Source organism: Talpa occidentalis, unplaced genomic scaffold (assembly GCF_014898055.3).
Source record: "Talpa occidentalis isolate TD23 unplaced genomic scaffold, MPIMG_talOcc4v2.1 talOcc4.2, whole genome shotgun sequence".
Classification (NCBI taxonomy): Eukaryota; Metazoa; Chordata; class Mammalia; order Eulipotyphla; family Talpidae; genus Talpa; species Talpa occidentalis.
The window spans coordinates 24245699-24317106 of record NW_023602073.1 but is presented as its reverse complement, the minus strand read 5'-3'; the positions used below and the strand labels follow the sequence as shown (position 1 = coordinate 24317106).

Here is a 71408-nt window from a genome sequence, read left to right as displayed (position 1 = left end):
ATCCCTGGGCAGAGGGGGTTGGGAGTGGGGAGCAAAGATCTGAGAAACCCTGGAAATTCTTTTCAGCATCTGGTGTATCTGTATGTGTTTTTCTGGGAAATTCTCAAAGATACGTGGGATCCCCTTCGACCAAATGTTAAGAACCAGTGCATTTAGGACACCACTAAAGGACACATGTGGGCCGGGGAGGTTTGACTCTCCAGCTGGGCTTTCAACCTAACTGAGCATCAGCAACCTAACAAAAGCATCAGCAAAAGACCCCAGACATTTTCTTCAAATACCAACACCTCATTATGAAGGGTGCACGCCACAAGCATTTTTACTATTCATTTACCTACATGGACTTGAGCTCGATTCTCAGACACAAACATGTAAATACCCACATATTTACTACTTACATACATTCTATACATATCGTAATGCATATGTTATATCAACAGTATGCGTGTATATATTCCTCCGCCCTACCCCATCCACCCTATCCCCACTCCCATCCTCACCCCGACTTACCTCACGCTATCCAAGTAAGAGATACTCGAAGGGCAAAACTGGCCTCCCTTGGTCTGAAGTGAATCCTAGATGAAAAAAAAAACCTCAAAAACAAAACACACTCGTTTGTCTGACCATCAAGCGATGCCCCTGACCTAGAAGTGAGCGTGGCGGGCGCACTGTCAGCGGGCGCCTCCCTTTGCGCCCCTTCGTCCCATGTGGCCTGCCAGAGTCTGGCGAGAACTTGGCCACGTCGAGCCCCGAGTCCAGCGCAGCGCCGGGCAGGGCACCCTCGGTGCTTGGCCCGGCCCTGGGGAGGAAGAGGCGGGCCAGGCCTTGGCGGCCGGGGGCCCACCCGGCGCCACGCGGGGCCCCGCTGGGTCGCTCGGGGTCAAGGTCAGGCCCCGGAAGGCGCCGACGCCCAGCGCCGGCCCCCCACCCCCCGCCCGCCATGGCCGAGTGGCGCCGGCCGTCCGGGGGCGAAGGCCTGCGGACCCCCTCCGGGCCCAGCGGCTGGGCCGCCGCGCCTGCGGGCGCCGGTACCCGGTGGCCCCAGTGGAACGCGGGGCCGCGGCGGGTGGCTCCGCTCGAGGACCGCGGCCGCGGGGCCCGGCCGCCGGCGAGGCCGCCCTGGGCACCCCCGCGCCGGCCCGCGGGCCCCGCCGGCCGCCCGCCCGCGGCCCGCTGCCCGCGCTGCCCTCCCTGTCCCCCGCGGCAGGAAGGCCGAGCCGGACGCGGCGCCCGCCAAGCCGCACGCGGAGGCGCCGGGGCCTCGGGGCGCCCTCGGGGACGACGCCGGGGACGACACGTGGGCCACGGGGTAAGAGTGGCCGCCCCGTCCCGGGCCCTCCCTTCCGGGCCGCCGCCCCACGCCGGGCCCGACCCCTCTCTCGGGCCCCTCCCAGCCGCGGCCCCCGCCCCCCCCAGCCGCCCGCGCCCCCCCCAGCCGAGCCGAAGCGGGAGCGCCACCCCCACCCCCCACCCGCCGCCGCCCAACTTAGCCCTCGCCCCACTTCTCAGCACCACCCGCCCCTACAGACAATAAATTGTAAACGTTGAGAAAATAGCTGATGACTGCGGTGGCTTTCATGTGCGAGTCTTTCTGAGAGCCAGAGATTCAATGGTTTTTACCTCAGGCCGGGGTGGGCGGAGGCGGCGCATGATAGTTTGGTCTGGAAAGCGGTGTTGGCTCCTGAGGGCCTGTTAGTGTCTCTGAACTGTCTGGGGCGCGGGCCCGCCTGGGGCTTTCATCCCGCAATCCAGAAGCTTTGAATGCCTGGGACAGAACTAGCCCTCTGTGGTAAGTTCCAGAGAATTCCTTGTCTTTTGTCTAATTTGTATTTTATCCTCCTGCCTGATGTCTCCTTTCTCACCCTGGCATTTCCTAATCTTGTCAGGAGATCTTCCCACTGGCTGGGCCCTCTCTGCCCCCATTTTCTGACTGAGTAGCTGGTTGACTACCTGATGCTGTCCCCAGCCTGCCTTCCTAGGCCCCTCCCCTGCTTCCTAAGCATTTTCTTCACCTCCTTTAGTTGGGGAGCCAAAGCTCATGTTTTCTCTTAAATAAATGTTGTGCCTCACCCATCCATGTGCCTGTCCCACAACCTGTATAGGATTTTAAGGGAACACAGGACCAGCTACAGCAAAATGGGGAGAAGAAACGGGGAGACCGGTGGCACCAACCTGCGGGCCTCAGACATCTCTCATGAGGTATGGCAGATGCTGTTGAACTTGAGTGTTTGGGTAGCGGCTCCCCTATTGCCCCTTCTGCAGAGGCCCCTTGCTGCTTTCTCTCTGCCAGAGGTCTGTACCGAGTCCTCTCTTGGAACATATGAAACAGAGAAAGTTTCTTTCTTTTCACAAAGCAAAAGTTAGCCAGCCTCTCTAATTCGCCAACATTTCCTATAGCAATTGGGTTTTGTTAAAGATGCTACTTGATCAATCAGGCAGTATTTACCTTTTTAAAGCTTCTCACACATGTTTTGTGGGAAAATGTTGGTAAGGCAGATGGGCTCTTGAAAAGGGGAACCCACCCCAACCATTCGGGAGTTTGCAGTCTAGCTGACACCACATGTGATGTTGAGTCTCGCTTGCCACTTTCCACATTTGATGATTTTAGTTTTATTGTTAATATAAGACTAGTTCTCTCACATGTTATGTTGTACTTGAGCATGCTAGGATTACATGACTGAAAGAAACTTGAGAATCTATCAGGGAGGTTTTAAAAATACAGATAAGTGGAACTTAACGTTAATCCTGATGAATCAGAATCTGTGGTATTTTTTTTCAACTGTTATTTTTTAAAGGCTCCCCCAGTGAGTATCATGTAGAGACTAGACCTGTACCGAGGGAGCAGAGAACTTTACTTATTTTTCAAAAATCTCCAGAGAAAATCACCTGTGGCCTATCTTCCAGTGTTCAACTACCCTTTCTTGTCTCCAAGGAGACAACTTCCTTGCGGGTCAACTAAATCTCCACACGGACTTTAAGCTCATTTCTGCCTGTTCCACCTCAGTGTGGAGAGCTGATACTGAACTCCTAGCACTTCATTTGGATATTGGTTAGAGTTTAATATATAAAGGGGTTTTCTTGTTTGAGATAGAAAACAACAGAGTTCACTTCTTAAAAATTACTTAAACTGCCTCATCATTTCCCCTTCTCTAGGATAAGTTATTACAAGCCTCTTCTATACACACTCCATATTTCCCTCCCAGAGTGCTCGGCACAGTTTCCAGAATTCCCCCAGTCTTTCTTAGCACCGTTCTCATTCCTTTGGGGGTTTTCTTTGGGATATTTCCTGAGAGTTACTCAATATCTGGAGTCTAGGATGTGCCGGGGACTGATCAGCGTCAAGGATGATGTGACGATGAGAGGGTTTTCTTTGGTTGATGGAAAAATTTTATAGGCTTTCAGGTCTGGTATTCAGATACAGAAAATTTAGTGAATGTACCCTATGGACCAGGAATACCCTGAACTGGACATTTTATTCTCTCCTAAACATCTAATTTGGAAATCTGTGTGCCATGACTTTTAAGAAAATGAGAATGAAACTGTAATTATTGTAAGAGCCTTTCCATGTCTGCACTATGTTGTCAAAAGCTGATAGGTCAGATAAGAGGCCATGGCCCACTCCTTGGAAATGCTGGCCTGTCCTTACGGGAGGGAGGGGCCTTGTACCTTTTGTCATCCTTTGCCCAAAGGGCATGTAACATCATGCATAGTTTGAACTTTCCTTAACATTATCTTAAAATGAATATTGTTTTAGAATTTACCTCACTGGAGCCTGGATTCAGAAGGACCTGTGTCTGAAAATAAAAACCACCTCCCTGGAAGGGAGAGTGCAGCAGGTGGTAAGAAACTCTAGATATCTTTACACCGATAATTGTAAACACATGGAGATTTATATTTACAACATGAATAGCTGCTCATATTAAAGGGGGTTTGCTTTTTGATATAACCAGTGTTGTTTAATTATTAATTGTCATTTTTTCATATACATTCTTTCAGGCAAAATTAACAAGGTAAGGATAAATGTTTGGTTTTAAATAATACAGAAAACAGTATTAAACATTATATGTATATATGTTCTTGAAAAAAAGTTTCTTTCCTCAAAGTTAAACTTTACATTTCCCTTCTATAGAGTTCTTTAAGCAAGTCAAAGCCTTTACTGTTTTCCAGGGGTGCAAATTGGTTATTCAATTAATATTATATTAAGTTAATATAACAATATTGTAAGTGAAAATTAACATTGTAGATAGTGAAAATATTGTTTTCTAGAGATTGCAAAAAGGGAAGTAGTCTCGGCCCTTAAGATATCATAAAGCTATTGAAATGTTTAACATATTATTATTAGTGTGAAAATTTATCTTTCATTTACCTTTTTTGGATCAAAAGATAAAATACCTCCTATTAGAAGAAAGACAGTCTTTCATGATATTCAAGACTCATTAGGTTACACTTAGTATTAATGATTAAAGTCATTGCTGCTGAAGCCAGCAAAAACAAATGACGTCTGTGTGGATTAAAGAGGAGTATCCAAGGATTTGACTGCATATTTCTTGGTTAGAACAAGAACTGTACATTCTTAGAAGAATAGGGGAGCAGAGATATGTTGTGTTCAAAAGTTTCCTCTGCTTTATAGAACCATCTGGAAATTCCAATAGAGCAAATGATGCTAGACCTTAATTTGTCAGAGCCTGCTCACAAAATAACACAGGTGGGGATTTATTCATCATACTCTTAGTAAAGTGTTGTTTAGAAATCCATGCAGTCACTAAATTGTCCATGGTTTTTCTCTTATCAGAATAGTAAACAAGGGTCATTTCAGTTATGGGGTTATCCTCTTAACGAAGGAAGTGCCACAGAGAACAGGTGAGCGCGTACTTACTTATTTTTGTGAACCCCTAAATGACTAAAACAAAGTCAACTACAGATGCGATAACTACTCGTCTGAAATTCTAGAACCGAATACAACTAGAAGAAAAAAGCATTGTGTACAAATAGTGGGAGATTACAGAGACTTGCCCTTAACCAGGGCATGTGACTGGCAGACCCCACAGAGATAACCGGGACATGGGTGATTAAGCCTTTACTTCCCTTACAAGAAGTGTTAAGATGGATAGAGTTTGGACCTGTTTTTTGAAGGGAAGAGGAATTGTAATAGAAAAGTAATTTCCCACGTGCGTGGAAGAATTTAAATTCATTGAACCCTCACTGAACTCAGTGAATGATCACAGCAATGCTATAAGGTAGGTTCTGTCACCATCACCCTGTTTTACAGATGATAACACTGAGGCTGACAGGCAGTTCACCTAGGCCACACCATCAATGACTGGTAGAACCAGGTTGTAAAAGTAGCTTGGTTCTCGCTCATCACCACTATGGTATATTACTTCTCAGATCTTACCTGGGTTTGAATGCTTTTATATAGAGAGATAGATAGATATAGTGTGTGTGTGTGTGTATATATATATATATATATATATATAAAGGTGTGTTTGTGTGTACATATATATATTTTTTGTTCTTAAATTTTCTTTTTTTTAAGATTATTTATGCATACAAGAGCTGGGGTACAGGCCAGAGGTGTGGGAGTGAGAGGATTCAGCAGAGACAGAGTGGGGAACAGAACAGGCAGATTGACCAAAGTATACTGCTGATGGGAGCAACGGGCGAGTTAGGAGAGGTCTGCTGCGCCATGTGGGTTGCTCCCTGGCCGGCGGGGAATCGAACCGTCGAACTCATGCTGCAGAAGCTGTGGACAGCTTCATAGGTTGCGTCTTAACCCCTTGTGCCACCAGGGAGGCCCCTCTTAAATTTTCATGTGTATTAGAACCAGCTAGAATGTTTCTTAAAAACACAAATTACTGTTATTCGAAATTAACACTTCATCGAGCCTTGTCATGTCACCTTTACACACAGTGTATTTCTTAATGGCGATCCTGAGGTCTTTTCCTCTCTTTTGACCCAGTTTCACAACAGGGTGGTTCCCTTGATAACAATTATTTCCTAATCTGATGATTTTACCTCTGATAGGCTCAGTGAAGCTCACCTCAGGCTGGAATTTCAGGGGTGAACCTGGGAAGCCCAGTGACTAATGTTCCGTGGAAAACTGGTGCCTGCAGGGTAGGAGAGACTGGAAAGAACTCAGCTGGGAACAGGAATTTCAATGAGAGGTCAAATTAAGTCAATTTTATCACATGGACAGAGGAGCAAACACAAACTGAGGCAGTCAAGGGCAGCAGCCAAGGCCACGGACCTGGGGTCCCAGCACATGGCTTTGATTCCCAGCTCTTCCACTTACTAGATGCGCAAACCTCACCTGTCTGTGCCTCAGTTTCCCTACCCATAAAAGGTAGAAAATCAAAGTGCCTGTCTCACGAGGTTGTTGCGGGACTACCCAGAATAATGTGTTTATAGCTTTTCATTATTGATACTGGAAGGGCCTGATAAAGGGCAGAGTTAGAAGTTGGGCATCCATGAAAGACTAGTCTTCTAATCTAGTCTTCTAACCTCCAAATTTCATGCTCTTTTTTTTTTTAAGATTTATTTATTTATGAATATACAAGACGTGGGGTACAGTCCAGAGATGCGGGGGGTGAGAGGATTCGCCAGAGACACAGTGGGGAACAGAACAGGCAGATTGACTGAAATACACTGCTGAGGGGAGCAGCAGGCGAGACAGGAGAGGTCTGCCTCGCCACGTCTCTCCTACCTACTCCTAAAACAAAAGTGCACCATCAGGTGAACATTACTGTGGGCTATGTCTGGAATAATTTTTAATAGCCATTGTCTTGTTTCTTTGTATATTAGAATAATTTTTAAAAAGCATAATGGATAGGGCCTCCCTGGTGGTCTTGGGGGTAAGTCTCAGCATTACCACTGTGATCCCCTCCGAAGCAGCATGAGTTCAGTCCTCACTGGGGACTGAAGTGGGTGCAGCAGACTTCTCCTTTCTCGCCCACTGCTCCCCGCAGCAGTATATTTCAGTAGATCTGCCTGTTCCACACCCCACTCTGTCTCTGGTGAATCCTCTCACCTGCCCCCCACCTCTGGCCGACACCCCAATTCTACGCAAAAATAAATAAATAAAATCTTAAAAGCATAATGACTAAAGTAAAACCCTTTATTAAGTAACCTTCATTAGGTAACATTCTAAGTGTCTTTTTTTTTTTTTAAAAGATTTATTTATTTATGTATACAAGAGCTCGGGTATAGGCCAGAGGTGTGGGGGGTGAGAGGATCGACCAGAGATAGAGTGGGGAACAGAATGGGCAGACTGACCGAAGTACACTGCCGAGGGGAGCAGCAGGTGAGACAGGAGAGATCTGCTGCCCCATGTGGGTTGCTTCCTGGCTGGCCGGGATCGAACTCATGCTGCAGTAGCTGCGATTTGCTTCATGGTGTGGTGCTTAAACCCTTGCGCCACCAGGGAGGCCCCTAAGTGTCTCTTTTTATCTAACTCTAGGCCAATAGACATTTCACTGTAATTTCAGTTTGCACTGGATAGCCTCTTTTTCAGACTTCTTAACTGTATGTACAATATGTTCAAAGATAAATATATAAAATTAGTCTAGTGTCCCTCAGGCACTAGATTGCTCTCCACCTGAGAATGGACAATGGAATGCCCAGTTAATATCTCAATCTATACTTTTCAAAATTGCATACATTTCACTGTGATTAAGGCATATTAGGAAATTAACATTTCTGTTACAGCTAGGTAGATCAATGTGTCACTGGGAACTAAACATTAAACAGTCTTTGATAAAGGTTATTTGTTATCATTTTGACAGCATTTTCATTCCAGGCAACAAGTCATTCATTCATGAAATCATTTTTTTCAGGGATTTCAAGAAATCTTCAATGGAGACTGGCTTTAATGTAACCAATAATTCCATAAGGCTGTTTACGATGAACGACCCTCTTAGTGCCTCAGTTGATAAGCAAATTGGTTCCTACCCTAGTCTGCAGATGCCTTTAGGTCTCTGCTGGCCCTACGCTGACGGAGACTTTTTTAAGGACAGAATGGAACCTCGCCTTACTTTGTATTCAACTGAAGACATCAACAGTGACATTTTCTCTCCGCTGAACTGGAATTTGAAATATGGAAACAGCAGCGTGGAAGAAAATTTAACAGATGAAAGCGATTTATCAGAAAATGAAAAAGCAAATGACACTTTACTGAGCTATTTTAAAAAGATGGACCTGAACTTAAAACCAGAGACAATAGACACCGTTGAAGAGCCTTTCACAGAGGAATCGAGTGAGGTATTCCCGTATCCTGATTTTCTCCCTCCTCCTTTCAACACCCTGGACTTGCACAAATTGGCCCTTTCAAAATCTGAGAGTTGGAAAGGGACCATGGAACCTGCAGAAAGCTCTGTTGATCGCTTGATAACCCGTTTACTGGAAATGGAAAGATTACAACACTTGACTGTACAAAAAGAGCGGCCAAGGCTGCCCTCCACCTTCTGCACCCTGGCAGTTAATGAACGACCGTCTTCCTCCAAAGCTCTATCCAAAGGGAGACAGCCAAAGCTTTCTGACTCTTTAAGTCTTCAGACAATGGGTATAGATAAAAATCGAGAAAAAAGGAAAAGCAGTTCTGGTCCTTTCAGCCTGGAACAAAATGCTGCAAAATGGAACTGGAGCAATGCTGGGAAATACAAGTGGAGTTCTAGGCCATCTCTAAAAAGCTCCACCTCTGCGAAACAATTGATTGCAACTTACAAAGACTTCAAGAGTCCCAAAAGTTCCATTTTAATTCCATGCCAAGAACTCTCTGCTAAGCAAGTGACTGCCCAGACAACTCCATCACTGGTTAAAATGGTCTCGGCTAGATGTCTGCCACCGAGGTCTCCGGTCCATGTTTCACCCCTCCCTCTGTCTTTTCCCGAAAACCAGAGGGAAGAAATTAAGGCATCAAGGACCAAAAAGAAACTTTACCGAAAAAATATAGCATTGGACAGACCGTTCTATATTCAGAAGCTAAACTGTCTGTCACCATCATTTATAGTGAAGGATAAGTGCTCACCCATTAACCAAAAGTAACACTGTTCTTCCATGTGAGCACATCTGTTCCAAGAAGTCCGGCTAAAATATGGTTCATCATGCAGAAGATACAGGTAATAAAATCACACACAAAACAATTGCTCCATATGATACAGAGTGGGGCTTGTGAGAATCTCTGCTGAGATGTCTGTGTAGACCCTGGCGCTCCTAGACGGGGAGAGGGGACATCTTTTGCACGTTATGTTGCAGAGAAGTGTTCACTTAGTAAACTAAGGCATTTGAGTCAAAAGATTATTTGTTTCCAGTTGTAACTCTGTCATCAATAAATGGTATAAATAAAGTATTCCCACTGTCGTCTTTTATTGTGTTCTTAGGCGGTCCTACGTGAGGCCATTATTTGATCAGTGATGTCTTTGGTTCTCTGGTACTTTTTTTGCTTTCCCTCCTCATCTCCACAAACCTCCTTTGTCTACTCTTTTGACCTCTGGGTATTTGTTTGGCTCTTCAAAGCTCAAGTTGGTCTTCTGTTAAATTAACATACAAGATCCAGAAAGCCCTATGAGTCATAGGCTTTCCATTTCCCAGGCACTCTCATCATATTCAGGAGAGCAAGACCAGTTCTCTTTGGGGCCCAACCTCAGGTTTAGGCATGAAACAGTCCTCTTCTACTCAGCTCAAATAGTCGAAAGACATTCTAAGGGAGCCTGGGGGGTGGGGTGTGTGTGTGTGGGGTCACTCTGGAGCAGCCAAAACCTCACAGTAATGGAATTTCTTCTCATGGTTTTTCATTGTTAAATGTTGTAGGGTAAAGAAAATGTCAGGCTTTTCTGCCCTCCTGCCATCAGGATAGATGATGGATCCTTGTCCTGAATGCATGCCTGATGGGGGGCACCTGGAATAGGGTGTGGGCATAGGTAGATGGGATTCAGCTGAGCTAAGACTGTGCTTTTAAGGGCGGCGTCACGGGGACGCCAGCAGAAGGCAAAGCAGAAGCCAAGAGAAGAAGCCCGAAGCAGAAGCAGAGAACGCCAGAGAGCCCAGATAGAGTGAAGATTTGCTGGGGGCTGGGAGGACTGCCAGCCTCCCAGCCCCCCAGCACCCCTGCCTGCCATGTACCCGCTGAACCCCAATAAAGACCTGCAAAACCCCTGAGGACTCTGTCTCCTCCTTTACCCGGTCTGCTGGATCCTAGAAAACCTGCCCTGTGGTCTTCCTGACCTTACACACCCCTCCCCCAAATAAGATGGAATACTTGAATTAGGTATGTGAGATGAATTAAAGGACAATTTACATAAATGTGAAAACAACTGTACCTAAAGTTTCCTCTTTTCCACCTTTAGTAGAAGAAAAAGACTCAAATATTTTTCTAAGTCAGGGGTCAAAACATATGCTTAGTTTTTAGGTTAATTTCAAAATTTTTTGTAATCAGTTTACAGCAGTAGAAAATACTGTTCAGGATCTCATATAATAATGGAATTTTAGTTGTATCCCAGTTTCATTATCCAACATTCCTTGCATAGATTTACAGTATGAAAATACTTTTCACATAATGCCAATTTGCAATATTCTTGTTTCCTCATCAACTATTGTTCCTCTTATTCTTACCTGACTAGCGAGTCTTGAACCTTATTTGCAGCCCTTTGTCTTTTACCTGTTTGGGTTTTATTCCCTCGCCTTTAAGGGGTGCAGTGTTTTGGGTTTTTTTACTTGCAAAACCTTCAATGTGCCTGCTTTGTACCCTGAACAATTACTGCCTGGCAAGTATGCTTTTTGAAGTTTCTGAAAGAAAGGTATGGGCTTGATTCACAACTGAGGATTGTTACGAGTGACACGGCACTCACCAGACTGTTTGAACCCAGCTTCTGCCACTTACTCTGCACCTCAGGATGGTGCCTTAACTGATCTGCACTTCTGATCACTTAAAAGGTAGAAGGTAGAAGGCCTTTTACCTCATGTAATCATGTGAGGACTGAATAAAGTGCCTGGGAAAAAGTATCAGGGAAAACTAGGACACAAAAGAGGGCACCGGAATGTCACTGGAGAACAGCTCATCGCAGGTATTAAAGTCTTTCTTTCCAGGTGAGGACCAGGGGCCTACTTTGGAGTCATAAATACGGGTTTTCAGCCAAGACCAGGAATGGAGTGGTGGTGGAAGATGGGAAACTAGAGGTGGGGGGCAGCCCGTGAGGGAGAGGTGGAAAATGGGTCAGCGGCTCCAGGAAATAAATCTCTGCACTGAAGCCTGCCTTGGTCCCTTTGAATGTGGGGGAGTGAACTGCTTCTGGGTGCTAATGTTTTAAGAGATAGTTAAGGGCAAAGATTTTACTGGAAACATAACCAGACTAGGAGATTGGATCTGATTACACTCCTTTCAAGTTTTCAATTGTCTAAAATTGCTTCGTTTAATTGTGTGAAAAATATGTTAGCAGTGTTGCTGGCTTTGGTTAAGTCCAAGAGACTAGTAATTTCCATGTCATGATCACTTAGTGAAAACGCGGTTGCTGGGAGTTATTTTTCTGCTTAAACTACCTACGTACTCTGAGCCCAGATGCAGAGCATGTAGGAAGTACGCACCATCTACAGCTGACCTAGAACGAGGGGGTGAAAGACTCAATTTAAATAGGTAATACATGCCAATTTGGCGAAGACAGAAACTCACAAAAGGGGGATGGGGAGTGGGGGTGGTGGTGGTAGTAGTTATAAACAAATATTGTTATTTGGCTACTTTTCAGGGCAGTTGGACGTCAACGCCTATTACCACCTTTGAAGAAACATTGGTAAAACTTATTAGAGAGCTATGAATTAGTGATTCTGCTTAGGCAGAACGGTTTCATCCCTTACTCATTAATTCCCAAGTTAATTCAAGCATCCTGTTTTGTTTTGTTTTCTTTTTTAAAGATTTATTTATACAAGAACCTGGATACAGGCCAGATGTGCAGGTGAGAGGATTCACCAGAGACAGAGTGGGTAACAGAACAGGCACAATGACCGAAATACACTGCTGAGGGGAGCAGCGGGCGAGACAGGAGAGGTCTGCCGAGCCATGTGGGATGCTCCTCGGCCGGCGGGGATCTAACAGGCACTGCAGAGGCTGCGGACAGCTTCACAGCGTTTTGCTCAACCGCCTGCGCCACCAGGGAGGCTCAAGCATCCTCTTGGCCAAGCGGGGTTCTGACTTTTCATGAATAAGAGAAAGCAAAAGCACAGGCCTCCTCCTGGGTTTGAAGGCCCCCCACCGGCCCCGCATACTACTCTCCCCAATCAAAACAGACTGACACCCTTGTCAGGACACACTTCAGTTGAATACATGCCAGGCAGAGAAGTACAAGCAGGTCTCCACTAGGTGGCTCTCCAGGGCCAATGTCATTCTGCCATTCCTCTGAAGACCTATACTGACACCCTCCAATCCTGCTTTGCATGTGCTAAGAGTCACACAACCTCCCTAGTCCCTGTCAGGTATTTTATTCTGTGCTTTGAAAATTTGAAGAAACTTCCATAAGTCTACAGACTCAGGATAAGAGGCCAGTATGTGTCATGCGTCCATCCCCACCTGCAACAAACTCGCTTAATCCAATCACTGAAGATAAAGGGTTTTTTTATTACGTGGCATGTTTGTATTACCAGAAGAACCAAATCAGATTTATAAGTTGCCACACAGCATTGTGGGTGTGGTGCATTAGGCACTCCAAAAATTCTGGATGTTTCTAAGGATGCTTGTACTTAGCTGGCAGTTACCCATCTCTGGCAAGGGCAGATTCTGCCCAGCTGTTTGGTCAACATCCCTCCACACCTTTTGCTGACTCATAAAAAAGCACATCAGGTGTCGAGAATTTGTGACATGAATGTATCTACCTGGCGGTTCACAATTGTATCTGAGCGGACTTCCAAAGCACATCTATGAACATCAGGGAAAAGAGAATTTTTAAGAAATATCAGGCAGGACAGGGGTTTTTAATTTAAAACTAAAGTAAAATACCAAGCAAGCAAAGGAAAAATCAGGAGACAACATTCCAACAAGGAAGACTTTATTCCGTTTTCCCAGTAAGTCAATGGGGAACATTGCTGCTCAAAAGGTTACAGTTCAAATGATACCAGAGACAATTAGGATACACATTTTCAGAGATCAGCTTCCATATCTTGATCACTAAATGGAAAGATTCTTCAGAAGAACAGTCCCTTACCCTATATATAGAAGGAGAAGAAAAATTAAAGATGCCATGATGCTATCTACCAAAATAACTGGAAAACATTTAAAGAATAAATTTAGTGTACATTATTGACATGTAAGAAACACAAATGAATTTGTAGTGAGCTCTTATAAGGATACCCCATCTAGGAAAGTAAAGTTCCTGTGCCATATTTGCATGAACTAGGACACTGTGGAGAGAGCACCTTATGAAGCCCAATTTCCAGTGAATGGAAGGAAATTACGGATCTGAGTATCGAGCTTCCTCCCTATCACCAGCATTGACAAGGGCATTCCCAAATGCCTGGCCTAAGTTTTAAGTTCTATGAATTCCTTTATCTCGCTTCAGAGATTTTATATTTATCTAGCCCTTAGCCAACTGGAATTCTACTTACAGGAGTACAGGTAAAGCATAGAAGGAATGCAAATATGGGACAAATCTGAAAATAATACATGTCATTACTTCTATTCACATATTTTATAAAACAGTATATAAAAATTTTTCATACGGTTAAATGCCCTGTGTATTTTGTTTTTGTTAGGGGGATAAATGGTAACCATAATGGGAAAAGGTAAAAATTATATTGTTTTAAAACAAAATTATTTTGCGATAGTAGAATGGAACGAGAAAGAGAAGCATTAGGGGAAAGAAGTAGGATGCTACTCATGAGGGTTTGAAGGTGAATACAAATACTAGGAGGGTCTTAAGATCTCTATCATGACGTTTCTTCCTGTCCAAACCTCAGAATTCTAACCTAATTTCTAACAACCTTCAGAAGCTCTACCTAAGGTGTATATGCTCTTAGATCTCAACTATTCCTCCAACTAAAAAAAGAACAACGACCTCTCTGAGGGCTATGTCTTAAGAAGTCTGAAGCCTGACAGCCACTCAATAACATTTTAGCCATCGGGTAAAATAAAGCAAAGACTTTATAATTGAGTTCAAATATTAGTTACCCTGAAACATGAATGCAGGTTTGAAACCTGAATGATTCATTACTAAACGACCTTATTTTAACAGAGGTCACAGAATTCCAAATTTGTCTTAGCAAAATCACAAACTTAATGTATATAAAGATTATGTCACATGAGTGATAACCTACAAGAGATCATCTCATTTCCCTTGAGAAGCAAAACTGACACTGGCTCAGAATAGTCTTTTAAAATCATGACGAGAGCATTGATTAGAAGTTACTGAAAGGTAAACTGGAAAACAGGGTATTAAAGAAACTGAATCATGAATGAACTTAAAATTCTTATAGGGTTCCTCTGCATATGTCAGCGATATGATGCCTAAAGCTGAGCTCACCTTTCGGGGGTCACTGCTCTTCTAGTAAATCTTAGCCACCCACTGTGACGAACCTGTGGGCAGGAGCTCCCAGCCAGCACCTTGGCACCACAGGCCCTGACCACTATACTACCTCAGGGAAGAGAGGAGGGCGGGCAGGAAACATGATAAACAAGCACTTTACAGATGACACCACAAGAGCACAGCTATTCTAAATCAAACATTAATGAAACCCAAATCATAATGCTGAAAACCAAAAAATTAGACAAAAATGGAAGATTCTTTTTTTTTTTTAATCTTTTATAGGACAGAAACCTTAGCTCATGTCTTCTGGTTGTCATCATCTTCCACTGAGCTGCACCTAAAACACAAAGAACAAGTAACAAGCAACTTTGTTTTTTAAAAGAATATATAAAAGCTCTGAAGGCATAAGATGAACTGTTTTCTAGTGGAAGTTATCTTAATTAAATCATTCTATTCAATGAAACTATGAAAATCACCAGAGGCATCAAAACATTAACTAGTTTGAGTGAAAAGCACTACAAAAGACATGAATATGCAGCATACTATCACCCAAATAAAGTACATAATGGTGGGAAAGTCACTACCCATTTCATTAAGGCAGAGAAGGTGCATGCGTGAGGCCTTGTTTTAAAAGGCTTCACTTCACTCTACCTGAAGATGAAAACCACCTTGGCTTATTTTAGTAAGTCTAAATCATGAAGAGACGGGGTGGAGACTCAAAGTTGGCTTATTATATCATCTATCACCTTCCTGGCTGTAGTTCATGTCTTTAAATGGAGCAAACCCCACCAGAAGAATGCTGCTATTCTGATTTTCCATTCTTGAGTGCACCAAAATGTGCACGTTTGTTGTAATTAGGTGCCTGGGTAAATAAAAAAATCCCATTTACCATTTAAAAAATATTATTTAACCCCCTAAAATCTGAGTATTTTCCACATTGCTCAGGGAGACAAGCATTAATCGTAGCGCCCAAACAGAAAAGATCACATACATTTCCGAAAAATCGCTTCTACCATGTTAAAAATACGAATTCCTTTGTGTGGTAAAACCGAGCGGATTTACATGACTTTGCTTTAAATCGTTGCTAAACGTTTATCTACACATGCTGTCAGAAATAACCTTGTTAAGAAGGTGAAGCTGGTGTCTCAGCAAATCAGACCCTGGGAGAAGGCGTCGCATGGCCTGTGCCCGCTTTCCTTTTCTCTTTCCGCACCATCAAAAGGAAAAGTGAGAAAATAGCAAAAACATTAGTTAAATCCTGAATCACACCCCGTAACCTACAGGAATTACCTCACTACACTGAACGCTGACAATACTTGCAGGGTTTTTGGACGAAGCAATTAGGATCCTAATCATTATTAACATGATAAAACTTTGGGCTAGGTTTACATCTTCTAACAAAAATTTAAAGACTTAAAGGGAGAAATGAAAAGTTGCTTTTAACTATTTATGGTTTACCTGACTTACCAGCACTGAAGACAAAAACTTTTAAAAATGGCTACAAATGCCTGGTTCACAAAAGACTTTATTATCTAGCGATGCATACTTAGAACATACAGGATCTGCATGGCCCACTTCACATGCAGTAGAACAATCTTCACTTTACAATAAGTGAGTGTCAACTGTTTTATGCAATAGACAACACTTTAAAGTCACATTCTTAAAGAAAAGCTTCATTTACAAAAGAAATAAAAGGTAAAGAAGCAATTACCGCTTTTAAAAAGCAGCTGCTTTGTTCAAGAGTAGAAGGGTTACGCCTGTATTGAAAGACAACATGATCACAAATAATGAAAACAATGAACAAATGAAAACACTTTTACCATAAAGCATTACACTTTCAAAATGACATACAAATAGTTAAAAATTTCATTATGTTGTCTATCTAACTTTTAAATATGAGGACTTTCAGAATTAGGCCTCAACATTTGTCATCAGTAAATGAAAACTACGCAGTTTCTATTACTAAGGAACTGTATTTAACAAAATGTATATAAAGTCTATAGCAAGTTGATTTAAAAAAAATTAAGTTAGTAAGAAACAGTACACTGAAGGCGCTCTATCCATCAAGCGCATACTCGTCCAATTTTAAATGTGATGAACAGAACAGAAATTGTAACTATGCCACAGTCGCAATGCCAAAAATAAAACAAGATCAATTATCACACATGCAGGGAATTCTGCCACAAAGCTAATATCCCTCATTTGTCAATTGTTCCAATAAAATAACATCTTAAAACACCGTGATGTTGATGGGTTAGCTTACCTTCAGTGTACTGAATGTTGTACACAACCTGCTTTAAAAGAGGAGACCATCCCTGCAGGCAGGCTCAAGAAGGAACAGACCCCTTTCGGCACTGACTACACCAAGGGCATGCTGCTGTGGCCTGCACACACACACCTAGGAAAACGTGAATATAAACAGCATTTATGCTGGCCATTTTCTGTGAAGACCAAAATGAAGCCAAGTCTGCTAAGAATAAATCAACCGCCCAGTATTACTACTCGTTTCAGAACAGGTGCTTTTGTCTTTTATGTGAACTGCAACCATATACATTAGCACTGTAATTTTGTGCAGTCTTGGCAATTAAAACAATTCTACAGTAAAACTTCACATAAGACACAAAACAGATTAACTAACATTTCTAAAAGAAATATGACCCTTGATGTTAATTCAAATATATCATGCTTTCTCAAATTTGCTGGAGAAATATTTATAAGTTTATATACATTAATAAACTGCTGTGAAATTTCTTCAGTCTTTGTATCTAATTACTCAAACCCTTGGAGCTTCTTCATCTCGTTTAAATTTTTTCCTGGATGAAGGCATGCTGAAGGGCCTGGTTGATGCTAATCCGTTTAGCTGGGTCCAACATCAGGATCTGGTCCAACAAGTCCTTTAGCTGGTGTACTTTTTTGCGCTGGTCTTCAGGAAGTCGCTGGCACCCAATCAAGTCAGCCAGCAGGTCCTTAGTTGGATTAATGGTGCTCATGACAGTAACCTTCTCCTAAAAATGATTTTAAAATTGCATATCTCTAAATAAGTTACTAGACATATGTAACCAAAATCAGACTGTGTTCTGTCTATCAAAAAATTTTAATATTAGTATATCATCTTAAGCAGCAGTCAAAAATTGAAAAAGGTCAACCCCAAGTTAGCTAAGATAGCATTCCTAAAAATCACTGCAATTTAATTTTGTTACAACTTCAAAATGACAACAGAAAGGAGTTGACAATTCAAAAACACTGTTAAGCAATTAAAAAATTAACAGTGCACCTGCTTTTTGCAGTGTCACCCCCTATCCTGCAGAGGTGACAAAGACATGGATGAGCCGATGCCATGAAGTGTCACCTGGGGCTCTGCCAGGCACACACAATATAATGGAGGTTGTAGAAAGGCACTTCCAGAACACCGATTTCAGCAGAGGTTTGAAGGTGAGTACATTTTTTAGGGGATAAGTACAGAAGCAAATAAGCTCAGGTTGGGCACTGAGCAAAGGCACAGGGTTAGTCTAACAAAGCCCTAAGCTGGCTGCCAAGTATGGGAAGGCAGGGCTCGCGGGGCCAGGTGCAGCAGGGAAGCATGGACAATGACAGAGTTCTTAGCATAGACTTACATAAGTTTTCTCAGGTAATAGGGAGACAAGGAGTTTTTAACCAGGGACAGTAACATGATCAATTTAATTTTAAAAATATCACTCTGGCCAGGACCCAGACTGGCCTGGACCCAGACTAAGAAAGTGAGCTTAAGGAGAGACGAAGAGGGCCTAAATATGACCTACATTAAAAAACAATTTATGGCACTGGACAAACTTCTAATAATCTCACTGACTTTTTCATGTTTTATTGAGGAAGTGGCCAACAGCAAAAACAAATTATAGAGTTTCAAAACCCTCAGAGCTTCCAGTACCACCTAGAACTCAATCAGCCACAGTAACACAGTAACATAGCGTGCTTAAAGGAGACTTACCCTCTCTGTTACTTTATCAACTTCTATGTACATGAAATTGAGATTTTGATCAAAATGCTGGTCTTTGAATACACCTTTCCGAATCATCTGGTACCCAAAACAAACACAAACAGTTTAGCTTACTAACAATTTAATACATAACAAACCACTCAAGTATCAGTTTCTCGGGCTTTTTCATTTGAAATGTTCTGATTCCTTGCTTTTCAGAGACTTCTTTGGACAAGCTAATACAAATGCTATAAACTAAAACTGCATTTTTCCAGGCAATGACATAAACCACTTGTAAGTTAATGCCAAAGCCACTTATCAAGTTGTGCTGTCACTACTCAAATTGGGGAATTAAGCAGACTTAAACACCACTTGTTCTTAAGAATAAGTACTGCAAAAATGGGGTCTTTTTTCTCTTGGCAGTTAAGAAAACAAACGAATGACATTTTACAAATTATGTTTCAATATCCCTAATTACAGTCCAACATCCCTAATGATACAGGTCGGACTTCACAAAAAAACAAAACAAAACAAAAAAACCCCAACTTCTTGAATGTTGTCAACAGGTTCTTCGAAATTAACAAAAGCAGACCCTTGAATAACGTCATTTGGTGCAATGTTGGTCAGTGTTTATTTTTTTCCCCCTCAATGTGATATCTAAGTGTTTTTCTTCGATGCTTTGTCAACACAGCTAATTTTGGTGCAAATTATTCAAAACAAGTCCAACGTACCAGGGTTTGCAGTACCAAAAAATCATAACAGTTTCTGACCCACAGGTAGAACAACTGATAAACCTCTTAGAAATTCAGGAAATAAGCTGGAATTGTAAAAAGCTTAAGATAAGGTAGGTCAGGCATATCTTATAAATGCCTAACAAGTCTTGCTTCACGTTCATCAGAAAGAATTACAATGGCTGAAGCATAATAGGTGAGTTTTATGTTACAAAGATAATATTTTTGGTGAATTTTCTTGGTACTGCCCTTTCCCAAGTAACTTCCAATCTTAAATAAACTGATTGTTGCCATCTTCCCTCTTCTTCTAGGATTCACTCATTTGTTCTGGCCACTGACCCCTTTCTCACACCTAACCAACGTGACTCATATCCTTTCATTCCAGCTCTCAAGCAGGCTTGATGCCGTGACCAACAAGAGCGTGCCTCTAGGCACACTGCTGCTGTTCTGCCCATCCCTGAAGGACAACACCGGAACAAGGCGAGCAGAGAGAAGAGAGCCATATGTATGTGTGCTTAACAAAAGCACACTCACAAAGTCTCAAAATCCTCCCCCATTCCAATTTTGCCATAAACCATAGGTCCCCACCCTCCTTCTACTAAATTTAAGGGTCTGAAAAAGCAAACTTTAGAGGGGAAATGGACAAGGATCTCTTATTCTCGTTTGACCGTCCTTGACTGAGTAAAATCACTCACTTATCCACCAGAACAGCACAGCAGCCATGGACCTGTCTGTCTCTAACGGTGCAATAGCAACCAGGGACAAGGTCAGCAATCCAGTGATTTATAGGAAATCATCACCAAGACCTTGAAAATGCTAGTTCAAAGTGATGTCTTACCTTATTTGGCATCTTTCCTTTGAGATCCATGGCGAGCTTCAACATATGGTTATTGGTTTTGCCAGGAAATAAAATTTTTCCAGTATAGAGTTCATATAAGGTACAACCTACAGACCACATATCTATACCATAATCATAGCTTTTACCTATAACTGAAGACAAAATGGAAGCTTTAATATGTGATGATGATAAAGACTACTATTTATTTCCATTAATGGGAGATTAATTTAGCACATACATAAAACCACAATCCCAATACCTCACTTTGCATTAGCTTCATGTTCTTTCCCACCAATGCTTAGAGACTCTTAAACTTAAAAGCCTTTAAAAAATGACGGACTTGGGGACAAGTTAAGAAGGGCAATGTGTATTTCTTCTCTTTTCATTTCACATCTGGTGGAGGGTCTGGCTGAGGCTAATCGGCCTCAACCAAGGCAACAGGATGAGAAGAGACAAAGGTTCCACACTATTCATAATTTGATTATCAGACCTTTGGTAATCAAGAGCAGTCTTCTAAAGTCGAGGATTTTCCACAATTGCTTTGCTACTCTTGCCAGACACGAACAAGACTCCTGCCACAACTACCGTCATTCCACCTGAGGAGGATGAACTTGCTATGGTTCCTTCCTCATGAATGACCTCACGCAGCTGCTGAGGTGCGACGGAAACAGTACTGACATCCATGTGCTGTTCCCATCGCACGTGATGGCCCAGGTCAAAGAACATCTGAAGAAACTTACTGATCTCAGGAGCACGGTAAAATCTACTGACAAGATAAGGTGTTATGTCATTATCCGCCACATGTGAAGCCGACCCAAAATCGCAGAGCTTTAAAATAGTTTTTGATTCATTAACCTGCAAAACATTTATCACAGAAGTTTAATTCATGCCAACCAAATGAAGACAAACAAAAACTGACTGAGAAGTTATTTTCAATCTTTGAGAACAAAGTTGTTCATTTAAAAAATCCCTTTTCTCTTTATAATTCAATTTCTTATGGAAAATTAAAAACTACCAAATATTTGTTTGTAATTAGTAAGACAACACTAATCAGTGAGGAAATATGGGATAATACCAAGTAAAGTCAATTTTAGCCAACAGCAATTAAAAAGGGGTGGGACAAAAAAATCTCATTGAAGCAAAGTATCTCCTAGAAGTCCCCCAGAACGTGAAGTTATACTTTAGAGGAACATGAACATTCATTAATAAGGGATCAGACTTAGATTAACTTTTGACTGACTTAAGCTAACTTTCAGTTGCCAGAAAACTACGACGGCAGTGAAAGTAGGACCATTCAATTTTTATAAAAAGAGAAAAAAAATTCTTCATCCGAAGCTGCTAGACTATCCCAGCTTTAGCAATCACTTCAATTCTAAGAACATTAAATTCCTTAAATACAAAGAAGGTATTAGTCAAGAAAATGTTAAATACATTTGGCAAAACTGATAAACATGAACTCCGTATTAGTCATTGGTTTCTTTTTTCCTTTGTAAATACTTCAACATACACAGTAACAGTGACATCTGCTGAGAAAGGCTGGAGGTGCTCCCAAGACTGCTGGCACTCATGAGTCAGAAGCATGTGCAGGATTAACAAGTGAAGATAATTCACAATCCAGAGTCCCTTCCCCCCTTTAAAAGAGACACACACAAATTCCGAGTTGGGACTTGAACTTGGCCTACCGTTCCCACCCCAAAGAAACATAACACTTTAAATAAATAGTCCTAGGTGCTCTCTACTGGGACTTCATAAAGTTTCATCAGTATTAAAAACTGGGCCGTACAGCTGGTGTCACAGAATTAAAACCAATTATAGAAATGATAATTTTTAACTGCCACATCCATAACCATTCTCTTCATCTGGGGGAATGAGGAAAACAGGCATCTTCAAATAGCAAAGGATTTTAAAAGTGTTTTAAAGAATGAACTGCATTCAGCTACTTAAGAATGCAGTTTTGCTACCCAGAGAAAACCCCAGGACCATTTAAAATCAGGCTCTACCAGTGGAAATCTTGGGCTGGCTGAAAAGCCTTACATAACACAGGGTACCCACACTCACGTGCACGTCAGTTTGGCTACACAACTTCTACTCCCCCAGGGGGAATGTGGCACTTCTACCACACTGCTGCTGAAATCACGGGCTAAAAGCTTTGCATTAGAAGCTCCGTGTGGTGGTCTCTGAAATCCACGTGAAAGTCTGTACTAGCTGGGCACTAACTCAAAGAAAAATGAAGTTTTAAAAACAAGAGCTTCTAAGGTATTGGCAATGTATTACTCTTTAATCTTCATGGTGGTCACACAGATGTTTGCCGTATAAGCACCTCTGAATTGTACATATTCTATACATTCTTTGATAGGGACAGTATATTCAGTTTACAACAGAGCAAGGAAAAAACTGAGGAAAAATCAACTATAAAGTTGACCAGGTAAGTCTGTGACTCATTCATAATGTACCTACCATTTCACTGTAATAACTCAGCTCCTCCAACCCCAAGTTATATTAGATATTCAATATATATAAGTCAGAGCAAACATCAAAAAGGAATGCCTCATTATTGTGGCAGTCGGAAGGAAATATTTTCAGATATTACAAAAGAAAAAGGGGGAAATCTAAATGAAGAACTAGGTTAAGGGGCACTTAGCAAACCTGAGTCAATCACAAACTTTACATAAAGTGTGGAAGCGTCATTGGCAGATGAGGCAGGAATTCCCTGACATATTCCCCAGCTATCAACGCCACAGAACAGAGAGGAGACATGGTCAGGGCAGAAGTGTATGCGCACTAATTGCTCCACTTTGATGACACCGTTTCCAAAATTCAAAAACATTTGACCACAGTGAATCTGCTCATCATCACACAAGAAGCTGTTAGTTAGGAGAGGTCAAGACTGAAAGGACACCTTTCCCTACAGCACCCTAACCACAAGAGAGCTTACTGTTTGGGTCCCCAGGTGCCACTGCTTTGAAAGCGATAAGGAAATATGAATGACTCTTGGGCACCTTTGAGCTCAAAGCCATACATCTGCTTACAAGAGTGTAATAATTCCCTTAAATGTCCCTACCTCCATTAGTCTACATACACTCACGGAAGTGTGAACACTCCTTTCATATTTCCAAGCAGCAACACATGCAGCATTTGTTAGACACCAGAGGAAGCACATTATTACGTTAAAGCACTCTTAGGATTTGTGTGTACTCTAAATTTATAAAGAGGAAAAATTGGGAGAGCAGCCTGTTTCTTTTCTTTTTTAAAAAAGATCTATTTATTTATGCATACAAGAACTGGGGTACTGGCCAGAGATGTGAGGATTCACCAGAAACAGAATGGGGGACAGAACAGACAGAATGACTGAAATACACTATTGAGGGGAGCAGCGGGCGAGCCAGGAGAGATCTGCTGCGCCATGTGGGTAGCTCCCTGGCCAGGGATCGAACTCATACTTCAGTGGCTGCGGATAGCTTCATAGGTTGCGTCTCAACCCCGTGCGCCACCAGGGAAGCCCCTGTTTTTTCTTTCTTTATACTTTTCTATAAATTTTCATGACCCAATTTCCAAAAAAAGTAAATCTTAAAATTATTGGTAATGGGAAATTAGTACAGTGAATTATTCTTCTAAGGTGTCATTTGTGAACTCCAAGGTAATCATATTACTAGTGAGAATATACATGGAGTATAAGGCAGCCTGACTGTTTGACTTACCAGGATATTGTCTGGCTTGATGTCCGCATGTAGGATGTTACATCTTTTAAGGAGTTTCAATGCCAAGAACAACTGCTGACTATAGGATCTTACAGCTTTAATATGAAGACCAACATCTTTACCATATTTTTTTAACACCTCTCGTAAATTCATACTTTTAAGAGAAAAAAAAAAAAACAACCAAAAACAAAATTAGGGGTTAAAATGCAAAGTGAAATAAAAAAGGTAAAAAAATTTTTTAAGCATAAAGTAAAATCAAGATCCAAATACAAATTAAAATGAAAATATTCTGTTCAAGAACTGCCCCTCCAAACATCTGAGAAGTAATTCTACATTGAAATGAGAGCCTATGAAACTTTGTACACACAACCTAATTTTCCACCTACATCAATTTTCAAAATACAGATAGGCACTGGTTTTAGAATGGGTTTACATTTGTTGGCCTGACAATCAAGCCATACTTTTGATGATCAAAATCATAATTTCTACTCCACTAACCCATTTCTTTTCATTTTGGCTTAATATATAATTTTCAGAAACCTCCACTGAGGTGAAAGTTACATGAGATTCATGTCCAGGAGTACAGAATTTATGTTTGTACACTAGTGACAGTTAAATTCCAGTTAAAAACACTTGTCTCTAACCAAAACAAAGACTGAGGCTGAACTGGGGAAAAAATACCCCAGAAAACCTGTCATGGCTTTTTCTAAAATTAGGCTAAGAAAGAGAATTTTTCAGTTTAATTCACAGGTTTTGACACTGTACCTGAGAGGCTCAAATACGAGACAGAGGTGCTGCTTGTGATAAAAGTGTCTGAAGAGTCGTAAACAATGAAATTTGTCATCAGGATCAGCATCATTAAGTTTTTTCAAGAATTCTAGTTCCTTTAAACCAGTTTTTTGCCTAAAGTGAAAAAGAAAAGCAGGTCAACTTTGAATACATGCAGTATTTAGGAAAATTATTTGCTAGTCCCAGTCTGATGCAGAGCATGTATTTTGTTACGTACTCATAAATCTGTTGAGGAATGACAAGACCCTGTCATTTACATCATTTCATACTTAGCCAAAATAATCAAATGAACAAAACAGAAATAATGAGGGAAAGACCCACCTTGTCTGAAGTGAAATTTATCTTGCATTTATTACAAAATGTCTTGCTATAAAGAAATATTACTTTTAACAACAATGGAATTATACTGTGTACAAATCTTGGTTACTGTAAAAGTCAAACAATGAATGTCTTACCAAATAGTAATATTTAGTTGTCCTTTGAAATTGGAGCTGTGACTTGTCAGTAAGCTACATTTTAAAGTCAATGTCTCTAATAGAGAAATTAGGAATTGCCACCAATAAAAACAAGCATTCTAAGCCTCTGGCAGTCTAAGTGCTTAGTATCAATCCACACACCACTTTTCAGTGTTTTAAAAACCAATGATAAGATGAGGAGTCTAACACTGGCTCAGTGTGATAATCATTATGTATTAAAATATATGTATAACAATTACTTCTAACAAAGGCAACACAGAAGATGTAAATAATTCCCAGAATTACGTAAGAGGTAAGTTTTCACTTTCTGTGGCCACCAGGTGCTTGGTAACAGAGTCAATATGAGCCTTTCATCTCTCACCTCTAGTCTTGAGTTTAAGGGTCACAGCAAAAGGTGGCCATGAGACCAGCAGCAGGAGGACTTTAGGCTGATTAGTGCACACAGTAGGTACTGAAAGGAGTTAAATACAATCAGCCTAATACTTCATATAAATACATCTCTATAAATTAAAAATCCTGTCAAAAAAGAACTGCTTCTCTTGTTTCGTATCCACGATACTTGCTTCACATATATTGTTAAGACTTTTTTAAATGCCATTTGAACATGTTCACTTGGGCTTCATGTTATCCAAGGTCTCGCCGCACATGCTCTGAACTTACATGAGTTCGTTGTTTCTGATGATCTTTACGGCCACTTCCTGGTTGGCTCGTGCATTATCTCGGGCTCGCACCACATTACTGAACACACCCTGGCCGGTGTAGCCATACACATTGTAACGCTTGTCCAGGACTTCCCCTATGTTCACACCTAAAAAAAAAAAAAAAAAAAACCCAAAACATAATAAATACAATCAATTACTGAACAAAACTATAATCACACATACTCTTATTGAAAAGTAGGATTAAGCCTCCCCGGTGGCGCAGTGGTTGAGCACTGGGTTGCAAAGCTGCCCACGGCCTCTGCAGCCCCGGTTCGATCCCCGGCTGCAGAGGAGGAGGGTCCCACATGGCGCGCAGACCTCTCCTGCCGCCCGCTGCTCCCCTCAGCAGTGTACTTTGGTCCTTCTGCCTGCTCTGCTCCCTGCTCTGGTGAATTCTCTCACCCTCCCGCGCTTCTGACTGTACCCAGTGCTTGTATAAATAAATGAATAAATCTTAAAAAAAAAAAAAAAAAGGAAAAGAAAAGTAGCATTAAAAATTTTACAAATCTCTCCTGTATGCCAGGTGCTCTAGCCATCACAAGCAAGCAAGGGACCCTTTTCTTCTGAAGGATTATCTTATGACAGAAAATAGCCCAGAGCAGATTTACGTTGCACATTAAGTCACTTCAGTCAGAGATGCTTTGCTGCTCATGAGGCTACAAGCCAGTGTGGCAGCTGCTAGATGCTGCACCTCGATGCAACATGCTTTCAGAAATGTTACAATGAACTCTAAAATCAGCAAAACATGTGAACTTACGATAATAGCCTTCTGCATCAGTCCAGTTATCCCTGAGGTTGGGGTTCTCTTTGAAATCTTTCCCAATGCCAGCAGCCCGAAGACGAGCACTCTGAAATTAAGGAGGCAACATGAGCTAGGTCATCCTCTTGCCGGGGAGACATTTAAGAATTTCATTTTAGACAAAACGAGCAAACCAACTATCATTTAATAAAGACATTTTATGTCAAATTACACGAACTTACTATCACTTACGTAATGCAACAATGCACAGCTGAAACAGCTTGTCAAGTCTCTTGTATCACAACAATGCTCAAGGAAAAAATGAAAGTACATTCAAAAACTTTTAGGAACATGTCTAGAATACTGTAAATGACAATAACATCACCACCACATCCAATTCCCACAGCTATTTATAGGGAACAAAACTTACAGATAGGTTCTCAGTTAAGTCATTGTCCCACTCTCTCATACCAACTTTAATGTTCTCATTTCCCCCCCACCCCCAAGAAAAGGCACTGATAAAACTAAGAAAAGGTTAAAGAATCAAAATTTCCAACCCCACTTCTGGGAATTATTGGTGACACCTTGTCTCTGATGACATAACTACATTTACATGTTTGTAAATGTAAGAAAAAAGATGTTTCAAGAGTGACTACATGTTCAAGTCATTTGGTATTTAACTTTTGTTTCTATTTTAATTTTTGACTTAATTCAGACAAATAAGGAAGACTTAAAGAGAAAAATTGCAAAATGTGTAGTTTCCTGATACCCCTTACCTAGATGGTCCAAATCTCAACATTACACTTGCTTTATGTCTTTTCTCTATATGTATATACACATGAATATTTACTTGTTATACATTCTTTTTAATAGTTGTGTTTTGAATGACTTGAAATTACTTACATCAAAATATGCAGCAAACATATCATCAGACTCTGTAAACATATCAGGTGCCAACAGCTTCTTCTGAGATGAACCTTAATGGAAATTAACATTAATATTTAAAAAATGAAGAGCTAGCAAGTCAAACAAGTAATAAGTTAATGGAAAACCACTAACAGCAACGCAAAACTTTTTGCATCAGTTTTTCATTAATACTCAACTCACAAAAGGCTTATATCTCGCTGCAGATAAGCAAAGATCTATCTCTACATATACTTCTCCAAAGTCTAATAATAACCCCAAGGAAACTGAGCAAAAATTTGGGGAAGAGGCATTTCAGGGGCAAAATGCAATGGTTTTAGCATATGCACTTGCGCAATCTCACATACACTAAAGGGAAGCACAAGTTAAAGTGACAATGAGATACCATTTCTCGCCCATGATACTGGTTTAAAAATTCAGAAGTATAACAACATTCTGTTAACAAGGCCCTGGATAAGCAAGAACTCAAGACAATGCTTGCAGGATGGAAATTTGTATGATCCTTATAAAGAGAAATTTTACAATAAATATCAAATTGCATACTCATTCACGTTCTGACTCAGCAGTCTCACTGCTGGGAAACTGTCCCAAAGACGGTGGCAAGCATAAAACAATGAATTAATGCACAACATACTATAATCAGTGCTCCAATGAACAGCCCTCAAGTGGACACAATCTAAATAACCACCGTTAAATGACGGTGACTGAGTAACCAGGACACATCTGTCACATTGTGATGTTGCAGTTGTAAAAGGGAATGAAATTTTTTCATACAGATGTGTGTATGTAGGTTAAGATACAAAGACAGAGATTTTTTAATAAAAAACACCCAAACTCAACTAACAGTCAAAACCAAACGGAAATAAACCTATCAAACTGGTGCTCTAACCACAAAGACAATTAATTTTTTCAAATTACTTTAAACTCGGACTTGGGGCTATACATTTCAGAATTTATCCCAGGGAGAAAGGAACACTGCACTTTCAAATTGCATTCAATACACTAAATCTCGATAATTATGTTGGTAACTATGTGGCTAACATTTCAAAATAACCCACGGATAATCATGTCAGCTGGAGCCAACTTTTTCATTATAAAGAGATAACAAAGTCAAAAGTTAGCAAAACTCTATAACCTCAAAGACAACTTGGCAGTGTCAGCATGAACACTAGCTTTCTAAAAATCTATGAACTTCCTAGTTTTCTTTCTTCACCAAAAAAGTAACAGGGCCTGCGATGTCTAATGGCATTTCCCACTACATGAACCAAGGTTTCTCCCACCAACAGCTATTCTGTTCTGGGGAAAGACACACGAGTGAGTCTGAAGAGCCAGTGTTAGAACAGGATTCAGTGAACTACAGACTGGGCAACACCTAGCCCCTTGCTTGGTTTTGTATGGCTCATTTTTAAAGGTTTGAGGAAAAATGTGAAGAATATTTTTGACATGTGAGGATTAAAGAAACATCAAATTTTGGTTTCCATAGCTTTTTTTGGGGGGTGGGGGGGTGGGGTGGTGGTGGTGGCACCATTCTCGTGTATTCATGCTGGCTGTGGCTGCTCTGACCACAGTAACAGAGTTCAGTAACAAAGGAAGGAAAAGTCTAAAATTATTATGAAAACTATCTGACATTTTACAGAAAGTAAATAAATGCCATTAAGATTTGGGACAAAGACATTAGAAACGAACTTCAAAGGTCTCTCTTCCCACCTCAGGTGAGAGAGAACTTATCTGAGCTTCAAAAAGAAAAACGAGTGCCTCCCTGGTGGTGCAGGGGCTAAAGTCTCAGCACTATCAAGCAATCACCAGCCACTGTAGCCCCACTTTGATTGCTGGCCAGGGAGCTGACTCACATGGCACAGCAGACCTCTCCTCTCTTGCCCACTGCTCCCCTCAGCAGTGTATTTCAGTAGATCTGCCTGTTCTGCTCCCTACTCTTGTCTCTGGTGAATCCTTTCACCCGCCCCCCCCCACCTCTGTCCTACACCCCAGTTCTTATATGCATAAATAAAAATAAATCTTTAAAAAAAACTCCACAAATAAAACAAAAGGTAATGAACATGTGAGACTAAGTATGTTGTCCAGGTCACGTGCATGAACATTCACTGGGGCACTTGTTATTACATTACTCCAATGTCCAGTAGACAAAACATTCCTAACCCCTTTCATTTTTCAACAATCTCAAAATAATCTGAATGTTACATTACAGAGCAAACTGAAAGAAGACCATGGCCAAAACAAAAATCTAACATACCATTATTCTGTTCGACGGTCATTAGATTATGCTTGGCTTTTACTGAGGCCTCAAATGTATCGACATTTTCCCGTTCATACTCTTTGACATCAGCAGCCACCCTTTCCAGAATGTCATCTGGAGAAGGTGACCGTGTACGAGTACTGCTCTGGGGGCTGCTTGGCTCAGACGGCACAGACATATTGCTATCTTCAGCAAGGTACTTATATTTCTGTAATAACAATACAACATGTTATTTTTGTAAAATCTGATGTTCTCTGAATATTATTTGCTAAGAGATGCTGAACTGAAAAGTGAAGGGCCAAATGTTAAAAATGTTTTAAAGATATCAATGCCTTGGTTGAATCAGATCCACAATCCCTTTATAATTCCAAAATCCACAAGATGCTGAAAAAGCTCTTCTGTGTTTGGTGCACATCTCTCAGCAGATGTGATGCTATGTATGCGCGCATCTGTCCCCCAGTGTAACAGAGCATGCCTCACTGCCGACATAGACGTGTTGCCTGATGATGGGTGCTGTCCTAGACCCCAGGGATGGGGCTACAAAATATACAGAGATGCACCATATTTATTACCTTTCTAAATTTCAAATATTTCTGAGTTCTGAAGCACATCTGGCCCCAAAGGATGGAGATAAGGGATTGTGGACCTGGGCAAGAACAAAAAAAGATTCAACCATGTCTTTAGAAGTACATTTTAACAACATCAATTTTATAAATGCCTCGGAAAAGTAGGTTTCCTCTGGAAGTCCAATTTTGCCTTACATACCCTGGTGATTCAAGTTCTGTCCTGCGCTTTGATATGTACGGTTAGGTGAGCTGCTGCAGCAAATGATGGCAAGAAAAGGCACGTTACAGGGACTGCTACCCAAGAGGATCTAGTGGCCATGGCTTTCCTCAGGCTGGCTGAGGGGAAAAAAACAGCCCTCTCCCAAGGCAATAATCCTCATTACTAAATAACCACTGTATCAAGACTTGCATGTAACATCCTTTATCCCCCCAATTTTCTAATTATTTTTGAGATATCCATTTAAACAGGACATCATAAAATTTATCATTATTTATTAGACATCAACTTTTTTTTCATAGTTACAGGCAAAATCTTTTTGCTACACAAAATCCCTCAAATATTTATTTCATATTCATTTCTTGTTCATTAACTTAAAATAAATGAACTTCAAATTTCTGTCTCACAGGTGTTTATATCAGAATCCTATGTATAACAAAAACAGCAATCATTTTAACTTTATTAACTGAAGAAATTATTATCTTTTCAAATATCACAAATAGTTTTATATACTCTTCTTTTTTCCAAGACCATTCAAACTGTATTTTATCAAAACGCTGATTAAGAGGACTGATGCAAATTTTACATTTCATACCTGAACAATTGCCTGCCGCTGTATTCTCCTCTGTTCTATCAGGGCCTCTTCATCTTCTTCCTCTACATCAAAGTCTTCAAGGCTTAAAAAACATTACAGAGAGAATGAATTTCAAACATGCCTAGAGATTCCAAACTCTCAATTTATACATTTTAAAATTAACTAAATAATGTAGATCATCAGTAACTTTGGGCAGAAGTCTTAAGACATCGTATGCCCTTTATCCTTGCTTCTACACAGTCTCAGTTGCCTGGCTTGGCAAGTAACTAAACCTCTGTCTGTTTTTCCCTCATGTGTTTCCTGGCACTAAGATGGGAAGAAAGGGGAGATCCCCAGTCCCCACTGGCTCTGCCTTGTGTTAGTAAGCTTATTTCACTGCTCTAGTCTCAGTCCTTGTGCCTATAAACAAGAGGGCCAGAATAGAGATAGTCCCTTTTCTGGATCACAGATCCCTCAGAAAGCTAAAGGTCCTTTCCCCAGCAAACATGTGCATACGTGATCTAAAGAGAATGCACCCCAACCTGTAAAAACTTTCCTCCTGTCCCCAAATGTCCCATGGAGGGGGGCCTCCCTGGTGGCCTAGGGGGTTAGTCTCAGAATTATCACTCCTATGGTCTGAATTTGATGTACGGTCAGGGAGTGGACCCACATATGGCGCAGCAGACTTATGTCTCTCTCCTCAGCAGTGGATTTCAGTAAATCCGCCTGTTCTGCTGTCTCTAGTGAATCCTCTCACCATCTTGCACCTCTGGCCTGCACCCCTGTTCTATGCGTAAGTAAAAAAATCTTAAACAAACATGTCCCGTAAGAACTCCTCTACAACCTGAGACCCTTCCCAGCACAGCCTTCTCTATGATCTGCTCAATGTTCACTGCAGAGGATAGGCAAACTGCACTCTGAAAGCTATCAGGATCTGCCTAAAACCCTTCGTCCCCCCACAGCCACTTAGCTTTCTTAGCCCAAGGCTGACCAGCAATTCTCAACCTCAGCACTGGTGGTGAAACTTTATACCATAGAGCTGCAAGGTGGGAGTCATCCTGTGCACTGAGCCATGCTGTACAGTGCCCTGGCCTATGGCCCCGATGACTCTCCAAAGTGTCTTCAGACCTTGCCAACATGTCTCTGATGAGGCAAACCACTGCCCAGGTGAGAACAACTGCTCTAAATTATTTTAGAGATATTCCTTTTACAAAATAAGTTTGCATTATAAAAAGTCCCCCCCCCCTTTTCTAGACACTTTAGTATTTCTGTATTTTTCATTTTGAACAGGCATACTGGCCACCAGATGGCCTTAAATGGAAAGTACTATCTTACACAAACTGAGAAAGTCTAATTGTAGTGCAGAAATTACCTCCCTGTCCCAGTTGACTAATGTATTTGCTATTCCTAACAAAAATGAAGGAAAGGCGGACCTCCCTGGTGGGGCAGGCAGTTGAGCGTCACACTGTGAAGCTGTCTGCAGCCTCTGCAGCATGGGTTTGATCCCGGCCGGACAGCGGGAATCCCACATGGCGCAGCAGACCTCTCCTGTCGCACCCACTGCTCCCCTCAGCAGTGCATTTCATCAGTCTGCCTTTTCTGTTCCCCGCTCTGTCTCTGGTGAATCCTCTCACCCTCCCGCGCATCTGGCCTATCCCCCAGTTCTTGTATAAATAAATAAAATCTTTAAAAAAAAAAAAAAAGAAAAGACTTATGGTAAGATTAATGACCCAATATTCATTTCAGCCAAATCGGACACCTGTAAAACTAGAAAACCACTACCTGCTATATAACCTCTAAAACATACACAAAAAGCTTAAATCTTTGGGCCTCCCCGGTGGCGCAGCGGTTGAGCGCTGGGTTGTGAAGCTGCCCGCGGCCTCCGCGGCGCTGGTTCGATTCCCGGCTGCTCCCCGGCCACCAGAGGAGGGTCCCACATGGCGCGCAGACCTCCCCTGTGGAGGAGCGCCGGTTGAATCTCCGGTTGCTCCCTGGCCTGCAGAGGGACAAGTCGCAGACCTCTCCTGCGGAGGAGGGTCCTGCATGGCATGCTAGACCCCTCCTGCCGCCCGCTGCTCCCTGCAGCAGTGTGCTTTGCTCCCTCTGTCTGCTCTGTTCCCCGCTCTGGCTCTGGTGAATTCTCTCACCCTCCCGCACTTCTGACTGTACCCAGTGCTTGTATAAACAAAACAAACAAAAAAAGAAACAAACAAAAAAAAAACATGCCTCCATTTAAAAAAAAAAAAAAAGCTTAAATCTTTAAATTCAGGAAAAAAATTAATTGGCTCATTTATGACATGTAGATGGAAATTAAAGATATCCACATCAACCAGAGTCTCTCTAAAGCGGGATAAAGGAAATGACGGGCAAGGTTCATTCTTACTTATCATCAGATGAAGATTCCTGCTCAACTTTCATTCCTTCAGAAAGACTTCCTTTGAATTTGTCTTCCTTTACTTTACTTCTGCTCCTACGCCTACGACCACCCCGTGATCGAGACCGTCTTCTCAAGCGTGACCGGCTCCTCCGACCTCTGTCTCTGTATGAAGAGAAAAGGATATGTAAATATACAGACTTTTAAGGCAATTAAAATCTGAAAGTCTGTGGGTATATTGAAGGCAGAAGTATACAGGAGCTCTGTACATTTCAGAAGCTGTTTTGCCTCCAAACTGAAAGTGCTCTTAAAAAAAAAAAAAAAAAAAGTCTTCTTTGTTTTTTAAAGGGTCAAATAAAATCTTACAAAATAAAATAGAGGGGGCCTCCCCTGGTGGCGCAAACGGTTAAGCGTCAGCACTATGAAGCAATCCCGCAGCTACTGTAGCACGAGTTGGGTCCCCAGCCAGGGAGGTGACCCACATGGCACAGCAGACCTCTCCTGTCTCATCCACTGCTCCCCATAGCATCATTTCAGCAGATCTGCCTGTTCTGCTCCCCACTCTGTCTCTGGTGAATCCTCTTACCCCCTGTACCTCTGGCCTATACCCCAGCACTTGCATGCATAAATAAATCTTTTTAAAAAAGAGGATCAGAAAGACTAGGATAATGAGCTTATATTAGTATAATTCAAACACAGCTACTGTTCTTATCGACTGTAAAGGGCACCAATGACTGATTAATGTTAGTGTAAATGTATGTCAAAATTAAAAACTAACACCAAAGAGGGTAAATTATTTTATGTAAATAGTATATTAAAATACTATTTAAAAGATTTAAAAGACTGCTGATAATGAATGAGAAAGACAAATGAGACAAAAATTCTTGCTTAACATAGTCCTCAGAATTTTATAAATGCCTAAATGTTTTGTCTCATGTTAAATAAAAACTTACTGTAGTTCAAACATTAAAGCTGGAGTTTAAAAAAGATTGGCAAGGTCCCTGTTAATGTCACATCTGACCATATTTATCTCAGATTTCTTCTGAAACTTTACTATATGGAAGTACAAGGAACAATTCAAAAGAAAATTCTCAGACAGAGTGTGAACAGATATGACAGGAGAGGATGCCAACAAAATCATGCAATGTAATAACTGACTACAAGAGGAGTAGATCAAATGTAAACATTAGTGCAACACAAACAGACGCAATCAATAAGAAACACATCAGTAGATGCCACAAAACCCACAAGTCTCACCAACCGGAGATGCTATGTCCTCTAAAAGATGGAGTAGAAGGTAAAAGCCACAACAACTTGGTTGAAAGCTGTTAGGAACAACTATAGAGTCTGGATATCTCCCTGTCAGTCTTCAAGGAAAATGCCCAGCAACCTCGTTCATAATCTGATAAAGATTCACTTCAGAGAGGTTCTGGCTGTTGTAAAATCTGGCACTAGGTACTACAAGGCACTGTGCTTAAGGGGGAGATAAGGGGGCTTGACATGAAGGACCAGAACTTAAGATTATGTCCACACTCTCCAGCACATGTGAGGATTCTGGAAAACCATTAATTCAAAGTAAAACACCTTTCATTGATTGATGCTCAAGTTTCTTACCTAACTGACCTAAAAGGATACCCATTAATCACAAGTTCCACATAGTCATTATGGAAGAGGGCTGTCTTCCAGCTTTTTCAGTGCCTAATGATTAACTCCACAAAATAAACTCCACTCAGTATCATCTTCAACCTAAGAATTGCTATTTCCATAAAGCAAAGAGCAAAATGTTACTTAAAAAGGCAGCAAACAAGAAAAACAACAAAAAAATTCCCAGGAATAGTCAACAGTTGTCTCCCTGGCTTAAGGGCCTATGTAGTGCCGAGCAAAATCAGTGGAAAAAAAGATCCACAAACCAAGGTATCTTACAGTGAAATTTCAGAATACAGGACATTATATAATGAGCGAAAGAAAAAGAAGTTCTCTAGGAAATGCTTAGATATCAGAATGGGATTTCCCAATACTAGACATTAACAATGGGACAACTTCAAAATTCTGAAGGAAAAATGACTTTCAATCTAGAATTTTATTCTTTGACAAATAAACAATGAGTATGAAAGGCTTTTATTAGAGACAGAGGCCTGGCCACCTTTCCCCGGGAAGCTGAAGATGCATCACACCAAGCAAGGATGTGAAACATGGAAAGACACTAGATACAGGAAACAGAATCCCAGAAGAGAAAAACGGAAACAGTCTGCGGTGAGTGGGGTACACAGCCCAGCGTGGCAGTTCTCAGCTGGAAGCTAGAAGCATTGAAAGGAGGTCCTCCCTCCCCCCACAACCCTACCACTCCCCATCTGCTAAGCACACGATCATGATGATTATATTGTACGAGGAAGCATGCAGTATGTGGTGCAATTAGGTAGAAGAGAAACATGTATGGGGTAGTATTAACAAAAACTAGCTGTGATCAATGGACACAGCAAGAACTTTAAAAAATTTAAACATACACATTTTAAAAATACATGTCTACTTCCGGGAAGCTAGTTTACAAAAATACTTAAGAGTCTGTAAAGATATAGCAACTGTTTGCAGCATAGCTTGGTATACTTTCTTTTGAAACTACAGTCATATATTACTTCAAATAAAAATGTTAAAAGATTGCTAAGTGAACATCCATTTAGGCTTTAGGTTAAATACTTAATGGGCCTGGATTACTAAAATGATTCCCTGCTTTAAAACACCGAGCACCCACTGAGCTTCATATACAATGGTTTCCACTGCTGTGAATTAAACATGTCTTTGCCAAAAGAGTCATCAAGTATCAATATTCACTACTATAATTACAACATGACAGGAAACTGGTTACTTATCACCCCTTGATCTATCCTGTTTTTTTTTTCAAGGGGAAAAAAAAAAAAACAAAACAAAACCAACACCCTAAGTCTAACTCATTTATTTATTTTTAAAAGTTTTTTTTTTTTTTTTTTTTTTGCGTAGAAGAACTGGGGTGCAGGCCGGAGGTGTGGAGGGTGAGAGGATTCGCCAGAGACAGAGTGGGAAACTGAACAGGTAGACGGACTGAAATACACTGCTGAGGGGAGCAGCAGGTGAGACAGGAGAGGTCTGTTGTGCCACGTTGGTTAGCTGGAACTTAGGCTATCACAGCAGTAGTGCTGAGCTGTAACCCCTAGGCCACCAGGGAGGCCTCTAAGTCTAACACATTTAGTATTTATCTATCTCCCTTATAAAAACAGAGAAAAGAAGAAATCAACATTTATTTAAATATGAAAGGAAATTATATTAAAGAAAAATAAATGTGTGAGAAATCTCTCATGTTGATAAAAGCAAACCACATGGAATTCCGCCACAATTTTTCAGAGAAAAACAATCTTTATGAAAACTACCAACTGAGCTAATGAGTTTCAAAACCATTCAGAGTTTACTCAATCTAAAGAATAACGTATGTGGGCCTCCCTGGTGGCAAAGGGGTTAAGCCTCAGCGCCATCAAGTTATAGCCAGCCATTGCCGCGCGAGTTCAATCCGGGCACGGAGCTAATCCACATGGTGCAGCACACCTCTCCTGTCTCACCCATTGCTCTCCTCAGCAGTGTATTTCCGTGGATCCGCATGTTCTGCTCTCCACTCTCTCTGGCCTACACCCCAATTCTTGTATGCATACATAAATAAATCTTAAAAAAAAAAAAAAGATTAACATATGTACCACCTATTTACCTTCTCCGGGGAGATCGGCTTCTTCTTCTTGGAGATCGGCTACGTCTAAGTGGGGACCGAGACCTCCTTCTAATAGGAGATCTACTTGTTCTTCTTCTGGTTGGAGACCACCTGTTGATTGGGCTGGCATCTTTTGATCTTTCCCGTCTACTGAGGATGTCATCTCGAGGTCGTGTTCTTAATGGAACCAAATATAAGTTAACAGGAAAAGCATTTTGACTTGTCAAAATAAACAAATTTCTTCTATATGTAAAGAAAATCTTAAGAAAGGCACACTAACTCAAACGTAGTGAACAGATAAACATGTTTTGTAATAATACATTCAGAGGATCATGATGACATTTCATTGTTATGGTAAGCACACAAAAATTTTCCACTGATCTCATAATTTGAAGATTAAGATTATCCATAGTTAGAGCTGCTAATTCTAATCCCAGATAACTGAAATAAAACTTGCCCGAGTGATTTATAATATTCTATTACCTCAGTCTGAAGATCAGTTTTCTTTCTAAATGTTGACATTTTTACCAATAAGTCTTATAATCAATATTAACCTTGAACCAGAGGAACTATCAGTAAGGATTTTAAGGCTTAAGGATCCATCTAGTCACACAAGTAGGTACTGGTACAATTTTTCTGGAAGGAAATTCAGCAGTAACTCTCTAAAATGTAGATGTCTGTCACCTAATATTTTACAAGTCCATGCCTATGAATCTAGTCTGCGAAGAAACCTCATCCATAACTAAATATCCTTCCAAACAACAGGGGAAAAACTGGAACCAACCCAGCTTTTCATCACTTCCAATAGGGACTGATTAAATACAGTATACCTATACCGTGACATACCATGTTGCTGTTATACAAGCGTGAAAAAAAATGTTCATGTAATCATAAAAGTAAATCACTGTTAAAAAGAATAGTAAGACTCCATTTTTGGGGCCTCCCTGGTGGCGCAGCGGTTGAGCGCTGGGTTGTGAAGCTGCCTGCAGCCTCTGCAGTGCCGGTATGATCCCCGGCTGCTCCCCGGCCACCAGAGGAGCCTCTCCTGCCGCCCACTGCTCCCCTCAGCAGTGTACTTCGGTCCTTCTGTCTGCTCTGCTCCCCGCTCTGGCTCTGGTGAATTCTCTCACCCTCCCGCGCTTCTGACTGTACCCAGTGCTTATATAAATAATAAATAAATAAATCTTAAAAAAAAAAAAAGACTCCATTTTTTTTTTTTTTAAGAAAAAACAATCAAATAATTGTGCGTGCATAGAATAAGGGTTAAAGGACATATAATTCAGGCGTGGTCAAGAAAAGAATTTATAGGCTTCCACATTATTTGAATTTTTCCTTTAATTGGCAGGCACCTCTTCCGTAAATAACAAAAACAGTTTTTGTTTCAAATACCCAACTCGAGTCCTTAGCAAATGCCTCAAAATTTTGTTTTCAAACTGGCCCAGGACGGGGCCCAAGAAGGACCACTTTAGCTTAGGCAATCACCATAGGCTCACTGCAGAAAGGTGGAGGAGGAAAGGGCCATTTCATGACAGTCACTCAGAAGAACATGAGATCTCAACACAGCACACTCTAAAAACAACATTCTTGAAATTTCCCTGAAGATGATTTAAACTTCAAGGCCAACATATTTATACCTACACAATAAATATTAACATCAAAGAGTAAATGGCAGGAATTCAAATTATCGTACACAGTCGTAACAACTTTTAAGAGATAATTTCATATGACTAATTACTAAATATAACGACATAAAAGTAAGTCTCTAAAGTAGTTTAGACTAGTCAACACAACTCCTTCCAAATCCTTTCTGCACTATTTATTAGTTCTAAGACCCCAGGTAAGTTAAATAACCTCCCAATCTATGTTTCCATTTAAATATTAAGTGTGAGAATCACCCCACCTCATGAGTAGAAATGAGAATTATGAGGAAAAGAATGGACTGAATGTACCAAGTAATTCATATGAGACAGATAACATCATTTCTCACACTATTTTTCCAACATATGAGACAGATAACATCATTTCTCACACTATTTTTCCAAAACTTATGACTATTTTGTCAACAGTAAGGCATGTATATAAATTAGCAGGAAAAAAAGGTCCATTTTCAATTTGACTATAATATGGAGGGTCAAAAAAATTTTATCTTCAATCGATACTGCTAGAATTAAAAATCATGCAATTTCAGGAGTAGATAGGTTACAATCTTTAAACTGATACCTCCTTTAACATTAACAATATCAGCTTATACTGTTCAATGAATAATCCCTGTTCTATAAACTTCCCCCATAAGTGGAGGAATTTAAATCCAAATAATTTGGATTTAAAGGAGTGATTCTGGGGTCTCCCTGGTGGCACAACCTATGAAGCGATCCCCGGCCAGGGAACTACCCACATGGCGTAGCAGATCTCTCCTGTCTCACCCGCTGCTCCCCTCAGCAGTGTGTTTCAGTCAATCTGTCCATTCTGTTCCCCACTCTGTCTCTGATGAATCCTCACTGCCTGCCCCCCACCTCTGGCCTATACCATAGTTCTTGTATGCATAAATAAATATTTTTAAAAAAGAGTGATTCTGACAATTTTAGATACTAAATTGAAAACTTGTAGTAAAAAAATACTAATCTGTCAGCAAGTTTTGTGTTTGTAAATCATCCAATCAAGATACCAACAAAGTGCAAATATTAATGGACAACGTTATATTTAAAACCATAAAATTCATCACTATCTTATTTTTTACTGTCCACAAATTCTAATTTCTCTTACAAAGTCTGGTGCATTGGTTAAGGTAAGACAGCATTAGTATTTGAAAATGTTACCTCGGAGAAGAAAGTCGCCGCCTCTCTGGTTCTCTTCGTTTTCTTTCCAAGGATCGGCTCCTGGCTCTTCTACTAGGAGACAGAGTTCGAGAAGGTGACTTGCTCTGCTTAGACCTCCTGTCATTTAAAAGTGGAGACCTGCTTCTTCTCGATTTATCACGTGGTTTCGGAGAGAAACTTCTTCTTTTAGGACTACGACCAGGTCTTCTACTGGGTGACCTGTTTTCTTTCCCAGATGAAGCATCTTTAGAGGGAGATTTAATTGGCTTCTTTTCTCTATCAGTTTCAGACCGTTTTGATTTTCTTTCTTTGGAACGTGACCTTCTGTCTTTGGATTTACCTCTTAAGTCAATCGGGGATCTGGATTTTTTGACTCGGTCACGACTTCTTTCATTTATAATTGGGGATTTTTTCCTATCCTTTGATTTACTTTTATCTTCAATTTTTACCTTGTCATCAGCAGGAGATCTGGCTTTCCCAATTTTCTCTTGAGATCGCCTTCTAAGGGTGGGAGATTTTGACTTTCTTGTTTGATCTTGAGACTTACTTCTTTTCGATGGACTTTTGGACTTTTTCCTCTCCTTTGATTTGCTCCTAGCTATCTTCTCTTTAACTATTTCAGCACTGACCTTACTTTTCTTTTTATCAGACCTATGTCTAGTCCGTTCTTTGGATCTGCTTTTACTTCGCTTTTTTGTACTATTTTTATTGTCCATAAGTTCAAGTTTCCCCTTTGCACTGGAGGATCTAGTACTAGACCTATTTCCATTTCTTGCCTTTTCATGAATCTCCCCTTCTTCTTCTGAGCCAGACTCATAACCTTGTAATATGAGCCCCATCCCAGATTGGACTTTTCCTTCCATTAACTCATTATCAAGTTCAGCTTTAATCAAGGCTCTCTGTTTTTCTAAGTCTTCCAGCAAAGCTAAATCATCAAGTTTAGTTCTTTTTGCTGGAGACATACCTTCTTTGTCAGAAGCATCGATAATCTCTTTTCTTTTATGTTTCTTATGCTTATGCTTATGTTTATGTTTTTTATCTTTGTCTTCTTCTGAGGAATGTTTATGTTTCTTATGTTTACTTCTGTGTTTATGCTTCTTTTTTTTGTGACGACTGTGCTTATTTTGAGATTGATCTTCTGATACTTCTCCATTTTCTTCATTTACACTTTTCTCAGAATTATCAGCATCTTCCATCCTACAAATGCATCAAACACATTTTAAAACCATATCATCTATCAAACATTCAGTCATAACTAAATAACGACGACAAAATACATCCCGATATAATACATGAAGTCAGTCACAGAAATTCTTTCAGAGTATCTTCAGGCACTTTATTTCACAAGTTTATAGCAATAACTAGGTGACTAAATTTAATTGTCTCTGATGTAAACACCAAGTATTAGAGGATGAAGTCATGATGACATTTAAAAAAAAAAAGGGAATCCAAATCAGGTGTAATAAAATACCATTAGTATTGATTTAATTTAGCTGCCCCTCAGAAACATGATCTTTAAACTCGCATTTCCCATACACATTAACATTCCCATACATATTAACATCCCATACATACATACCAATATTTAGATCTACCAGGAGACTGTTCCCTTTCTCCACTTGAAATTCAGAAGGATACCTTCAGTTTTCTCTCAGTTTCTAGAGTCAGGACTGACTATGCCCCAAACAAGCACTCCATCAACGCACCCACCACGTGGCTTATGCTGATCATGTAAACACACCCCTCAGGGTTAAACTTCAAAGTGAAGTGACAAGGAGTGAGGACGCTCAACTGTATGTATGATGAGGATGAACAACATCAAAGGGTATGTTTTGCAAGTCAACAGTACAAGATTTTACATGGTTTAGCCCAGTATTTGTTCATCAGGCAATTTACTTTCTAAATTTCAAATGAAAGCCCAATTTCCCAAAACGTGGATATTAACACTGGTGTTATGCAAAAAATTTTAATTAAATTAAGGTGTAGCTTCTGTTCTATTAGATGTGTTTCTCAATTACTTTGCTAAATCCTTGCTGTTTGGTAATTCCAGGGTAAACAAAGGCTACAAATAGCATCTCCATCCTATATCATCACATACTAGAATATGAGATCCAAATCAATTTAAATTATTTGGATTCAGATCATCATACTATTTTTAGAGGAAGATATGGATTATTTTACTCAAATCCTTCAAATATTATACTCCTAGGACTTTTAGTAAGTTTACTATTTGAGCCCTATACTACAAATAACTTTTTGCAAAAACTTATTCAATTTATCATTTTTAAATAATCACATACTATATGTAGGCATTAAGCTAGGTAGCAGAAAAACAAAGACATATGAGACAAATATCTGCCTTCTTCAAGGAAATCAAAGTCCAGCGGAAAAGAAAACCACATGAAACATTGCAGAAGTGCAATGCTAAAGACATAAATGGACTATGGGAACTGGGAAGATCACTTACAATCATTGTGAAGAAGGTCAATGAAGGTATCTTTTAGGAGATCACAGAAAAACCCAAGCTATTTGTTTATCAGGAACTTAAGAGTAAAAGAAACACTTATCAAGAACCATCATCAATTAAAAAACTAAAAGTTCAGTAACACTGTCCTGGAGAATGAGTCAGGAATTAAAAGGGGAAGGGGCCTCTTAGTGAAAAAAGTGGCTGACAAGAGATAGTTCTTTATAGCAAACTTCAAGCTAGTCTTGCCAGGGCATCAGCTGTGGGAGAAACTGTTCTAATGGAGGTAAGACTTCAGCTGAGCACAATGACAGGAGACAAGACAGAGCATGCCACTCTGGAAAGTGGTTAAGACAAGAGTTAGAGGCTCCCTGGACTTGGAGGCCCAGGACGTGCAAGGTGAGGCTACTATAGGGGCTATCTGTGATGACGCTGTCACTACAAGGACGCAGAATTCTGAACAAAACTCTGGTCCTCCAGCCAGGTCCCAGTCTTCAATAGATGTGGGAGTATGGGGAGGAGCATTTGAAAAGTTGGGTAAAAACCACGAGGGGATGGAGACCATGTAACTACCACATGGCATGAAACTCAACTCTGATTTTTGGTTGTCAGTTGGCCAAATCTCCGTTTCTGGTTCTGTGGACTGTGGAAGTGGAAAGGGTTAAAGGTAGCTGCAGAGAACGCTAGGTCTTTTGGTTTTAGTTTTGACTGACCTCTCTTTAATGGGGTATGAGAAGACAGGATAAATGTAGTACTCTGGATCATCAAATTTTCTTAAAAATTTTGAAAAAGAGGGCCTCCCTGGTGGCACAAGGGGTTAAGATCCAACCTATGAAGCTATCCACAGCCACTGCAGCACGAGTTCAATCCCCGACCAGGGAGCAACCCACATGGCGCAGCAGACCTCTCCTGACTCCCCGCTATTCCCCTCAGCAGTGTATTTCAGTCAATCTGCCTGTTCTGCTTCCCACTTTGTCTCTGGTGAAACCTCTTACCCCCCACACCTCTGGTCTGTCCCCCAGTTCTGTATGTATAAATAAATAAACCTTAAAAAAAGGCAAAGCAAAACATGGGCATGGATATGGAGGTTGATAATGATTTTCAAGTATACAAAATCTAAAAGCTCCAAGCACAAAAGTCTAGTCAATAAGCTAAAACTCAAACTCTCTAAACCCCCCATCCCCCAACAGTCCACACGACGTAAGAATAGCTGGGTGGTTAAGCAGTCTCAAAACAAACTACTTGGGGTCCCACTACAGTGGTCTCAGGCAAGTTAAAGAGTGTGTGCTCTCACTCTGCAGGAACTACAACCATAAAATGAAGAAAATAATAGCTTCTACGTCAAAGCACAGGTTGCACGGGGTTAATACAGGTATTAAAGCTTGTAACAGTGCTTAGCATGATCCAAGTGCCAGAAAGTAAGCTGTAATTATTATTCAGATCCTGGATACATATATTCACTGGAGTCAACACTATGGAGCTCGCAGGGCTGATCTAAAAATGTTATTTTAAGGACCTCTTTAGTGGCGCAGCGGGTTGAGCACCGAGCTGTGAAGCTGTCCACAGCCTCTGCAGTGTGCATTCAATTCCCGGCCGGCCAGGGAGATACACACATGGTGCGGCGGACCTCTGCTGCCTTGCCTGCTGCTACCCTCAGCAGTGTCTTCGGTCTTCTGCCTATTCTGTTCCCCACTCTTTCTCTGGTGAATTCTCTTGCCTTCCCATGCCTCTGACCTGTACTCCAGTTCTTGTATAAATAAATAAATAAATCTGAAAAAATGTTAGTTTAAGGAATACTATCAATGAACACAGACTCTAGAATCAAACTCCCTGTCAAATGTTGCTTCCAACATAACATAGTAGTGTAACCTTCCCAAGTTACTTTGTCTCAGCTGCTCAAATGCAAATCTAGGGAAATAACAGTACTTATAAATTACAGGTTTGTTGTAGAAATGCATTCACACCTATAAATGACCGTCACACAAAACTGCTGAAGAAATAATGAATTCCCAAGACTCCACGACATCTGAGATTCCCCGACTCACTAGGATCCAGCCACACTGCTCTCTCCCTGAGCAGGTCCATCACCACCTTATCCTCCACTACAAGGCTTTGCACTTGCTTCCTCTGCCTGGAAAGTGCTCTCCAGATGGATAGTTGCTGGTTCTTTTACCTCAGGTTGTTGCTCAAATACTTCGCAGTCAGCTTTTTTGAGCCAATTCATTTTAATTGCAATCCTCACCCTACCACACACATATTCATATTCCCTTCGCTGCTTAATTTTTCTCCAAAGTAATTGTCACCACTAAATATAATTGTCTCTTTAAATCATAAGCCCTATGAGAGCAAAATTTCAACCTCCATTCCTACAGCCTAGAAGATTAGCTAACCTATGGTAGGTACTCAGTATTTGCTGCATCAATGAAATGATGGATGGAGTAAATATAAAAGTTGCTTCATTAGACCAAAGCTCATTTATAGTGGCCATTCTGGACTCCTTGCTCTTGATAGTAAACATTTTTGTTTTTGCTCAGTTATAGCTCCGGGGCCTCATAAAGCAGGCATACACTACTGGTTGAATGCAATCCCCCAAATGATCTGAATTTAATCACCTTCCACAAGAAAGATCTGCTCTTTAATTTTTTTTAAACTAGTGGTTTATATAACTTTTAAGTATTTCAGAGAGTTTCAAGTCAAATTCTTAACAGTTTTGCCACCAAAGTGATATCTTTCCAAAGAAATGCCAGCTCTTGGAGCTTCTGAGAATTGGAACCCACATCACCATGGCCAGGAGTTAACAGTCATTCCATTTCTAACTTAGACCTTCATCCTCCTCAAAGCAAATTTCATAGAAACTAACAACTGAAATCTGACCAGGTAAATCTGGGAAACTGAACTCATTCAGTGATATAAAATTATAGACAATGAACTTGTGCTCCAGGAATTAAGTTAGGCAAATAATCAACAACTTTCTTAAGAAACTCAAGTCTTCGTAGATATTTCATATTAGTAACTGCAGGTATAAAAGTTTCACATACATGAATTTACATTTTCCAACTTACTTATTTAGCTTCAATTGCATCATTTTTTATTGTGATAACAATGGGTATTTAACACTACCTATTTAGCAGGTAAGGTCTACACAAACCTGGCCTACTACAGGTTTATTTATCATAAAGCAATACCTGAGAACTGATTAAGTTTTCAAATCACATTATTTGAAAACTGTGCTGAATTTGAAGTGCAGACAATACTGCTAGCAGTATTTATTCATTTAATCTTCTTGTTAAGCACAATTTGCAAGTTTTAACCCTTCAAATAACCAAAGTCTTTGGGCAGCTGGCACAATGGAAAGTCATGGAACAACTTCAAAAGAAAAAGCAACTAGTTAGCAACCACCAGTGTTATTTTAACTTCCTATTTCACAACTTTTTTTCAAAGAATATTCTTAATGAATTTTACTTCAGAGGCATTCAATTTATGCTTTGGAATGGTGAGCAAATTCTGTAACACAGAATTAATGTAGATGTAGAAATAAGAATGACCCAAAGATCTATTAATCGTAAAACACACCCTTCCACCCTCACCTTTTCCAAATCTGTTTGGGAAATTACGTTTCAAAGAATTAGAACCATCACAACAAAAAACAGACCTTCCCAGGATGCTGGAAATAAAAATGATCTCTCAAATAAAAAGCTCTCAAGACTTAAAGGTTATGGGCCTCCCCGGTGGCGCAGCGGTTGAGCGCTGGGTTGCGAAGCTGCCCGCGGCCTCTGCAGCGCCGGTTTGATCCCTGGCTGCTCCCCGGCCATCAGAGGAGGGTCCCACATGGCGCGCAGACCTCTCCTGCCGCCCGCTGCTCCCCTCAGCAGTGTACTTCGGTCCTTCTGCCTGCTCTGCTCCCTGCTCTGGCTCTGGTGAATTCTCTCACCCTCCCGCGCTTCTGACTGTACCCAGTGCATGTATAAACAAAAACCAAACAAATAAATAAATAAAAAAAACAAAACATGCCTCTATTAAAAAAAAAAGATTAAAAAAAAAAAGACTTAAAGGTTATTTTTACAAAGAGTGGCAATGTGTACTAGGAGATCAGACTACAGTAGTTATGAGTAAGGTCCTAATATCAGAAGGCCTGTGTTTAAATCCTCGATCTATCATTTAAGTGTGGCCCTGGGCAAGTTCACGTTATTTTTCTGTGTTTCATCATCTGTAACATATAGGAAATAACAGTATCTCCACTGGGCTGTTTTAAGGATTAAACTAGTCAGTATTTGTTCAGTGCTAGGAACAGCAACTGATACTCAGTTCAAACAAGTCAATACATATAAGAATTTTTATTTTTATATATATTTTTTATTTTTTTAAAATTTATTTATTTGTACAAGAGCTGGGATACAGGACAGAGGCAAGGGAGGGTGAGAGGATTCACCAAAGACAGATCTGGGGGCAGAACAGGCAGACAACCAAAAACACTGCTAAGGGGAGCAGTGGGAAAGATAGAAGTCTGCCGTGCCATGTAGGTATCTCCCTGGCTGGGAATCAAATCTGTGCTGCAGAGGCTGCGGACAGCTTCAGAGCGCTGCGCTCAACCCGCTGCGCCACTGGTGAGGCCCACATAAGAACTTTTTGATCTTTAAATCTGCCAAAAGTCAATTAAAAAACACCGAAAAATGTAAAGGCCATTAAAAGTCCTGCCAGGAGCTTAAAACCTGATTTTCATATTCATTTTTTTCTAAGTTTTCTCTAACTATTGATAAATTCCATATAGTTGTAAACTTCCCATTGTCTTCTCTAAAGAGCCGCTTAGCCAAACTCCAGCATTCATTACAAGCTTTCACATTAAACTGTTATTTTACATTTTTTGTAAGTGAAAGCGGGACATACATAGACCAAATATTCCATATATTCCAAGTGTTTGGTGGGTTGGGAGAGTGGAATTAAAGACTATTTTAGTGTCAGTCATACGGCTGAGCGCTGGGCTGGGAAGCTGTCCGCAGCCTTTGTAGCACCGGTTTGATCCCTGACCCCCAACAAGGGTCCCACATGGCACACAGACCTCTCCTGCCATGCTCACTGCTCCCCTCAGCACTGTATTTCTTCATTCTGCCTGTTCTGCTCCCTGCTCTGGCTCTGGTGAATTCTCTCACCCTCCCATGCTTCTGACTGTACCCAGTGCTTGTTTAAATAAACAAATAAACAAATAAATAAATAATAAAAAAGCTAGAATTTGAATATGGAAACAAAATATGGTTAAACCTTCCCTCAAAATGAATGAAACGTCCCTGAAAATAAATGGACAAAATATTACAGAACCTTTCAGATTACTAGAAAAATCAACTGCTGAGCATAAGAGTGCTACTGTATTGGCATAAACACTGTTACAGTAACTGTAAACTCCATGAGAAACAAAGAAGCAAAGTCTAATGAAAACTTTCAAATCCATGCGTTCCAGTATGTCAAACGGTGAAGATATTAAAGCAGCTTTCAAAAGTCCTTAAAAATAAACTAGTAATTCTCCGTCCAACTGAGTCAAGCAAAGACTGAATCCGTAACTGGACGGACAGCAATGAAGTCGAGATGGGCCGTTCGTCTGGTGGCCAAGATTTCGCCTATCTCTTAGTTCCAAGTTGCTGGGAGACTGTGTCTAACTTTCCTAAGAAGGGCAGAAACAAATCAGATAATGCAAATGTAGAAAAGGGCCGCTACAGGAACACCTTTTAGGTTCTTGCTTTGAGTTTTCCTCGCATAAACATGGGAGGGTAAAAAAACTCCAAAAAACAAAACTGCCGTCTTCTCAGCCTATCCAAGAAGTTTGTTTTCACTTGGTCTCATGAATTCTTATATTCTCTTAACCATAGTCATGACTTGGGTTTGGAACTTCCACCAATTCTTCCATTCAGACTCTCAAAGAAGAGTTATAAACTCACGCTGAAGATGCCAGGCCTCAAAACCAACGACTTGATCTAACTTTGCCTTAAGTTTGCAAGTTGGCAGCTAAGCTGCCACTAGGCTGGGTGGGACCGAGCGGTGGTTGCTGGAGCCCTGAGCCCAAGGGCGGGGAGATGAAATATCCCGCTCGCCACAAACCTCAGCTCCGGGGCATTCAAAAGGGGTGGCCTTAGCACCCTTTCTCCCGATTTCTCGTCGTAAAACTGGCACCCGTAGCAGGACGGCCGGGGGCGCGGCAGGCGGGAGAAGTCTTCGGGCTGGCCCCAGCAGCGATGCAGCGGAGTCCGGGCGACCAGTGAGCCGGGCTGGGTCCCCGCGGCAGGACCCCGAAGGCGCGGCCGCACCGCCGCCTCCCGTTCGGGACCTGTAGAGGCCGCTCGCGCCTGCGCCTCCCAGGGCAACGCCGCGCGCAGGCCGCGGCCGCCCTCGACCCAACAGCCGCGGCCTCCGGAGAGCGCAGCTGCAGGGCCGCCCGCCCGCGCCTCTCGCCCCACAACGTACCACGCGGGAAGGGCAAAGTTTGGCGTTCGGTGTTAGGCCCGAACTTTCCCGCCCCATCGTGCGGGTCGCCGCCGTTCCCCACTCGGCAGGGCCCAGGCTGCGGCCCCCCGCGCCACCCAGGTCGTAGACTCCACTTACTCGGGCTGTTCCCGCAGCGCCTGGGGCTCCGCGGCGGCCATCTTGAACTTCCTGACTCCTTGGCGGCGGCGGCGGCGGCGGCTGTCCGGACGCTGGGAGCTGGAGGAAGTGGAGGAAGCGGGAGCGGGGCCTGCGCGCATGTGCTAAGCGCGTAGGGACCCGTGGAGCTCTGAGGCTGCTCTAAGAATCCGGGGATAAAAGTGCATCCGGGGACAGGGCGCCAGAGCGTCATGACGTACTTCCGGTCCGCTACGGGGTCGGAGCGGGAGGGGGGCGGGGCGAGGAGGTGGGGCCTGCTGCTGGGGGGTTAAGGTCTATGGTTTGGGGATGTAAACTCCAGTTGGTTAGCGCCGCATGTTTACTTCTCAAGATCTTGGGGGAGAAGGAAGGGAGGGAAGTGAGATATGTCAGTTTCGTGCTTTCACAGTGGGTCCCAGAATTTGGGTTAAAAATGTCTGACTAGGGCCTCCCTGGTGGCGCAGGCGGTTGAGCGCGGCGCTGTGAAGCTGTCCGCAGCCTCTGCAGCGCCGGTTCGATCCCCGCCGGCTTCGGAGCAACCCACATGGGAGGGGCAGGCCTCTCCTGTCTCGCCTGCTGCTCCCCTCAGCAGTGTATTTCAGTCAGTCTGCCTGTTCTGTTTCCCAGTCTCTGGTGGGACAGAGACACCCCCCTGCATCTCTGGCCTGTACCACAGCTCTTGTATAAATAAATAAATCTTAAAAAAAAACCACAGCAAAAATCAAACTAGGGCAATCAAGATTTTGCAGGCTGCTAATTTCTTTTTTCCTGGCTAGATAAACGCAATCTAAAATGGCATGAATGGCCTCCCTGGTAGTGCATCGGGTTGAGCACGGTGCTGTGAAGCTGTCCGCAGCCTCTGCGGCACGGGTTCGATTCCCGGCCGGCTAGGGAGATACCCACTTGGCGCAGCAGACCTCGCCTGTCTCGCCTGCTGCTTCCCTCAGCAATGTCTTTGGTCGGGCTGCCTGTTCTGCTCCCCACTCTGTCTCTGGTGAATTCTCTCATCCTCCTGCACCTCTGGCCTGTACCCCAGTTCTTGTATAAATAAAATCTTAAAAAAAAAAAATAAAATGGCATGAAGGGAAAGGCAGAGAGGCATTTTGAGAATACTGGAAAGTCAGGGGTGTACCTAGAAGGTAATTATAATATGGAAATGCTCCCATACTTTGTTGGAAACTGTTCAACTTTGTTTCAACCTTCCTTGAGTTCATGAGTAACAATACAGGATTTGTTAGTCTTTGGTTCTGTAAATTGAATTTTTAAGTAACATATTTGGTCCAAATACTCTAATCTTGTTTTTCTATAATAATAGACTCTAAGGTAATGTGGTTAAATGAAATATCGATGAGAAAACATTTACTTGCTCTTTCAAAACCAGGTAGGTTTTTTTATATGTCGCTCCTTTCTCGGAATTAAAAAAGGCACCTTTCTCCATACCTGGTACGGAGAATGAAGATCGCTTTGATTCTTGTAATCAGTGGAGTTTGGAATTACACTAGAAATTTGTGCCTGGAATATGTGGCTTTTTTATCCAGCCCTTGATTTTCAGAGTGGGAGTTAACCAATGTTACAAAATAAGTCCCTGGTTGGCTGAATTCCAAACGTGTCGAAATTTTCCTCTTATGGATTTGATATTAATATGGAACACTAAATTAATCCTTTGTGGATCGCCCCACCTTGCCCCAACAGTACGGTCCTTAATTACGCTGTTTTCTTTATGAAGGATTTTCTTTCTCCTTAACAGATTCATGTATAGCAGTTTAGACTTCTTTCAAAGAAAAAGGTTTCAGAGCTGTTAAGAATGGTTTAACCATATATTCTTTTCTGTATTACTAGTTTCTAGGTTGGGAATTCAGAGTTCAAATGGTTCCTACTTCTAGTCTCTGGTCCTTATCTTTTCAAACATATTACAAATTCAGGTTTGTATTTAGTTTACTATAATATATTCTCTTCCTCCCTCACCATTAAGGCAAGGCTCTAAGTCATTGTGTTAAAATATTTAGTAAATTTAAAGTTTCAAAAGTAAAATAAGCAAACATATCTATTACAGATCAACAGTATAAACTCATTACAGATCTTTTCTTGGAAATAAATACAAACCCTTAAGAGAAAGCATCTAGGACATAAAGTAGAATAGAATGTACTTTAAGACCAGGGTGGGTGAAAGCCTAGCACACTGGCATTAAGAAGTAAGGTAACTTGTTTCTGATGACTCAGCCCCTGTGCCAAGTCTGGATTTGAAACTGACCTCTAACTCCTACACCCAACTCTATGCTCTTTCCTTTTTACCATGCTGCTTCCCTCAGAAATGTCATTTATTTAGAATCTTCTCAGAGTACTCACATACATAGCTCTTTGTTATTCAGATGTTTGTTCAGTAAAGGTAACTGGAAAGAGCACAGGACTGGCATCCAGAAATGCCTTATTTTCACGAATCCAGTACAGTTTCCTCCTTTATCATTTGTGGAGACTTCATAGGCGGTTGGCTATCTCCTCCATCACAGTATCTCCCCGGTCCTATTTTGCTCAAGTCTTTGCAGCAGGCTTAATGTGGAGATTAAGCGAAAATGACATTAAATTGAGCTAAGATTAAACCGTGTGTTTAATTCAGGTTTGTATTTAATCCATTCCAGTTTTTAAAGAGAGTGAGTATATTGAAAAAATATACTGAAAAATAATACTGGCAAAAAAATTTTTCCTTTGAAAATTTCTCACCAAATTCGCTTCTACATTTTGAAGGCGGCGTTAAAATTAAACATCCACGTATAGGTTAAGCATTCAGCAAATGTTTAATTAAGCGACTGCTTTTCCTCCCCGATGTTGGGGAACCTTTACACCCCAGCAGCTGCGGTCTGGGGGGAAACCGCCGCTGAGGGACAGTTTCAGGTTTTCGCCCGCCGGAAGTCCCTTCAAGGGCGGGGCCTCGGTGACCGCGCGCTTCCCGGCGAGGGGGGGGGGTTGCGCAGAGCGGACGCCCCGCCCCGGGAGGCGTGTCCCTGTCTGCGTGAGTGCGTGCGTGCGTGCGTGGGTCCGGGGAAAAGGGGTGGGCGGAAGTGAGGAAGTCGCGGCCTCTGTCCCTCTCCGCCCACGCTCAGTGAGGCGTTCCCGTGCGTGCGTGCGTGCGTGCGTGCGTCCGGAGAAAGGGGCGGGCGCCCCTGTGGCGAGCTCAGCCCGCGTCCTTCGATTTCCCCGCCCTGAAGCGGCGGACCAGGGCTGAGCGCTTCCCGCCTCTTGCCCCTCCCTCGCGGGGCGACCCCTCCCCCGGGCTCCGAGCCTGCCGCGGCGCCGTTGCAGCCGTTGTGGTCGAGTCCGTTTTCCAGAGCCGCCAGGCCGGCCCGACGGGTCCCCGGGGTCCCCCTCGGCCCGCCCGCTCCTGCGCCCCGGTCCGCCCGGGTCCGCCCGCGGGGCGCGCGCGCTGCCGCCGGGGCCCCGCGGCGTAGCCGACACACGTGGAAACCACATTTGGCACCTCCCGCCCCCCACCCAGTGCCCACCAGGCCGCCCCGCCCCAGGGTTTCGGGGACGAGCAGGCTTTAGTGAACACTTGGGGGTGTTTCCCTCCTACCGGGTTCGCTTCCTTCCACTGCCGCGCGAGACGCAGGCCGGGAGGTTGGAAGGTGGTTTTGAGTTCGGTTTCTCCCGCGCCAAGGACTGAGCGAAGTCAGGTCGGCGCTGCACGCAGAAGTGAAAATCATCCTAAAATGCTTTGAAGGAAACTCCTGGTCCCTGTAGAGTCCCCAGATGTCAAAAGAATGTAGGTGGCTCTTTAGAGAATCTTTGAAGATTTTGTCCAGTTTAGATCTCGACTTGGACTCTGCACCTGTTTGCGCAGACACTGGGCAGAACTTTTCTTATTACAAAACAAAACTCTGGTCCCAAGAAAAGTAACTTGGGGTGTGTGTGGGGTGTGTGTGTGTGTGTGTGTGTTGCATTTATGTAAGTCTGGAAAATACCACAAAGCCAAAAAGGCATGAAGACCACGCAGAGTTCCTTTGCTTGATTCCTTACGGAATATTAAGTTTTCTGTACTCATGTGCAGAATGTGGTAGTTTGCATTGTCAGGTAACACGCCCATCTATTTTTATACATTTCTGGGTTTTCTAAGGACATGATACCCCTTTCCTTTCTTACTGGATGCCTAGATCGGTTCACTTTTGCCCTATTTATTGATATATGACTGGGGAGGTCATAGCTACAGTAGTATGTAGAATGTGGCCGTTCAAGTCAGGTGGACCTGGCCTTCACTTCTTGCCCTGCAACTTCAAACAACTTCTTTCACCTTTTGAGCCTCATATTACCAATCACTGACATAATTGCTTTCATCACATGGAATTATTATAAGAATTAACTGAAATAATGGCTGAAAATTTCTGGAGGGCGTGTTGGCAAATGCTATCATTTTCTGTAGGCAGTTTTTGGTTTTGCTTGCTTCTGTGGTTTTTTTTTTTTTTTAAGATTTTATTTATTTATTTATACAAGCACTGGGTACAGTCAGAAGCGCAGGAGGGTGAGAGAATTCACCAGAGCCAGAGCGGGGAGCAGAACAGGAAAAAGGACCGAAGTACACTGCTGAGGGGAGCAGCGGGCGGCAGGAGAGGTCTGCGCGCCATGTGGGACCCTCGCTGGCAGCCCTGGATCGAGCCTGCGCTGCAGAGGCTGCGGGCAGCTTCACAACCCAGCGCTCAACCGCTGCGCCAGCAGGGCAGGCCCTGCTTCTGTGTTTTTAATTGGTGTGACACCATGGTTTATTTCCAGAATTTGTATATAGTTAAATACTATCACCACACTGGGTATAAGGGATTTTATACAGTTTTTCATGTGTTTTATTACATAAGAATACAAAAAAAAAAAAAAAAGTAATACAGGGCCTCCCTGGTGGCGCAAGGATTTAAGTCGCAGCACTGTGAAGCAATCCGCTGCCTCTGCAGCACGAGATCTAACCCAGCCAGGGAGCTACCACATGGTGCAGCAGACCTCTCCTGTCTCCCCAGTTACTCCCCTCAGGCCTGTATTTCAGTAGATCATCTGTTCTGCTCCCCACTTTGTCTCTGGTGAATCCTCTCACCCCCCCCACCTTTGATCTACACCTCAGTTCTTGTATGCATAAATAAATAAATCTTAAAATATATATATATGTAATACATACACTAGAAACTGTTTTTGCAATAAGAAAAAAGAACATATTCTATAATCTTATAATCAATAATTTATACCCTATACAAATTACATATAACTTCATAATAGAACCTATTCTTTCTCACATATATATGAATGTATTTAATTTTATTTAAAAAATAGAGTTGCGTTACCAATTTGGTTTAACGTCTTGGTGGACAGCAAAGAGATGGTCGACAGTGTTCTGAGAGAGCTGTGATCAAAGGAGTAGGAAACAAAGCTGGAAAAGGGAACTTGGAAAGACTTGGATTTCATTTATTTTTATTATTTTTTTTTCTTAAACAAAAATTTATTTTCTCAGTTCTGGAGGCTAGAACTCCAAGATCAAGGTGTCCACAGACTTGGTTTCTTCTGAGGATTCTCTCCTTGGCTTATTGATGGTCACTTCCTCACTGTTTCTACAGATGGTTGTCCCCCATCTCTCTGTGTTGATATCTTTTTGTAAGGACACCAGTCACACTGAATTGGGTTGAATTTCATTTAAAGTTTACTACACAGAGTAAATCCAAACTTAAGGAATGGCCTGATTTAATTTGTTTTAGAAGGTTCATTTGATTGCTGTACAGAGATAGATGGCAGGGGGCCAGGGAAGGAAAGAGGATCCTATTGGTGTAGTTCCCTAATTGCAGTGAGTAATGATAGATGAGGAAAAGGGTTTAGATTCTGGATATGTTTTGAAAGGAAATGCTGTAGAATTCACTGATTAATTGGCTCTTGGCTGCCAGAGACAGTGAGTTAAGGTTTTTGGCTTAAGCAATTTTAAATAGATGTAATTGCCACTTTCAGAGATAAAGGCTGAGAGAAGGGCAAGTTTTTTTTTTAAAGATTTATTTATTTATGCATACGAGAACTGGGATACAGGCCAGAGGTGTGGTTACGGGTAAGAGGATTCACCAGAGAGAGAGTGGGGAACAGAACAGGCAGAATGACTGAAATACCCTGGTGAGGGGAGCAGCAGGCAAGACAGGAGAGATCTGCTGTGCTATGTGGGTTGCTCCCTGGCTGGCTGGGGGTTCGAACTCAAGTTGAGGAGGCTGCGGATAGCTTCACTGTGCTGTGCTTAACCCTTTGCACCACCAGGGAGGCCCTCTCATGCATTTTTTTCATCCACGCTGGACTTAGTTTACTACATTGCAATTATTATCAGTGCATATTGATCTACAAATGTAAACATACAGGCTTAAATTATATCTGCCCTATCTATAATTCATAGAATTAAAAACATTTCTAATTGTTCTTTATAATCATGTTGAAGATTTCAGGTCATGTAAATATATACATATACATATATAAATGTGCTTTCTCTTAGCTAAAAATTTGTGATTCCCAAACCCATTCTCAATGTCCGTGACCACAATGTCCTATTCACATTTGTGATGAAAAAAAAAAAAAAAAAAGAATCTAGAGTGTAAAGGAAACTGTAAAGTAAAAGAAAAGCTACCTATAATCTACCATCAAGAATTGTCTCTGGGGCCTCCCTGGTGGCACAAGGGGTTAAGCACTGCACTGTGAAACTGTCTGCAGCCTCTGCAGCACCAGTTCAATCCCTAGCCAGGGAGCAACCCACTTGGCACAGCAAACCTCTCCTGCCTCTCCTGGTGCTCCCCTCAGCAGTGTTTTCGTCAGTCTGCCTGTTCTGCTCCCCACTCTATGTCTGGTGAATGCTTACCCCACCCCTGCACCTCTGGCCTGTACCCCAGCTCTTGTATGCATAAATAAATAAATCTTAAAAAAAAAATTGTCTCTGTTAACATTTTGATATATTTCCTTTCAGTGCTTTTCCCCCTAACTTTTTCCTTTAAGAATTCCTTTTTTGAAGATTGAATACAGCACATTTATAGGTTATCTTTAGTCATTTAAGATTTGGGTAAACCAGGGCCTCCCCTGGTGGTGCAGGGGGTTGAGCGCTGCGCTATGAAGCTGTCCGCAGCCTCTGCAGCACCGGTTCGATCTCGGCCAGCCGGTGAGGGTCCCACATGGCGCAGCAGACCTCTCCTGACTCCCCCGCTGCTCCCCTCAGCAGTGTATTTCATCAGTCTGCCTGTTCTGTTCCCTGCTCTGTCTCTGGTAAATTCTTTCACCCTCCCACGCTTCTGGACTGTACCCCGTTCTTGTATAAATAAATAAATAAATCTTTAAAAAAAAAAAAAAGATTTGGGTAGACCAGTGAAGACAGCAAAATTTGATGGATGAAATTAAAAAATGGAAAACTTTTAAAAGGTGAAATATGAATTCTGTGTCAGTATTGAAAATCAACAACTACAACAACAACCAAAACCCAACCACAACCAGGATTTGAATTTACAAAGAGGAGTGCGAGGAGCCTGTCTCCCAACCTTAGGCAGGACGTCCTGCTGGATCTCACCAATAGGTTCTTGTACCCCAACTCTAACAGGAACAAGGACAGCAGGTCTTTTCGTTCATGGTCAGCAAGATTCTTTTTTTCTCATCAGTGTTATAATGAAGCCAAGTGGAGTGAATTGACTTTCACCGACCTGCTGCTTATTTTGCCTTTTAGTCAGTATATTTTATGACATCCTGAGGCCTATGAAAATGCAGAAACACAGACTCTGCTAATTGTGTTTAGCTTTATTGCTACCAGCATATTCTAGAATTTTGTAATACTTGTTATAGTAGTTGCTTTTCAGATGCTCATAAATACATTTAACACCATAAAATGTGTCTCTTCTAGAATTTTTCATTTGACTTGTTCGCTCTCATAATATTCAACCCTTTCTATATTGCTTTCTTAACAGTGTTTTAAAAATGTGTTAAAACATCACAATTAATATTATATTTGGATTAACCCTCCTCTCTTTGGAAAGCCTTGCATAGAAGCTGGGTGGAATTTGGTTGTTGATGCCACATCAGACTTTTTTTTATTTTTTTTAAAGTATTTTTTAATTTTTTAAAAGATTTATTTATTTATTTATACAAGCACTGGGTACAGTCAGAAGCGCGGTAGGGTGAGAGAATTCACCAGAGCCAGAGCGGGAAACAGAACAGGCAGACTGACTGATACACTGCGGAGGGGAGCAGCAGGCGGCAGGAGAGGTCTGCGCGCCATGTGGGACCCTCGCCCAGCGGCTGGGGATGAACCGGCTCTGCAGAGGCTGCGGGCAGCCTTGCAACCCAGCGCTCAACTGCTGCGCCACCAGTGAGGCCCCACATCAGTCTTTGATGTTGAGGGACACCACAACCACACCAAGTGGGTGTGGAAGGGTTTATTCTGAGTGAGGCTTCTTAGGGGAGCAGGGCTGGCTCCTAACCTTTTCTGGAAATGTCTTGAGAGCAAGGGAAGGAGACTCTGGGGTTTGTTCTTTTTTTTTTTTTTAAGATTTATTTTATTTATACAAGAACCGGGGTACAGTCAGAGGCACAGGAGGGTGAGAGGATTCACCAGAGCCAGAGCGGGGAGCAGAGCAGGCACATGGACCGAAGACACTGCTGAGGGGAGCAGCGGGCGAGACTGGAGAGGTCTGCCGCACCATGTGGGACCCTCCCAGGCCGGCCAGGATCGAACCTGCGCTGCAGAGGCTGCGGGCAGCTTCCTAGCGCGGCGCTCAACCGCTGCGCCACCAGGGTAGGCCCGAGACTCTGGGGTTTGACAGGCAGCTAGAATGCGGGGTTTCCAGACTGGCCTTGAGTGCTTTCAACTTGCATCAAAGTTGGGGAACTCAGGCGCTTTTTATCAGCTTGCTCAGTTGTGGGGTACAAGTGGAAGGAGGAGAGAGGGGCTTTAAAGCTATCAGTGGTGAAGCATCAAAACTTGAAGTCAAATTCTGTGCCAAATTTAAGTTTCTAATCACTTTGTGTAAATAATTTTGAAAAAATCTGCTTTTCCTAGCATTTTTTCAGGAGAATAATAATGTAATAATGATGATAGATAACAGTTAAGTCTAGTATGAGTGCTCTCACCATCATAATAAATCTGCGCAGCAGGCACTGTTGTCTTCGTGCTACAGATGAAAGAACCGAAGAACAGAGAAGTTAGGTAATTTTCCCAAGTTTGTGGTGACAGAGACTGGAAGTGTAAGGCATGTTCTGTCTTAAACTGTGATGAGCAGTTTAAGACACATTGCCTTTAGTTCTCTTTTCTTTCTGATTCTTTGCAGTGGCCTCCAATATTTCATGTTATTTAAAAAGGTTTTAAGAGTAATGAGTTTAGAATAATTTCCAAGTTTTGCATGTGAATGAGAGCCACTTTTATACCTACTATAAATTTTACTTGGTCATAGTTTGTAATCTCTTTGTACATTGCTGGGTTAGCTTTGCTAATACTTTGTTGTGTAACTTTATATCCATGTTCATGGGATATATTGGTCTGTAATTTTCTTCTTTTGTAATGTGTTTATTAGTTTTGATGTATGGTAATACTGGCCTCCTAGAATGAGTTGGGAACTGTTTCCTTTAATCTTGTTTTGTGAGAGAGATTTCAGAGATTCAGTCTCCCTTCTTTAAATGTCTGATAGAATTCAACTTTGCAGCCCTCTGGAGCTGATATTTTCTTTTCTTTTGAAGGTTTTTGACTATCAAATCAATTTCTGTATGAGTATATTTGGAGTATATATTTAATTATCAACTCAGATGATCTATTTCTCCTTGTGTGAGTTATGTACTTTTTTTGTCTTTTAAGAAATTGGTCTAAGTTACCAAATCTGTTGGCGTGGAATTATTCACATTTTCCTATATTATCTAATGTCCACGGATCAACACTAATGACCCCTCTTTCATTTCTGATATTAATATTTGTGACCTCTCTTATTTTTTCTAAACCTGGCTAGAGGTTTATCAATTTACTGATTTTCTCAACCAGATATTTAGGTTTATTTGCTTTTCCTTATTGATTTCCTATTTTCAGTTTTGTTGATTCAACTCAATTTTTTATTCTCTCTTTTACTCTTCCTTTTGCTTTATATTCCTCTTCTTTCTCTAGTTTCATAAGGTGGAAATTATTTTTGATCTTTCTTCTTTTCTAATTTATGTATCCAGTGCTATCACTTTCCCTTGAAGCACTGCTTTTGTGCATCCCACTGTATCAGTAAGCAGTATTTTCATTTTGTTAAAAATATTTTAATTTTTAATATGTAATTTACTTATTTATTTTTTTTTCTTAGAAGAACTGGAGTGCAGGCCAGAGGTGTGGGGGGTGAGAGGATTCACCAGAGACAGAGTAGGGAACAAAACAGGAGAATTTTGCGAAATACACTGCCAAGGGGAGCAGCGGGGAGACAGGGGAGGTCTGCTGCTCAGCTCGTTGGCTGGGGATGGAACTCAGGCCATAGTGGTGACAGAGCTGAGACTTAACTAGGCCACCAGGGAGGCCCCATTTAGTCAAAAATATAAACGAATTTTTTTCTTGATACTTCTTTGACCAATAAATATTTAATTTCCAAATATGTTTAGATTTTATAGCTATCTTTGTTACTGATTTTTAGTTTTACTTTGTTGTGGCCTAAGAGTGTATTTTCTATGATTTCTACTCTTTCACATTTGTTAAAATGTGTTTTATAGTCCAGAATGTGATCTGTCTTGGTGAATGTCCCATGTGATCTTGAGTAGAATGTGCATTCTGCTGCTGGATAAAGTATTTTATAAATGTCCAACAATTCTACCTAGTTGATTGATGTATATATACTTCAGTTTAACTATATTCTTATTCTGCCTTCTGGATTTGTCAATCATTGATAGAAATATATTGAAGTTTCCAAGTGGAAAAGTGGATTTATCTATTTCTTCTTGTAGTTTTACCACTTTTTACATCATGTATCATAACAATGTGTTGTTAGGTATGTATGCATATTCTTGGAATGTACATAAGGAATATCATTATGTAATATCCCTTTTATCTCTGATAATTTTCCTTGTTTTGAAGTCAGTTTTGCTTGAAATTAATACAGATGTTCCAGCTTTCTTTTTATTAGTGTTGACATGACATCTCTTTATCCCTATCTGTATCATTATATTTAAAGTGGCTTTTTTTAGGCAGCAAATAACTATTTGGTTCCCCTAAGTATGTGATGGAACCTTAGAGTAGAAAAATTTAGGATGGAAGGTCTCACAAGGATGAGCACCAGCGGTGGGGGTAGGGACGATTAATAAATCGTAACTCAACCTGGTTATGGAAGTTTCCAGGAATCTGAGATAGTGTCAGAAAAGATTATCAGCCAGCAATGGGGGCAGAGAGGATTATCAATTTTAGAAGACCAACCCAATCTTATCCCAAGGGGATAATTTCCACAATAATCTCTTCCTTTTTTAAAAAAAGATTTATTTATTTTTATGCATACAAGAGCTGGGATATAGGCCAAAGATGTGGGGGGTGAGAGGATCCACCAGAGACAGAGTGGGGAGCAGAACAAGCAGACTGACTGAAATACACTGCTAAGGGGAGCAGCGGGCAAGACAGGAGAGGTCTGCCTTGCCATGTGGATTTCTCCCTCCCTGGCCAGCCGGGGATCGAACTCGTGCTGCAGAGGCTGTGGATTGCTTCATAGTGTGGTGCTTAATCGCCTGCGCCACCAGGGAGGCCTGCCACAATAATTTCATCAAAGAATGTTATAAAAGATCATCTCTTGCCCTGGCAAAATGCAGCTCTTGTCTTTTAAGACTGCCCGCCTGTGTCTATGCAGGCATCTTATTAGGGGGAAAGGATGTCCTGAGCTAATTCCATGCAGGCTTTGTGGACTCCACCCCCACTCCAGACTTAAGCCATCAGGACATTGGGAAAGACAAATCCCATCATCACCAAAGGGAAGGTTTCTGGGACCCGAGGGTGAAGTTAAGCAGCCAGTTTTGGTATAAAAACCAGACACGTGGGCCTTGGGGTCTCTCTCTCACTCACCTCCTGGCTTCACGGCCTGTGGCTCGTGGCCAGCTCTCAGAGTGCCATTTGGGATTCCAAATAGGCAGAATGGGTAGGACGCGTTTAAGACTTTATCTCCCACTTTTTTCCCTGAGTTGTACATTTCCTCATTTTCCCTTCCCTTGTGAATAAATCTTTTATTAATCTTTTGTGTGTGCCTGCAGCGGAGTATTAAGTCTCTTTAAAGTGTGCGGGTGAGGACCCATAGTCAGGCAACCCGTTTTATATCTGGGCTGTCTTGTAACAATCTCTCTTTCCTGGTTTTCCTTTCCTGTGTGCTGATGAATGGGAACTGAATTCTTTCCCAAAGGGACCCAAAAACCCCACCCACCTAACCCCATCATCTGAATCCCAACAGGACCATTCATATTTCAATTAATTATTGATATAGTTGGGTTAATATCCACTGTGTTTTTAACTATTGTATTCATTGTGTTTAGTCTTTGTCTTCCTCTTTTCCTCTTTCTCTGCTTTACTTGAATATTTTATATGATTCCGTTTTCTCTTTTAACATGTTAAGGGTTATACTTCATTATTTATTTATTTATTTATTAAGATTTATTTATTTTTTAAGATTTACTTATTTATGCACACAAGAACTGGGGTACAGGTCAGAGGTGTGGGGGGTGGGGTGTGAGGATTCACCAGAGACAGAATGGGGAACAGAACAGGCAGATCTACTGAAATCCACTGCTGAGGGAAGCAGCAGGAGAGACAGGAGAGGTCTACTGCACCATGTGGGAAGCTCCCTGGCTGGGGATTGAACTCGTGCTCCAGTGGCTGTGGACAGCTACGCAGGTTGTGTCTTAACCTTTTGTGCCACCAGGGAGGCCTCAGGGGTTATACTTTAAAAAGTTTTAAGGGTTGCTTTTTATTAAAAAATGTTTTGAGTGGCTTAGAAATGCAAATGCAACTGATTTTTGTACATTGATTTTATACCTTGAAACTTTCTTGAATTTGTTTATTCTAACAGGCTTTTTTGGGTGGAGTCTTTAGGATTTTCTACATAATAGTGATTTACAAAGAGAATATAACTTCTTTGTTTTTGATATGGATGTCTTTTATTTTTATTACTTAATTGCTTTGACTAGGACTTCCTGAACTATGTTGAATAGAAATAGTGAGAATGGGCACCCCTCTTTTGTACCTGATCTTAGAGGAAAAGTTTTCCACTCTCACCATATATAGATGAATGTATAAAGAACATGTAGTATGGATGTATGTGTGTGTATACAAATATATATGTGTGTGCATATATATATATATCTGTGTGTGAATATATACACACACATATATACTCACTAAGTCCTCACTGAATGTCATTGGTAGCGGTCTACTTCTGATCACAAAACATCACCAAACTTCTAAATAAAGACTCCAAAGCTTCTGACATTAAACACTATTCATTTGTTCACATATTCTCACTTATACCAGTTCAGGCTGGGGCCTCTCCTGGCAGCTCAGGGCTTGAGGTGGGATCCAGCCCTGGATGTCCTTCTGTTGCAGGGTGCACTGGTGCACATACACCACACTACGCAGGCTGGGACAGTATGCACAGGCCAGTGAAGCTAGTGTGCACTGGAATGTGTGAGGAAACCGGAGTCCATGGAGAAAATCCAAATGCAAACGCCATCCAGAAAGCTGCCCCAACCAGGAATTAATTATTTTTTAATCAAAATTATGCTGAAATGTTATTCAAGAATCTTCTGTGTTGTGTTGTGTGTGTGTGTGTATAAATAAATGCACACATACACATATGTATTTGGAAGGTTATATTTAGAAGCTCATTCAGTCATAAAAAGAAGTGAAATGGTGTCGCATCTGAGGGGTGTGTGCAGCCTTCCCGGCCCTGGAGGGGAGAGCCAGGTGAAGTCCAGTTACAAGAGCTGCAACGCGTCCTTCCAGCAGGAAGCCTGGAGCATTTTCCTGCTGTAAGACCACCCATCCATGAGCTAGTGAAGGGATGACTTTGACCATTTAGCTACAAAAATCCCTCCCTGATTTAATGTCTTAAGCTTGTGGGCTTTAATGTTTAGCTCATCAGTAACAGCTTTATCAGTTGAGGAAATGGCTTATCATTGAGGTCATGCTGTTCTTCAGAGAGTTAGTTGAAGATTGATCAGCCCTCTCCGTCTCAGAAAATGTGATCACAGCCAACAGGGGCTAAACAAAGAGCAGGAAATAAGAAGAAATTTGAGCCTTTGGCTGCTTGTTGTATCTGGGCTTTAAGTAGAAGCAAAGAAAGAAGTGATTAAACTGAAAATTTTTACATTATAATGTTTATTTCCTTTTATCATGAATGAAACCAGAATCCCCGGAGATGATTAAATGTACCCAGAGTCCCTGAGTACATAATGAAATTTTATAATTTTAAGTAAACATGATATATGCCGATCTATATACCACATGGTTAAATTGGAACACAGTTATCACATAATTAAATCATTTATCGTAAGAGTGTTATAAAATCAACCCCCTAGTACAAATCAGAGATTCAGAGGAGCAGACTTTCAGTTTAATCCTATAAACATCCATTGAGTATCTTTTAGGTACAAATTACATGTTCTAGAAATTTTAATCTATAAAAGGAAGTCAGGTACACCTGAAATAGTTGGCTGAGGATTTTGTGTATCTACATACATGTTCCAGTAGGGGGCAGCAAAGGACCAGCATGATTTTAGTCTGTAGTCTCACACCAGCGAGTGGCTCATGTGGCAAACTTAAATAATAGAAATCTTCTAACAGTCAGGGAAAACAGGCCATGGATTTAGTTTTACTTAGAGTCTAGGTATCTTTTATATAGTCTAATACAGTTTTTGTACTGTGTAGCAGATTATCTCATGTGGCCCAAGGATCTATCAGTGATGGCCTGTAATTCAATATTATCTGTGGGGTCAGTTAGAATTCTGTTGAAGCATGACTTATTAGCGGTGTAACCTGGAAAGATTACTTAACTTTTCTGAGCCCCAGTTCCCTCAGCTATTAAAAAAAGAGGTGGGGCCGGGGAGGTAGCAATGCCTGCTTCATAAGGTTTTAATAAATACAAAATAATTTCTCTATCTTGGAGCGGCTAAGAATAAGAACAGTTCAAAGACAGAGCTAGAAAAAGTTTCCCTGATAGCCTACCGGTCTTGGACTTACACTGTTTCTTTAAGGAAAATCCTGTTTAGGGATAAAGAGTATAGACCATTAACTCTGAAGAGTACCTAAGTGTTTTTATTTAACAGACAGGTTTATGTACTAGTTTCGCGTCATTGTGGCCTAAGAGCATATATGTTGCTTATTCATATAATTTCTAAAGCCAATGAAATACTTGTGAACACTATATCAAATTCTTTTATGATCTCAAATGACATATCTAAATTTGGCATTCACAATTTTTTATTTTCTAAGTGGATAAATAAAATAATACTCGAGGCACTGAACTTGCTTTATTATCATTTAATCCTCACAAAAGTATTATGACAATTATTTATTTCTTCTTATTTCAGACATTTTAAAATGTTTTTCACTTGTCAAGCTTTCTGGAGTCTTTTTTTTTACCTTTTTGCCTTTAAAACTTCATTGATCATTCTTTTTTAAATGTCTTTTGCTTTGATTGTTACTAGTCAAACTTGAAATATATCTATCAGTGTAAAGAATTAATCAGTATTTAACCTCCCTCTCTCCTATCAGATAAGACATATAACCTGATTTTTTCCATTCCTCACTCGTGACAAGCCTGTTTTGAGAAATAATCTCAAATTTGAATCTGAAATTATTGTTATCTTTTTGTGCACTTTATCTTATATTTAAAAATGGCCCTCAAGTGGTTTACAGCAGTAGATTAATAATAATCTCTGTTTTTTGACACATTCGAACACTGCCATCTATGCAAGATCCTCATTTATTTTTCACTTTCAATACTGATTAAGTATTGATGAAACTGTCATCCGCTTCAATAGCCGGGACCTTGATATTAACCCCTGTCTAGCTTTACCATATAGTCCCCGCTTGTTCCATTTGGGGCATCTATTATTCCTTTTTTTTTTTTTTTTTTGCCCGCTATTCCTTTACTTTATATGATTTTATTTTATCTACATGTTAGCTAAAAGTGGTACTTAAAATACTTGTTTTTTTTATTCTACTTAAAAGAGTTTACTCTCTGTGGTCCTCTGAGTCTTTATGAAATGGTCTGATCCTATCACACTATGAGTACCCCCCAGTTTATTTCATTTTTCTTTTCATTGACATTCAAGTTGTTGCGGGTTTTTCCTTCTTTCTTTGTACATTAAGCTTAAACCATGGGCTTAAACCATGGGATAGAATTGTTATGCATGTTCAACTCTACAAATAACACCAGTTATTTTCCAACGTGGTTTCTGCAATGGACTGATTTTTTTTGTCTCCCTAAAATTCATCGGTTGATGCCTCACCACTAGTGTGATGGCGTTAGGAGGGGGTTAGGTCTTGAGAGTGGTGCCGTCATGAATGGAATCAGTGGCCTCATCAATGGGCCCTGGAGAGTGCGCACCTTCTCTCTGCCATGGAGGATGTAAGAGATAGCTTTCTGCTCCCTGGAAGAGGCTTTCACCAGAACCTTGCTATTCTGGCACCTTGGTCTCAGACTTTTAGCCTCCAGCACTCTGAAATACAATTTTTTTTTTAAGATTTATTTATTTATGCATACGAGAACTGGGGTACAGACCAGAGGTGCTGGGGGTGAGAGGACTCAACAGACACAGAGTGGAGAACAGAACAGACAGACAGACTGAAATACACTGCTGAGGGGAGTAGCGAGCCAGACAGGAGAGGTCTGCTGCGCCATGTGGGTCAGCTCCCTGGCCGGCTGGGGATCGAACCCATGCTGCAGTGGCTGTGGATAGCTTCATAGTGCTGAGACTTAACCCCTTGCACCACCAGGGAGGACCTTCATAGTAAGTCTTGATAGCTAATACATAAGTTCTCTTGTGGTCATCTTCACAAATTTCCTGGCTTGTCTGCATCTTTATTCTTTATGCTTTATTTTAAAATTTGCTTAAGATCTATGAAATAGATAGGCCGATTAGGATTTGAAATTTCATTGATTCTGTAGGTCACTTGATGATAAATTTGAATCAGAGTGCTTTCCTGAGTTCTGTGAGTTGTTCTCGCAAATGGTAGGACTTGAGGTGAATCCTCTGAATTTATAGCCAGTAGGTCACAAGTCCTGGTGACGGTGCCTGAAGTGGGAGGAGTCACGTGAGACATCCCTTAACTTGTGGCTGCTGATGCTAACTCCAGGTGGGTGGAGCGTTCCCCCACGTTGAAGGACTGTGGCCCACAGGCGGAGCTGTTCCCCAGGCTCTCCAGCTGTTCCCTGGGATCTCTAGCAGGGAGCCCACCAGCGCCCGGAGCATCACTGAGCACGTCAAGATTCTTCAGGCTCTGTTGTCTGAAACTCCACTTACATTTGGCTGTTGACTTGAAATTTAGACACAGAGTTTATTAGATTATTCTTAATGCTGATATCCATATATTAAAAAAGAAAAAGATGGAGTGAGGGGAGAGGTGGGAAGAGAGGGAGGAAGAAGCCAACAAACTACCTGCGTTACATTTTTCTTTGCCTTCAGGTTTTTCAAAGGGGAAAAGCCATGGAAATTGTTCAGAATGTATTATCACTTCAGTTGTGATGGTGGCTTCTTTGTATGCTACATTGGCCATTTATTTTATATTTGTAAGTGAGCAAAATTAGTTTATTTAGCCAGCTGTGTCAACACCAGGAAATAATAAAATAATAATAAAAGATTCTTTTCCTCTGGTTATTTTTGTGTTCTTTGTAGCTCATGCAGTAGATCTGTTGCCTTCAGATGTATCTGCAAGAAAGACAAGTGGTAGGAAAAAGGGTCAGTTTTAGAGAGAGGAAGGAAGAAATTAATTCTCCATTTCCTGCACTTTGCCTGAGAAACTTGTTTTTCTTTAAATTTATGTGCATGTGCCCTTAGTCCTGCTGGTCACTCTTCCCCGCTGCTGCCTCTCCACCCCCAAATGGGAAAAAAAAAAAAAGGAAGCCGTTTCTTTGCAGTGCTCACAGGATGTGTCAGATAAAAGCAAAGCAGGGAAGTTGCTCAGGGAAGTGCAGCTTTCCTGGCCTGGGCCTAGCCTGGTTTCTTCTTCAGATATTTATAAATTGGTGCCGTTTGATGTCGCAAACGTTTTTTAAACAACCCAATAGGAATAGTGTTTTATTTTTTTAACACGAGAACTCGCCAGTAAGCTTCTGTGTGACTTCAGTTGTATGGCCTGAGCCAGGGCTGGCTTGTACACCAGCTCGGGAAACAGTTGGGTGCCACACTTCCAAGCACAAGTACAGTCTTGGAAACAGAGTAAACAGCATGTGATGAAACCAATTTGACCATGGGCTAATTGGTACAAGCAAGAGTTTAGTTAGTAGGGCATATTTCTTGTCACAAAAGTATCATCAAACTTCTGAATACCCCAAGCACTTGTAAGATGAAAAAAATAATTTGTAATAAAAAATAATTCACCTGTTCATTTGGTGTCTAATCCATTTATTCCATTGCAGCATGGGGATGGCCAGAGTTTGTCCTGGCAACGCAAGGCGCCAGGCAGGGACCCACCCTAGACAGGACACCCTTCCAAGGCAAGGTGCCCCTAACAACTGTGCTTATTCTGCACGACTGGTACAGTATAGACGCATCAGCGCACACGTTTCTGGGGTGTGGGAGGAAATGAGAAAACCCACAAGACTTGGGGAGAAGGTGCACCCTCCATACAGACTGTGGCCCATGTGGGAGTCCATTGTTTTTTTCCACATCAATGTTATAATGAAACGATGTTATAATGAAGGATCTTCTGTATGTGTTTTGAGGATAGACTTTTGATAAGTGTAGAATAATATGGAATTCAGTTTTTACATTTAAAGATTCATTCATCCATGCACACAAGAACTGGGGTACAGGTGAGAGGTGCGGGTGGTGGGGTGAGAGGATTCACCAGAAACAGACTGGGGGACAGATCAGGCAGAGTGGCCGAAACACACTGCTGAGGGGAGTAGCGGGCGAGCCAGGAGAGGTCTGCTGTGCCATATGGTAGCTCCCTGGCTGGGGATCGAACTCATGCTGCAGCAGCTGCAGACAGCCCCATAGTCTGCGTCCTAACCCCTTGCGCCACCAGGGAGGCCCTGGAAGTCAGTTTTATCCTTCCGGGTGGGAACCCACAGTGGAAATACTGTGCTGTCTGTGAAAGACAGAGTGTGGGTTTTAACAAATCCAGGGAAAGAAGTGCAACTTTCCTTGCAAAGAGTCGGGCGAACATCCTTCCAAGGACGTGTGAACAGGCCGGTGCCTCCTCACCAATGAAAAAGCGGTCGTCTGAGCATCCTCCTTGCTGTGCAGTCTCATGATTCTATGGAAGTCAAGCTGAGCTTCAGGTTTCTAGAACTCAAATGTTCAGCTCCTGAATAATTGAATGAGTCCAGGACTACGTTTTTATGCCAGTTTTATATTTTGTAATAAGTAGGGGGGAAGGTGTGGATTCACTTTCTGGATTTGATCTGAGCAGCTTCCCTGGCAGAAACTCCCTCTTTCTGTATTTCCTTCCCAATCATAATTCTCCACGGGGGTATAGTACCATACCTGAAACACAGTATTTTAACTTGTATTTATTTTTATTGTAGGATATTTAGAACATGAAAGTAGTAAGAAAAAGTGGCATCCAGCCACAATTCTTCTAGAGACTGAACATCTTAGTTCTGTCCATCCTGCGCGCACACACACTCAGCCCAACATCCCTCAGAGATCAGAATATGCACCATGATGTAATCTGATTTATTTACGTAATGTATCATGGAGTAATTCTTGATGTCATACACACACACACACACACATATTTTATATTCCAGAGGTCTTACTTATTTTTCACACCCATCCTGCTGTGAATCCATGAATTCACTGGGATGGCTCGGCAGCTCAGGCGCCTTCCCGCAGGCTCTCATCCAGTGTGCGTCTTTTTTTTCCTTATCATTTCCTTTCACGTGGTTCAGGGCGCGATCTTGACTCCGGGAGTGCTCCATGTGCTCAATGAGAGCATGAATCCCTGGGCAAGTGTCATGCCCTTGTTCGTTTACAGCAGTGCCAGCGCGAGCGGGGTAACGCAGCTCTTCCAGTGCTGCCATGGCAACGTGTGGGCGTCCTTTTGTGAGCCGCGCGGGGCCCCTTGACGTCTCCTATCGCCGTTATCAGAGACTCGCGTGTGTGCGGCCGAGGGAACAACTGCCATGTTTTCTGAAAGGCCTAGAGGACACAGTGGGCACCGCTCCCCTTCCCTTGTGTTGATCCTTTCGGCGACTCACTGGAAGGTGGCCATGTGCGCCCACAGAGATGCGTTAGGTACTGAGGATCGTGGTGCAGCTGTGGCCCCAGAGGGGCCTGCTGGGGACGGATGGGCTGCCGGTGCGGTCCACCCGCTGGTGCTAGCCGGGCCACTTGGGACATGTGAAAGGATATCTGTACTGAGGCTGACTTGTGCTGCCCCGAGCCGGCTCCCTACCTTCCCATGACCCTCCTCACGCTCCACAACTAGAGGATGATCCCCTGGCCACATGGCCACAGGGCCTGGGCATCCCGCTCTGCTTGGTGGCCCCCTGCTTTCTGACATCGGTGCAGCCCCATACCAGTGGTTTGGGGTGTCATCCTTGAATGTAGCCCGATTTACCATACTGTTGGGCATATTTCCTCTGTTTATTAGAAACAATTTCCTTTTAAATACATATATATTTTTAAAGATTTTATTTATTTATGCATACAAGAACTGGGGTACAAGCCAGAGGTGTGGGGGGTGAGAGGATTCACCAGAGACAGAGTGGGGAACAGAACAGGTAGACTGACTGAAATAAACTGCTAAGGGGAGCAGCGGGTGAGTCAGAAGAGGTCTGCTGCGCCATGTGAGTAGGTCCCTGGCCGGGGATTGAAACTCATACTGCAGAGGCTGTGGATAGTTTCATAGGCTGTGTCTTAATCCCTTGTGCTACCAGGGAGGCCTTAAATACATATTTTTTTAAAAAGAATTTATTTATTTGTGCATACAAGAGCTGGGGTGCAGGCCAGAGGTGCCAGGAGCTGAGGGGATTCACCACAGTGGAGAACAGAACACACAGATCCACTGAAATACACTGCTGAGGGGAGCAGTGGGCAGACAGGCAAGATCTGCTGCGCCATGTGGGTAGCTCCCTGGCAGGTGATGGAACTGGTGCTGCAGAGGCTGGATAGTTTCACAGTGCTGACACTTAGCGCACATTCAGGGATAGTTTCACAGTGCTGACACTTAGCGCCATCAGGGAGGCCCACGTATTTTTGCAAGCTGTTTTTGAGGTATCTGTAGCTTTCATGGGGAAATAGGTCTCTAAAATTATCATTACAATTAATGTAAAATATGTATGATGGAAATAGTGGCTTGGAAATAAGAAAATCCAAATTCTATACAAAGCATACTTGAACAAAGACTTTTCTGTGGTGCAAAAACCTTGGCATTTGGGTGGAATTCATTGTGTTCACGTCACTTTAAATTGGGACATTAAATATATTTCTCTTTTTACTGTATTTTAAATATATTACTTTTAAATATTTTACTCTTTTTTACTGTAATATATAGTAGATTGTACTCCACTGTTCTCCAAAACGATTTTATCTTACATTCCATTCTCTTTCCTCGCTTATCCCTTTCGAACACACCCATATATTTTTTCAGATATATCTTTCACATTTTCTGTCTTGATTAAAATTTCCCAAGACATTATTTGGTTAATTTTTAAAAATCTGCACTTCTGCATTTGTCCTCATACTAGTTACCAGCTTTCATCTGTTTTAAATAAACAGTTTTGTTTCAAGCTTATTTAAAAACATTTTTTTATCCAAACCTTCAGAATGTGTTCTTGTTTTATTTTTAAAAACATTTGGGAAATAGTTATGAACTTTTAATTATATATATATTTAAAGATTTATTTATGCATACAAGAACTGGGGTGGAAGCCAGAGGTGCGGGGAGGGGGGGTGAGAGGATTCACCAGAGACAGAGTGGAGAACAGAACAGGCAGATGCACTGAAATACACTGCTGAGGGGAGCAGTGGGTGATTTAAGAGAGGTCTGCTGCAGCATGTGGGTCACCTCCCTGGCCAGGGATCGAACCTGTGCTGCAGTGGCTTACGATAGCTTGATAGTGCTGTCTTTAATCCCTGTGCCACAAGGGAAGCCCCCCCTTTTTTATATTTATCAGGAGTGAGTGTGGGTGAATTCAGAGGAGAATTGTGCCAGTTATGAACTTTTTATTGTAAATTTCCAAACTCTGTCTTTTTGGTTGAGGAGGGGAATTTTTCTTTAAACTTCAAATGGTGAATTCTCTTGCTGCCACAAATTCTGGAACTCTGGGGACAAAGTTC

At 41.7% G+C, this 71408-nt stretch overlaps 2 protein-coding genes and 2 long non-coding RNA genes across 13 annotated transcripts in view; 1 reads left to right on the top strand and 3 right to left on the bottom strand.

The window, feature by feature from the left end:
- Positions 1-2240, bottom strand: part of LOC119251922 (uncharacterized) — a 6452-nt gene extending 4212 nt beyond the window's left edge. For both annotated transcript variants that reach the window (XR_005126652.2, XR_005126653.2), the window contains exons 1-2: positions 2173-2240; positions 511-575 (exon numbers count right to left, since the gene is read on the bottom strand). This is a non-coding gene — a long non-coding RNA (uncharacterized LOC119251922). The remainder of the gene's footprint in view (positions 1-510; positions 576-2172) is intronic.
- FAM217A (family with sequence similarity 217 member A) overlaps positions 1-9343 on the top strand; it is a 14506-nt gene extending 5163 nt beyond the window's left edge. The window contains exons 1-7 of one of the 4 annotated variants that reach the window (XM_037519194.2): positions 1208-1309; positions 2103-2199; positions 3755-3839; positions 3997-4010; positions 4631-4705; positions 4793-4860; positions 7833-9343. In XM_037519194.2, coding sequence (XP_037375091.1) covers positions 2137-2199; positions 3755-3839; positions 3997-4010; positions 4631-4705; positions 4793-4860; positions 7833-9039 — 1512 coding nt within the window. In that variant the 5' untranslated portion in view covers positions 1208-1309; positions 2103-2136 and the 3' untranslated portion in view covers positions 9040-9343. Of the gene's footprint in view, positions 1-1207; positions 1310-1526; positions 1790-2102; positions 2200-3754; positions 3840-3996; positions 4011-4630; positions 4706-4792; positions 4861-7832 lie in introns of those variants that run through there. The other 3 variants (XM_037519195.2, XM_054698429.1, XM_054698430.1) reach the window with 3 other exon arrangements.
- Positions 9344-12816: 3473 nt separating this feature from the next.
- Positions 12817-49112, bottom strand: PRPF4B (pre-mRNA processing factor 4B). Of its 6 annotated transcripts, XR_008553036.1 has the most exons (17): positions 48933-49112; positions 39881-41077; positions 37065-37241; positions 33344-33499; positions 30982-31063; positions 29601-29811; positions 27329-27402; positions 26444-26534; positions 25646-25793; positions 24486-24623; positions 23721-23874; positions 20763-20877; positions 20023-20174; positions 18466-18552; positions 16210-17503; positions 15618-15701; positions 12817-14835 (listed from the first exon to the last, which is right to left on the bottom strand). XR_008553036.1 is itself a non-coding variant. In XM_037519192.2 (15 exons), the coding sequence occupies exons 1-15, from the start codon at positions 49070-49072 to the stop codon at positions 17300-17302; spliced, it is 3126 nt and encodes a 1041-aa protein (XP_037375089.1). In that variant the 5' UTR covers positions 49073-49112; the 3' UTR covers positions 16006-17299. The 6 variants fall into 6 exon arrangements, 2 of the variants coding, with proteins under 2 accessions (XP_037375089.1, XP_054554403.1); XR_008553037.1 differs by lacking the exons at positions 12817-14835; positions 15618-15701 and having other exon boundaries at positions 16006-16255; positions 16762-17503; XR_005126649.2 differs by lacking the exons at positions 12817-14835; positions 15618-15701 and having other exon boundaries at positions 16006-16896; positions 17226-17503.
- A 16815-nt stretch (positions 49113-65927) lies between these two features.
- Positions 65928-69131, bottom strand: LOC129146321 (uncharacterized). The gene is made up of 3 exons (XR_008552886.1): positions 68885-69131; positions 66558-66827; positions 65928-66435 (listed from the first exon to the last, which is right to left on the bottom strand). It is a non-coding gene; the product is annotated as an uncharacterized LOC129146321 (long non-coding RNA).
- Between the last annotated feature and the right edge of the window lie 2277 nt (positions 69132-71408).

Excerpts from the sequence above, each read along its gene's own strand:
- PRPF4B (XM_037519192.2), bottom strand. The coding sequence starts at position 49,072 with ATGCGCGCAGGCCCCGCTCCCGCTTCCTCCACTTCCTCCAGCTCCCAG. Across the intron at positions 31,064-33,343 it reads GAATCTTCATCTGATGATAA|CCTTGAAGACTTTGATGTAG; the intron begins GTAAGAATGAAC and ends ATGTTTTTTAAG. Across the intron at positions 29,812-30,981 it reads AGCGGCAGGCAATTGTTCAG|AAATATAAGTACCTTGCTGA; the intron begins GTATGAAATGTA and ends TTGTTATTACAG.